This window comes from Rhea pennata, chromosome 6 (genome assembly GCF_028389875.1).
Source record: "Rhea pennata isolate bPtePen1 chromosome 6, bPtePen1.pri, whole genome shotgun sequence".
Classification (NCBI taxonomy): Eukaryota; Metazoa; Chordata; class Aves; order Rheiformes; family Rheidae; genus Rhea; species Rhea pennata.
In genome coordinates this window covers 42784705-42845652 of record NC_084668.1, presented here as the reverse complement: position 1 = coordinate 42845652, position 60948 = coordinate 42784705, and the positions used below count along the sequence as shown (strand labels likewise).

The 60948-nt window shown below is 39.9% G+C and overlaps 1 protein-coding gene across 2 annotated transcripts; it reads left to right on the top strand.

The window, feature by feature from the left end:
- Positions 1-811: 811 nt before the first annotated feature.
- TRAF3IP1 (TRAF3 interacting protein 1) lies at positions 812-53455 on the top strand. 2 transcript variants are annotated; one of them, XM_062578447.1, is made up of 15 exons: positions 812-972; positions 1302-1370; positions 5916-6077; positions 7862-7996; positions 8136-8579; positions 9737-9814; positions 16682-16757; positions 22762-22860; positions 31737-31827; positions 32557-32640; positions 33253-33373; positions 33527-33563; positions 34405-34481; positions 48722-48945; positions 51545-53455. In XM_062578447.1, exons 1-15 carry the CDS (start codon positions 850-852, stop codon positions 51708-51710), a joined length of 1986 nt encoding a protein of 661 aa, XP_062434431.1. In that variant the 5' UTR covers positions 812-849; the 3' UTR covers positions 51711-53455. The 2 variants fall into 2 exon arrangements, with proteins under 2 accessions (XP_062434431.1, XP_062434430.1); XM_062578446.1 differs by lacking the exons at positions 48722-48945; positions 51545-53455 and adding an exon at positions 39473-39550 and having other exon boundaries at positions 815-972.
- The last annotated feature ends 7493 nt before the right edge of the window (positions 53456-60948 follow it).

Here is a 60948-nt window from a genome sequence, read left to right as displayed (position 1 = left end):
GGTTATGGGGCCCGTCTTTGGGACAGTCTCTGGAATCAGAGGGCTGTCAAAAAACACCAGTCATGCAGAGGGGCACTTTGCCTCAAAGCTCTGTCTGGTCCTGCTGTGCTCATGTGTTACCCATAGTGAAAACACCACAGTTTTCTAGACTGAATTATTAGGACAGCAAGATAACGCATATCTTATCCCATTGTATAAATACCATTGGAACAGCAAAGTTTCAACCTGTGGGGCAAAGCAAAATACTTTCTATAACATATCAGGCAGGTGCATGGTGGGGCTTCTAGGCAGGACCACGGTGCAAGAGCATCCATCCTCCCTTTGAACCCTGGCATGCAGTGGGCATCACTGGGTGGAATACACAGGTTAAAAAGCAAACAGATCCCAAATAAAGCAACCCTCCTCATCCCCAGGTGCCTGCCAACCATAAAACTGCCAGCAGTTTTATGCAAAAGCAGCATGGCATAGCCCAGCCCAGGGCTTTGCCCCCCCTCTCCAGACACTCCCCTGGCAGCTAGGTCCCTCAGAGCCAGCAGGGCTTTAGGCTCCACCGAAGGAGGTAGGCACTGCAGGGCATGGGGGCGCATGTGGGAAGGACGGTGCTGGCATGGGGGCCGAAGTGGGGCGCCCTGAGGCAGCCACCCCCTTCCCTAAGCATAAGGGAAGTCAGGGCCGAACATGGCTGCGAGGGGGGCGGAGCGAGCGGGGAGCAGTCGCTACGGCCGCGCGCTGCGCCTAGCAACACCGTGCTGGCCGCTGCGCTTGCGCAGTGAGGCGCCTGGCGCCGCGGGGCACGCCGGGAAGGCTCGACGGCGGCGGCGACGGCGGCGGCGGGGCCCCGCCGCCGCTATGAACGAGGCGGTGGTGCGGAGGACGCAGGAGTCGCTGGGCCAAGTGATCCGCAAGCCGCCCCTCACGGAGCGGCTCCTGAGCAAGCCGCCCTTCCGCTACCTGCACGACGTGATCACCGAGGTGGGCCCGGGAGCCCGGCCACCGGGCCCGCGCCGTTGCCGCCGTTGCTAGGCAACGGGGCCTGCCTGCGGGCTCGCGTCCTCGGCCGGGGCGGAGGGGCTCCCGGGCGCCCCCTGCCGCGCGGGGCGGGACGGGGCGGCGGCCCGCGGGACGCGCCGGGACGCGGGGATCCGGGCTGGCGCCGAGGCCCCGCACCCTGCGGATGGCGGCGGGTCGGGGAGGGAGGTACTTTTGCGTATCGTTGCATGTAAAGGAATGGGAAAATAGTGGAGAGCTGCACTTAAACCGTGTACGCCGGTGCTGACTTTTACTTTTCTTCTGTTTTGAAGGTAATTAGAGTAACAGGTTTTTTGAAAGGACTTTACACAGATTTTGAATTGAAATCGGATAATGTTAAGGTGGGTATTAAGCGTTCTTATTTATTTGTTTTTAATATTTTAAGGATTCTTTGAACCTTGCCACAAGGTATTTGTCATCGTTTCTGTGTTCAGCTTCAAGTGATTGTCTTTAGTTTAACATTGTGAAGACAAAGTAGAAGGTATTGCATATTGGTTATTTTATGTAGTGCATAAGGAGAATATGTTCAGATTGCATTCATGGCGTTGCTAAGCGTATAGATACAAATAAACTGTCTAGTGTGAAAGAACTGTTTCTCTACAGATCTCAAAACAGTGAGATCTAATCTATGGTGAGATCAAGATTTCCAAAGTACTATTGTGTTACAAGTAATCATTATGTAGGAAGACTGCCTTGAGGTAAATAGCCTCTGATAATAAAATTATGGATACTAGAAATCTGTCCACAACCCTTCCAAGGGACTGGTAGTCTTGGTACAGAATGTGTGTTTTTAGGTTTATTGCTTTAAATATGTGCGTGTACATATATACACATTCTAATTACTGAAAGAGGATGTTAATGTTACTAACCAAAAATGCTTTTATTGCATATGAGAGTGACTCTAGTCTGTGTTTGCTCTTCTTCCAGCATCTGCCTCCCTGCTTAGCCAGGGATGCTGACTTCTCCAACTACAGACTTGGTTCAAAACTAGACTGTCATTTGAGTTTCTAGTTCGTGGCAAATAATGAAGCGTTTGTATGTGTCTGATTAGAAAGCTATGTCCACTGGGGATTGTTTAGTGTAGCAACTACAAATACAAGGTGTATGAGCCTGGTTTATGTTGTATACAGGTCCCTATACAATCAGTTGTGTAGCTTGTTTATGCAATTCATGCAGATAATTACTAATCTGATATGTACATTTATTTTTGTGGATGTTCATATTGTTGCATTGCTAACATCTAAATTAGTTATACAGGGGACTGATTGCTTTTGGTATTTTTCCTGTTGAAGATGATCAGTAGTTCTGTGATGAAGAACAGCTTAGTGTATGCTGTCTCTTGCTTGGAGAGCCCTGTGCATTTTATTTTTTGTGGACTGAAAAAAACTGTATTTCCTAGCAACTTCTAAGCAGCTCTTCGCTTCTGTATTCGCATTCTGTCACATCTGTGAAGTTGCACCAATCTCTTGAATACCTCTCTGAGAATTTCTTCCATAGTCCATGCAATCATGGTCATGGTTTTCATGAGCTCAAGTAGAGGAGGTCAGAACGCTGCAGTGTTGGGAAAACATCTATAGTTTGTGTTCTCCTTCTTGAAACATAGGCCAGGAGGAAGACTCAGTGCCTGCAAGATGCTTCATCAGTATAATTTGTGTTTGAGTCTTAGAAAATCAGGAGAGTGACCTTCTTGTGGTGGAAAAAAAAGGGGAGGAATCTTTTTGTGGAGACCAGAACTACCTGCAGAGAGTTAGAGACTGAGAACAGCAGTTGGAGTCTGTTGTGGCTACCTGTATATATTTCTGTGCGAAGGTGATCTGCTTTAGGTAGAACCAAGGGAGGATGCTCCTCTGGTGTGAGGATCTTGGCAATAGATACGTAGATGTGAAATGGGCAGGATGCTCTCAGAAAAATGAACAATCTGTACCCGTTTTGTGAAATAGTCCTGACACTGTAGTCCAGAGTGCTTGCTGTGGGAGGGGAAAAATGGTGATTGTTCTTTGGTTGAGTGGTGCAATTGCAGATCACTGGAAGCATAGCCTGAAACTTGAAAAATCCAAAGCTGTGGTAATGTTCCTGGTTCGACCTCTGTGGCTGTTGGGACTGCCTCCTGTTTTGAAAAGACCCTACATAGTGTCATGCATCTGTACGTGCTGTAACAGGCTTGTTTCTAGTTTCAACTTGCCTATCCCACGTGGATATAGTAGTGGGGTTTTAAACTCCAAGCATCCAGCATTTCTCCTGGGCTGCTGCTTGTAGCTTTGCTGTTAGGATAATGTCTGGTGCTTAGATAACTGGTAAGGCCTGGTCATAGCCCCTCCTTCTAGGTTAAAAAAAAAAAAAAAAGGTGGTGGTGGGGAGAGAGGCAGGCTAGAAGAAGCCATGAGCCAGATCTGGCTTGTAGAGCATTCAGTTGGTCCTCGTTGAGTTGCCATTTGTTTCAGGGTTTGTATAGGCAAAGCAGTTAATGTGGCAGAGACATGAGAATTTAAAGTGCAAGGATTCCTTAATTGTTGGGACTCCTGGAACAAATACAGTTTAACTACTAACTGCCCAGTTAGTTGTTACACTGCAGTACTGTACTGTACAATATTGCTGTCTTCATGTTTATCAGAAGAGCTTATTGTTAGGTCTAGTAAAAATTTGTCCTCCTATAAAAGAAAAGATTTGATATCAAGCTTGCTAATTTTGTCTTTTTAAGCTCTCAGCACTGTTTCAGATGTTTGTTTCTATTTTGATAGGACTTTATTTTCTGATGTGTGTATGAGCTGTAGATTTCCCATTGGATTCATGAGGATTTCTTGTTTGGAGAGAAAACACTGATAAAATAACTACTAAAAATGACGAAGATGTAGGAGAAACTTTTGGATCATCTTTATTTGAAAATGGGCTTAGTTTGGAAGAGTGTCCTGTCTTCTTCCCTCAATTAATAGATTCCATATGTCCTTGAAAGGACAGACAACTATTATAATAGAAGGAGCTTGCAGTATTTCTTTCCTTTTCTATTTTGCTTTTGTATGCAGGGAGCACTGGTGATGGTGTAGTGCTCTTGACCTTAATGGAGAGAATTTCTAGCTATATGGCAATTGTTTGTTTTAATCTGTTTAGAAGAGTTGAAGATGGGAAGTATCCTTACTCTGGAGACTGTCTTCCCATGTGTTTAATTATCCTTCGCAGGCTGGCAGCAGAACCCAACTTTTGTTTATGGATTGGCTTTGGGACTTGAGATATCACATAGACTGTTCTTTTAATGTCCAATGCTGCAGGATTCGATAACGCTATCAGGTGGCCTTTAAAGATTATTGACCTTGTTCAGCTAAGATAATATTTGCTTCTTTTACTTCCCTTTTTATTGGTATCTTATATTGGTATATTAGATGCAGATTACTCTGGATCTGGGCACCTGAGATACCTAGACAGTAAGTGCAGTGTGAAATCAGATGTTTTATTGCAAAATGACTGTTCACTTTTCTAAAGTAATTGAAATGCCACTGGTCAGCTTTTCAGTTATCAGTCTGAATGGCATGATTTTGAAATATTATGAATTATTTTGATTCAAAATAATTCAAAATAATGAAATATTTTCATTATTTTGAAAATGCCCACTAAAATACACACAAAAAATTCTTGCATGTTTTTACTTTCTAAAATTCTGGTATAATACCTTCTTTATCTTTACTCATCAGAGTAAACGATGAATAAGTAGACTTTTGTGCTGAGATTGGTAAAAATTCCATGAATTTGTGATGTTTTATTAATAAAACATATTTTTCCCAAATATTCTGCAGCTGCAGAGACTTTGCATCGTGATTTCATTATTTCATTCCCTGTGCAAGGAACTCCCCAGTAACCAGTCTGGGTGTTGTGAGGCTTTTATTTATTTTTATTTATTTTTTTAAATGATTTTACATGATCACCAAAAGCTTCTTTTTTGTGAGTATTTGGGGAAAATTGTTGGCAAAGTGTAATTTTAAAACTAAAACACATCTAGTAATATCTGCCTGCCCCTGATTCCCACCATCCTTTGTATATTTTCTTTACTTACTGTTAGGTCTGTTTTACAAAGTATAAATATAAGCATGCAAGTCCTAGAGTTTGGACTCTCATAAGTGCTGTAACTTTGGGACATCTGTGTTGAAAAATATTCTGAGCAAGAACTGTTTCTCTGGGCAGTATCTGAACTAACAATCCTGTTGCAACTTTCAGAGATTCTTTTGGAAATATTTGCCTGATTCTTTGAATAAAACTCAAGGTTCTTTAATACGTAATTTTTGAGAACAGAATGCTGGAAGTCTTACAGTGGTCTTAATGTGCTGGAGTGAAATAATATTCATATTAAAACATATGAATACTTTTAATGATATACTTTTAATTTGGCTGTTCTAGTTCAATATACATCTATTACTAAAGCCGTCATTTCTTAATCAGAAATAAATAACTAACTATAAAACAGGGGCAGTAGCCAATTTTCCTGACCCTACAAATGAAATGCCAAGGTCTTTGACCACATCTGAATACGTGACATGGCTTGGAGGATCAAAAACAGGTACAAAGATTTCAGGAACAGAACTTTTCCTTTATTCTAGGCTCAGTCTTTTATTCCAGGCTCAGAAGCTGATCTCAGAAGAGGCCCTTCCTTCTACTTTGGGCAGTGCTAGGCTGGACTTGCAGCAACCCAGGGCAACCCAAGGATGCTAATAAAGCAGCTCCTCATGGTTTGCCCTCCAGCTTGCACTTCTGACAAAGCCTGCTTATGAGACACAGATTGGCTGCTGCTATAATAGATACTTTCTGCAAACATTCCTACCGGCAGAGGTTTCCTAGCTTTTAGCTGATACATGGAATTATTTTAAGGTATTGATATTATTTCTTAACTACTGTTTTACCAGGATAAAGATGCCAAAATCAGCTTTCTTCAGAAGGCAATTGATGCTGTTGTACTGGTAACAGGAGAGCCACTCTCAGTAAAACCAGCACGTGTTGTAGCTGGACATGAACCTGAAAAAACCAATGAATTACTTCAAGCAATTGGGAAGTGTTGCTTAAATAAGGTATGACATCACTAGTAAGAGTTTGTCTTTTCTTGCAGTAATGTCTTTATTGAGCTGTTCTATATATTATTAGAGCTCAATTTGTGACAGACTACGTTGACACTCATCCACTCTCTCTATTAAGATAACATTGTGTTGGGTCACCAGTTAGCTTAAGTCAGGTCCTTGCACAAATACATCTTGAATGGATAGTTGCTTTTAATTTATACTGTTTTCTAATTTTAACCTTATTCATTGATCATGTAATACAATTTAATAAATATGAGGCAGAATATGAAGTTTCAGAATTTTCAACTTTTGAATACAAACATATTAATTATGCATCCTCATATGAAGAGATATTGCTACTTTTGATTGATTTCCTCCTGCCCCCCAGATCTTTAATTCTCTAATGAAAGTATTTTTTTCCTAGGGAGATATCTTTTCTTTGAATACAAAAATGCAGCAAAGGGGACATCTGACTAACCTGTGCTACATAACCTCAGAGGCATATTGTTCTTAAAATAAGTGTGGAAGCAAAGATAATAGGGAATCTTTGCTTATACAAAGCTGTGGAGATTTTGATATACAAAAGTGTTTAAAATTTTTGGAGTAAAGAGTGTGAAGAAACTGTATATATTTAACTGAGAAATACTCCAGTGTTTACAGGCTGTCTGCAGCTTTGGATTAGCTACTAATAATAATTTGGATATTTACTGATTTTTTTTTATTTATGTTATTTTGTTTTATGTTGTTTTGTTTTAATAAGTCAAGTGGTATGAGCTTTGTTCTTACGGAAGAGCTTGTGCTCAGGAAGGAGGAAGTTGATAAGCACTTGATGGAATAGTTTTGTGCAGTGTTGTGATGAGATACAGAATCCAGAAGATATAGTCTACCCATCTTAGTTAAGATTATTAGACCCTTGGCCTTTATTATTGTGAAACTTGTTATGCATTGTGGAAAAGATTTTTTTCAGACTCTAACTTGATACTTCCGGTACTGAAATGAACATACTAGTTGGAGTTGCGTAGCTCAGGGAAATGTTACTTATGTACAGATGTGAACATCCAAATGCAAAAACTCATAGTTTTGTATTTGCACACCAGGAGTCAAACCCCAGGGCAATATCAGTTTCAGTGACCTAAAAGACACTACTCTTTTAGAAAGGACAAGGAGAATTCTAAAGAGATTTTTTTAAAAAAAAATTTTTTATTTTTCTAATATACACAAACTCCTTGCCATTTGGACATTGAAACATATTTTCAACGTACTGTTGAAACAATCTGATAAAAAATGTTTGTTTTAAAAAAATTGTAGAACGGAATTAGATACAAATGCTTTTTAAACTTTGTAACTGAAACTTATTGAAAGTGGTTCTTAATGTAGGTGTCTCTGCCTTCTCAGCAATTATTTCTGATTGAGTAAGTGTTAGGTAGAAACTCAATATTGCAAATACAACATCATAATGTTATTTTAAAAAATGTTTAACCAACCTAGCAGTTGTGATTTGAAACTTGACGATAATTTACTTTAATATTTTGAAAAAAATGTACGCCATTGCAATGAGAATTGCTATTATGCTATAATGCAAAAAAGGAAAAATATTTATATAGTTAAACTATTGCAAGAATTAAAAGGAGATGTTTCTTTTAGAAACATTAGTATTAAAGAGAGAGAATATTTCCAAAAGGGCAGAAACATGCTTTATATTAAAAACATCTTGTTGATTGCAGGGGTAAGAAGAAAGACGATATTTAGTGAATTAACTTATACTCATTTCACTGAGATTTTTCTGTTCCTTGCAGCTGTCCAGTGATGATGCTGTAAAAAGGATCTTGGCTGGGGAAAGAGTTGATGCTAAAGGGAAACCTCCCTTGTCGAAATCTCGAGATAAAGAAAACAGAGAATCCAGAGCAGAAGAACAAAAAAGCCATAAAGAGGTAGGAATCTGTGGCTTTCCTGGGGTAAAGAGACTACTTCTTTTTTTTTAATTTTTTTAAAATCACATTTTTTTCTTTGTAAAGTCTCTGTGTGATAGAGTTGCCATATATTGAAGCTAAATTTTCACTTTATTTTTAGGGAAAAGGGGACTCTGAAATTAGAGACAGAAAACCCAAAGAAGATTTGAAAGAAGAGATCAAAGAGAGAGAAAAGGAAAGTGATAAACATAAGGATAATGAAGATAGGCGCAAAGACCCTGAAAGGCACAACTTTAAGGAAGGAGAAAAACAAGAAAGAGAAAGAAACAAAAGCAGAGGAACCAAAGAAGGAAGAGAAACAGAAAAAAACAAAGGAAAAGGAGACATAGAACGAGAAAAGGATCTTGAACATGATAAAGGAAGGGAAAGGGAGAAAAAAAAAGAAGGAGGAAAAGAAAAAGAAAGACTGAAAGAACGAGACAGGGATAAGGCTAGAGAAAGAGACAGAGAAAGAGGAAAAGACCGGGAAAGGGATAGACGAAGGGACAAAGGAAAAGATGGGGAACACTCAAGAGAACATGGAAAGGATAAAGCAGAGAAAAAGGTAATAGACATCTTATTTTGGGGGAAAAAAAAAGAAAAGCTTTTGGCATTCTGTGGTAGAGTTTGATTTTTTTTTTTTTTCCTAATGAGCTTGCATATTTTTATTCTCTATTCATGTAACAACTGAAGCACTTTTTTTAACAGCAATTACTCCAATTTCTCTTATTAAGTGAAAGTTGCAGTACAGACTTGATCTGGTAAGAGTACGACTGAGGCTATGTGTGTAGCTTCCTGTCTCTGTCATATTATATCTTCATTTGAGCCATTAGACTCCCCTGACTGTGCTTTCTGATCATCTAAAAAGCAGCTCCTTTTCTGCACTCTACATATCGGAATTCTCCTGATGGCATTAGATTATGTTTGGCAGTGACAGTTTGCAGCAACTGCTGGAGTCATATACTTATGTCCTCTGGTGTCTCCCCAGCAGTGCATGCTATGGTTGTAGCCATAGTCAGCTGTGGGGAAACAAAGGGTTCAAAAAAGGAGTTATGGGCCGTAATTGGTCATTAATATGAAAAGTTTACTTCTTCTGCGGTAGGACACAGAGGATGTACATACATCATATATGTGCATACTTCGAGATTTCTCTGTGTAAAGTCCTAAACTGCCTTAAAAGCTATCTCCTCATTGCCTTTGATTGTGTTGCCTTTACTAATACTCTGTCCTTCTCCTCTAAGTATTTCCTATTTCTGTTATGTAGCATACTGTTTCATTGTAGAGATTCAGAGATTAATGGATATCCAAGAGTACTTTATTAGGTAGTAACTTAATTTTGTTAGATGTGAGAAAGCACTTCTGTCAGTACCTGTCTGCTGGCCTTAAGGATTTTTCATTGCATAGTTTTACTTATAAATAACGATATTTAACTGTGAATTTTATTTACGTAGGCTCTTGGTATGTTGCTGATGCCTGATGCCATCTGGAATTTAATACAGGCTGTGCATTTTAGCACTGTCTGAGACTTCCTTGGGTTTCAGGAACAGACAAGAGAGGCAAATTTTAGAAGACAGGTTGATGAATAAGTATTCTGTTGTAACTTGCTCAGTTCTACTGTGTGCTCATTTTCCCTTTCAAATTTTTTGGGTAAGTGGCTTGCTCCTCAGCATATACGTGGCTTCATGGTTGAGCACTTGAGTCTAAAGCGATTATTTCTTTTAGTCCACAGATTCTGAGGAACCTGTACTTAGAAAAATGGAGAAGCCGACTAAAGACAACAGGTACCTGCCAGATAATCAGGTTAGTGGTATAGAAGATCTGGGAAGGTGAAATACTGAAGGTGTTGCATTTTTGATTGCTTTGGGAATCTGCATGTAGGATAGATAGGATTGAAAAATAAGTAGATGCCAAGTTTAGAATTCTCAAATGGACTCTGTCAGCTTAACTCAAGGATTTTTTTAAATAGATTTATTACAGTGCAGATAATGCCAGTTTACTTCCTCATCTGTTATGTGTTTGGTTTTGAATTTTCTTAGCTTGAACAAAAAGAAAGGTCTACTCAGCTAATTACATCTTCCAGATTTTTAGTTCTGTGTGCTGATGTTTGGGTACTTCAAGAAAATAATTGTTTGTTCAAAACTATCTGTTTATTCCTGTGAATCTTTCCTTGAAATCTGTTTGATTTTTATGTACTTTAATAGAAGTTACCATTTCGGAAAGAAAACGAATGCAAGGTTCTGCCTGGGCCCTGTGTTTTGGAGCTGGATGACAGTAGGGCAGGATATAGGCTCACTGGTTGCCTCTGAACAGTAGCAGCTGCTCGTGATACCATTGTGTCAGCATCTGTTGCTTCTTGATGACCTAAGGCAATTTGGGGAATTACTGAGCCATGTGGCTAAATGTTTAAAGAGGAATACTTCAATAAACTAATCTAAACCAGTTCAAACTAGGAAAAATAGGCAGGATCCCAAGTCTAGCAGGAGTCTCTGTTGGGAGTCAGTGGGCTACTGACATCATCATGTCTTCTACATTAGATGACAAATTTTTATAGCCATTCTTTGACTGAAATCCAACCAAACTTTTAAAAGTATTGGCACTTGGAGTGAGAGCTTATAAAGCAGTTTTAACCCTGAAGCAAGTCTTCATAGCCAAGTCAAACTTCTGTAAATTGGGTCTTTAATGGAAATTCTGAGCCGCATCCCAAACTATCGTAGTGCTCTTGGGCACCACAATAATACACTAGTGCAGTAAAGTTTCATTTCCCGTCTTAGGTGCTTTTGGGAATGAGTCCAAGGCATGTTAGTTTATTGCCTTAAATCTACATGACATGCTTTTCCTTTACTTGCTTGCGTAACAGTAGACGCTGCTTAGCCTTTAGGTAATGAAAATATACACTTTAGACCAGTGCATGACAAATGGTCACCTCATTAAGACTGTGGAGCAGAAGAATGAAATGAAAATATTCCTAATGAATCTTTAGAGCTAGAGAACTAAGATAGCTGCACAAAGAGGTTTAAAGGAAACTCCAACATGAGATAATTGGGAAGTGCATCTTAAGGGACTCTGGGGTTGATCTTCCTGTCATCACGGTAGCTTCACAGCAGGGTCATGCCTTTGTTTGCAGGGATTTGCCCTGATTTAAACTACCCTAACTCAATTTAAATCACATAGCAGTGAAACAAGCTTATTAAAAAGAAGGGGTGTCATTTCTGTGCTTATGCAAATGCGAACTATTTAATTGTATTATTTTGTAGTCTCTGCTGCACAATTAATAACTTGTCAGCATCCATCTGTAGCTTTTTGGAAATACAGTGCACAGTAGGTGAAACAATTTGAAACAGACCTTTCTAAGCAGTGACTAATAAGCCGATGTGTATACGTCACTCACTTGACTTCTGTCCTAAAGATTTGCCCCTTCTTCTATTCTGGTTCCATTCAGCAACCCATCCCAGGCTCGTAGTCCTGCTGTCTTTGTCCTTACACTCCTCAGCCTTCTCTCTCTCTTTCCAGTCTCATGTAGCTTCATTTCACAATGAACTACTTACCTGCCACTTGATTCAGGTCTTGCTTCCTCCATATTTGAGTTTGATCCTTTCTTCTGACACGCTGCATGTTTAGCAGCATGAAGACGTGAAAACAGTGGGAGAAATGGGAACTTTTCTTTCAATTGAGATGTCCTTGAAACATCAGGCTGAATCACTTGTATACTACGTTTGTTTTAGAGTACAAGTTTATTTAGAAACTTCGTATGTTTTAAATATTTAGTATTGCTACTTGCTACTAGGCAAGCCTTAAAATGACACTTGAATTTCAACAGGTTGACCCTCTCTCCCATGCTTTTTAAAAATAATATATTTATCTGCTACTAGAGAAACTCTGTATGTTACCCAGCAGGTAATAGTCATCACACAGATACTCATAATTTTCTGAAATTAAAAGAAAGCAAGTTTAAGTAGGAATCAAAAGAAACATTTGACTACCACACAACTAATAACATGGCAAGCAGTCTATGTATGTAAAGAAGAGTACCTTTTGATCCAAGAGCTAGTTGTTGTATATCACACTGTCTGTGATTGGAGGAGGTAGAATTGTATTTTGTTAGCTCTCAGTCCAGGTCAAGTAAGAGTCTTGTGTAAAATGAACACTTCCCAGCATGACTGATTAACCTTCTAAATAATAAAGATAACCTTTTTGATAGAAAAGGATTCAGGCTGTATACAGACCCTCTGAGCATATGGTGCTGTTTATAGGAAAGTGGCTGCAGAATAGGGTTACCCCTAAGGCAAAACACCTTGGAAAGATCTCATCTATTTTACAGATGGCTGCAGAAACTTTTGTCTAAAGTTTTTTTTTTTGTAATATCCTGTCACTTTTGGCCACATCTACAGTGGCTTTCATTTTTGCAGCACAAACTATGTTGCTCTGGAGCTGTTCGTTTGAGTCATCCTCTAAGTCATATCTAATGCCGTTGTATTTCTTTTGGAACTGATATAGAAAGTATAATGAAACAACTACTGAATACAAAAAAGACATTACCCTAGAAGCCACACAGATAGTCATTCCATGGAAACCTCCTGGATGTGGCTTATAAAAATTTCTGTTCTAGTGTTATGAATGACCCTCTTTCTTCATGGTATTAGTTACTCATAAGTGGTTCATATAATAGAAGACAAATATTAAAAATTACATTTAACAAGCAAGATTTTTCTAGTTCTCTTTGTTTGAAAGGTTTTAATTAGTAGAAGCTAACACCAATAGAACATCATCCTGCAGGGGCCTCTCTTTCAGGAAAATATAGTTAATCAGTGTTTTTCTAATAAACTTTATAATGACAGCGGTCATACTGACCTTAGCAAATACAGCTCTTGTTGTTGCGCACTAGTAAATTATGCATCTTAATAACAATAATAGCTATTTTAGGAGTAAATATTGTGAATACAAACAGTTTAAGGAAAAAAATAAAGAAAATCTTTGAGGGAGATGTAGTTTCCAGTAAAGGCATTAGAAATGAGCTATGTTTATTTATTGAGGAATAGTTTGTTGCATAATATGCTACGTACAAAAACAGAGTGTTTATGTGTGTGTTTATCCTGTGCCAGGCCTCAGCAAGGTCTTCTCTGGGCTGTAACTGTAGATTTCTTCACAAGATAGATCAAGTGGAGCCTGAGGATGAGTGCATAAATGTCACTGAAAGAAGCTGTTCATGCCATCCATGATTTTTGTCTATGTGGAAAGGGAGAGAAATTAACAATTTGGCAGAATGTCTTCTCAAAGTACGTTGCTCTCCTTGATTTGCTCAATTATTAGAAAACATTCTTTTTCTTTCTTAACATGGAAATCAATAATGAGAACAAAGCAGCAGGCCGGATGGTTTACAGCAGACTACTTTAACCTCTCCAGATAGAAATATAACTATGCAAAACTAGAAGGTGTGTGTACGTACATGTAGGATTCCACTTTAATATGTTTTTTTTTTTTTCCCAAAGTGGTGTGAAATGAAGTGTAATGCAATTCTTTTTTATTAACTAGCTCCACTGTCTGTTATTCCAAGTTTTGGAGGCTCTGATTTTGTACAAAGAATAATTACCTATTTCATTTCCCTTCAAAAAGACTTAAATTGTAAATATTGTGGGGTTTATGTTTTTGTATGCTACCTTACTGATTAAATTTTAGCTTTTACTTTGCATCTGTTGCCAATGTGCACACATGGCTCTACAAAAAAGTTAAAACTCTGTTTACAGTCACTACGTAACATAAATAACTAAATCGACTCCTACAGAAACCTTGGTACCTGTTCTCAGCTCCTTCTGCACCTGTGTTTAGTTTTTTAAGTTACCCCAGGAGCAGCAAATGTTTGAGTATACCAGATGTGGCCTGCAGGGTTTCAAAGCCAGACTCTGATAGTACGTAAATTTAACTTTTGCTCCCTGCATAGTGTTATGATTGTGAAAGATGGTAGTAATTAAAATGAACCACTTCAGTGTTACTTGTCTTTTTTGGACTTTTATCTATTTTCTTTATAAAGTGTCAGCATTTCCTAAAGAGAGTGAAATGAAAATACTGATAATTTTCATTATAGTTCAAATATAAATTGTAATAATCCTGTGAATACAATTTATATTTAAACTGGTTATGTTGTTCAGTACTACGTACTGTTCATTTGGCTAGATTTTGCAAATCATAGGATGTAGACTTTTCTTATAGCTTGTTGAATACCAGCTTCCTGAAATTCTGAACATGCAGGTTATAGGGCAATAGCTAGGGTGAAGAAAATAGATTGTTTCAATTACCTAGACGAATGGTGACCCTTACTTAGACCGCTCACTTTACTGTAAAGTACCTGCAAATAATGGATCTAGTCAATTTATCTCAGTTTACGTACTATGACTTTTTTCTGTTGCTAATAAGCCATTCCCCATTGTTTGTCAGGAACTTCCATAGAACTGATGGAGCATTACAGCATGTAAAGAAGCAAGATTTGCCTTGAAAGCAAAACTGTAACTATATCTGGCATGTAAACTTCACCTTCTTTGTGTAATTGTACCTCCAGTGCCAGTGGGTATGTTGTTGTTAGATTGTAGAGGTGAGATACTGCTCTGTGCCGTGGTCATTTAAAGTAGTTTGATTAAATATGTTTACCAATATTCTGTACTTCTGAACATCTTTTTGCAGTGTTATTTTCCCTATAACATTTGTGCTCCATTACAATACACGTAAGATATGATGGAAAATGAGTATCATTATGTTGTGTAATTTGGCAGTTTTCTCTTACAGGTTATTGTGGAACTTTAAGATTCACATAAAATGGATCAATATGTAATTCAAATTTATGTTATGAAAACGGACGTTATCAGCAGGGTTGGCAATAATTCTTGGATGCGTGAATTGTTAATTCACAGAAACACTAAAAAAGTAGATAAAAAGGAAATCCTGAGCAGTACCAAGCATACGTCAGGATTTTGAACAAGATGCAGAGATGTATTATAGGAATAGAGGCTATAGGAAGCATAAAATGGCTTTCTGTAAATCATCATTCTATAAATCTCACTTCATCTGCTGTGTTTAGTTGTGGTCACTTCATCTTTAGTAAAAAATGTTTCTGATGAAATCAGGGAATTAAGTAAAAGGAAAACAAAGTTGTTAGAAGCATGAATGGCTTTTTTTTTGAAAGCTGCTGGTTTATAATTCTGCTCAATAATATAAGAAGAGGGGAGCTGTGATTTCATAACGGGGTAGATTCTATCACTGGCTCTATCCTTCAGTCTACAAGTAAACAGAAGTATTCTCTGCAAATGTCAAGATTTGTCAGGAGGAATGTTAGAATAGCACCTGCTCTCAGACCCTTCTGTTGTCCAGCCTTGCTATAACAGATGGTCTCCTTCGCACCCTGATCCTGTATCTCCAGGTATTTTGTCAGTCTGTCAGGAATCCTCCTTTACACTTTGCACCTCCTTTGGAGGCATTTGGACCTCAGCTGTTCTTCAGGTAGAGTGAGCAGCAAATTTGTACTAAATCCTACGTGTAGCAATAGCATCTCTCCCAGACCTGTTCCTCTGCTTGCTCTCACCAAGGTGTTTTGAGCCCTGTTCACTGAGCCTTTTTATAATGCAAGAACTGTAGCTGTCTTAGGCCTCTCTTGCACTACCTGAACGTAGACTTATATATCCCTTCACACGCAGTGGACCTTATAGTCCAGATGGCCTCATCTGGGACTGGTTTGATTTCCTCTCTTGAGTTACTGTTGCTTATGTACATCTTTTTCTCAACCTCCAGCCAAGTGGACCTGCTGATTTAAGCTGCTCCTTTCCAAGGACATGTGACCACTGAAGTATATAGTGTAGAGCCTTTACAGAGAGTATTGCCAGTCAGCTATTCTTTACTTCAGGCAGTGCAAGCTATATCCAGAGAAAACAAAATGATACTTGCTTGTTTTCATTTCTTGGTGTCTTTGAGTTACTTTTGGACTTAGGTCAGAGACCTCATAAGTGTCTTGAATCTTCCTCCAGTTTACTTTTTTTCATGTTTGAACTGTTGTTCTTTTTATACTAGGTGCTGACAAAGCCCCCCTTTTACTCATTTACAGTCTCTTTTCCAGAAAAATAGCTGATCCTTCTTACCAGGTTATAATGTCCTCCTTCAGGTGATCCAGCGCTTGTTTGCTGGTCTTTCTGGCGAGACCCGTTTTCTTAGTTTGGCCAGGGCCTTTGTCCAGGGAAGTTGCCATTTGACTAGAAGACCAGACAAGTCTGGTGGCACTGATTTTCAGTCATCACCTCTTTACTTCTCTTTTTGGAAGAAAGTTTAAAAAGACTTTCTAGAAGATCAAAGAGGAACTGTCTGTCTGTTGCAAATAAACAGTTTTGCCAAAACATTAAGGTAATTAATCTTACTCTTTTGACTCACTGCTCCTGCTTAAAAGTCTACTGACTTTTCTGAGAAAATAGACATTATGTTTTTTAATTTCTGATTTTATGGGTCAGTTTGTAAATGAGTGTATGAATGTGTGTATGTGTGTGTATATACATGTATATACATGTATATATATGTATATACATATATACACACTTGTACACATGCGTACATGCACACATACATATATAATGGATGTGTGTAAACATATATATAATTTAAAATTGTGTGTGAGGGGTATTTGTTTTTGTTTTTAAGAGTGAAAGTCCTACAGGAATATCAAGGCAGCCTTCAACCAAAGGATCAAGGCAGCACACCGAACCTGGAGGAGAAGGTAACTAGAAGGAGGATATTCTTTCTATTAAATTTCCTGGAGGGTTATTGAATAGGAATAGCATAAATGCATAAATATACTTGTTTATTATTTTCTGTGCTTATTCTGTGCACACAGCCTGCATTTATGAATCCAGTAACCAATTTTTCTGTGTAGATTTGTTACATGGAGGGTGTTATTCAGTTCGTGTGCTTATATTCTGTGTGAGCAGTTCAACTACAGATTTTGTCTGCTTTGAGACTTCTATATTGTGTTCTCTCAGAACTATTTTTGTTGGTCTACAGCATTTTTTCCTGTCATTTTCCCCAAAACTGTCTTGTTGCTCTATAATTTAGCAAGATTGGAAGAATATACTTTGCAAAACTGAGTGATGCTTAATCTCTGTTTCATTTCTGTTTCATTACTAAGGATAAGTGAACAAATGAACAGTATGTACTTGTTGCTAAAATGTTGCCAGTTATCTTTACATAAAGGCAAATGAAAAAAATGTATGAAATGCTTAGTGTAGAGTAATGTTCAGCACAGTGGTTTTATTTAAACTAAGGCTTAACATACCTTGTATAAGATTGGTTTATAAAGATTAAAGTCATCAGTGAGGCAAAACTTGCTCTGCTGTAGATATGAATCATACAACACAAGAACTTAAGAAGAATTGGGCAACACACATTTTATGAAGAAAGCATATTCAATCTTTTCTCAAGTATCTGAAGTCCTTGTGTTTGTTCTTCACAAATTTGAATTTAAAAATGAAAAGATCATATTCCTCAAAAACAAACAAACAAACCAAAAAAACCCCACATTTCCTGAGACCTGATGAATATTGAACTGATAAACAGAACTTAAAACTATTTACATTTACAGTGCTCCAGGTGCAGGCTTCAGAACAGATCAAAATAAGGCATTAACCAACACTGCTGGCTTGCAGACCATTTGATGATTAGTGGAGATCCCTTTGAGTACTGGAATGACATGTGCTTATAGATCTTTGACTTTCCAGTGTCTGGCATCACAGCCGCGGTCGGCTGTATTTTACCTGGGTTGGTGTCTGACTAGAACCTTGTGATTTCTGTTAGAGTAGTGAGGTGATTTAGGTATTATCAGTACTGAATTCTTGTCTCGTATCATATTCCACAGTAACTTGACCGAGTGTTAAGGGAACCAAGACTTGTGGCGTTCCTACTGACCATCCAGGGGAAGGAAGGGCAGATATTTGTTGTTTAGAGCATATGAGAAGAAAATGAGAAGCTATGAAAAGCCATTTTCTTTGTGCTGTCCCAGAGTTGCTCCCGGTAGCAGTGTGGTGATCACCTTCCTGATCAGTGTGTGCAAAGCTAGGTCTCTAGACTGAAACATGCTTGCATGAATCATGCCAGTGGACTGGAAGTAGCTCTATGATCGTTTTGTCCTTGCTTCTGTGCAAAGTTTGTCAAGACAATAAGTTGTGATAATAGATCTGTGATGTCTCTACTTGCCCATTAGATAGTGGATTGATGTGAATGGCCCATAATCACTACAATTACATTTATTAGCCTTTGGGTGATAGGTTCTTCTGAGTCTTTGACTGGAACTACTTAACATGTGGTGCAGTCATCAATAATGTCCCTTCTCATCTACCGCCTAGCTTTATTAGTCCAATTCACTTCATCTTTTGGGGCAAGATTTAAATGAAGATGATAGACATGAGATAATTTTAACTGATTCCAGTAAACAGTTGTGCCATGCTTTGTAAATATGTAAATTATTTTATCTTTCAAGGTGCTTCATTGCAGTTAAGTAACGGGTTTCTGTTTGTAAGTGTACTAAATATTGTATTTGCATACTAATTGGAAACTAGGCTCTCTTCAGAGTATCCCTAATACTTGTCCTGCAACTTTCACATCAGGAAGAAAGGAATCTAAACTTAGTACAGCTAGCCATTCACCTGAAAAGAAGTCTAGCCCTTTGTATATGAAAGACAAGAAGGAGAGCCTAGATGGACACATAGGTAAGGAATAAACCCAGCTGCTATCAACAGCTTGTATGACAGTGTAATTTCTGTATTTCAGTAAGTGCCTTTCCCCCCCTACTTTTAATTCTACCATCTGATTACTTACTATGATTGAAGTTTTCTCTCAATGGTTTTGTGCCTTGAAAGTTGTTATTTTACTTCTAAACCAAAATGAAGAAGTTGCTGAACATAAATCAGTTTAACATCTCAGTTCAGAAGATAAAATAACACCTGTGAATTGATGCCTATTGGAACTACTAATTCTGGCTAAAGACTAATACAGCTTAGATTAATGAAGCCTGAGGATTTTCATACACTTAATCTGCCATCATCACTACTATTTTAATTTATGTGTTACCATGTGTCTTTCTAAACATCTTTTTGACTGTTTTTTGGTTGTATGTTTTATTTGATTTCCATATGGCTGAGGTGAAATGCTGAAGTTGCATCAGAGCTGGGGTAACATTTTCATAACTATCAAGAGCCCCATTTCAAAAGAATTTAAAACGCCAAAACATCTTTTAAAATTTTCCCCAAATAACTTGAAAAAAATCTGACACTTGGAAAAGAAGATCTGTTGACTTAGGAGCCTAATTCAGGTTGGTGCTTATAAAAAACTTTACATCACATCTAATGTACATGTGCTGTGAGGTTTTAATAATTTTATAGCTGAAAAATACCATCTGGATTCCACTAAATACAGTCTTTCTTCACTGCACAGAGATCCCTAGCTGATCCTATAATTTTTTTGCAAGAATTGAATATTTGTTTTATGGGCTAAAGTGGCATTAAAGTGACCAGACATGCCGCATCTTGCAGGACCATCGCTTCTTTAAAATCAGTGCCAGGTCGTTCTGATTAGTGAAATACAATTTGACATTTATCCTGTGGTTTGACTTCAAGGTGAACGTTTTGAAGTACTCCTCTTTTCATGATGCAGCAGGCCAGCACACTCAAGTTTCCCTTTACTTAAATGATTCGTACTTTGGGGCATTGACGCTCTTTTTGTTATAACATAGTGGAACTGTGATAGATCAGTAATGCTCATAGGTACTCTAGTAAATAGTCCAGACTAAAAAGCTTTTGGAGCTATGCTGATGCCTGTCGCAAATTTGTTCTCTGTAATTGCTTTTCATGTCAAGCAGAGCTTTTTATACTTTCTAATATTAAATTGAGATAAACAGATGCATAACAGGAGAACAGAAAGAGGTTAGTGTCATAACTAAGCCTGTGAATACCGATTCACCTATTGTATATACAAAACTGAAACGGAGAATGGAAGATTAGTAAAGAAAAAATACATGTATTTGCTATCATTGTAACTAAAATTGTTTAAACCAGCATTTGTTCAAAACTGTGTATTAAGACCAAATTTCTAGTGGCTTTAGAGCAAAAATTTGATTTAAAAATTCGATGTGTTTTTTTTATTATTATTTCTTTAACACAGTTGCCTTAATTGAGATCTGAACAGCTTTCCTTTAAGACACTGAATATTGTGCTTCTTAAAGGAGTTAGCCCTTCTTCTGCAGAGGTAATGCTCGCTGTGTGTGTGTGTGTGCGCGTGCGCGCATGTGCGTTTGTGTGTGTTGGAAGGAAATTTCCCACAAACACACAGGCCCACCTGTGAATATCAAAAGCCAGTTTTATAAAGGAATAAAAGAAGTAATGTCACAGAGTAGGATGAGGTGAAAAACAGTAAAATTCATAATAAACCCAGTTTTCAAATGGAAAGAAATACGTGTTTTGCACTCTGCAATGTATATGCAGGTTTCTTAATGATATTTTCCTGTTTACCCAGTAGGGAGACAAACTGAGCCTTTGTTTTGAAATGCTGGCTAAAATGCTGGCTAAAAAACCTAATGTGTTATAACAAAGTGAGCAACCTATAAGTCTGCTGGAGTTCAGTGGCTAATTCTGAGATGTTTATTGTACACCTCTACTGTCTATAGTGTAAACCTCACTTATAAATTATTTTATGTTAGGAAGCACGGATACTAACAAAAGTGCATGTAGTGCTCTTGAGCAAACAGTTAGCCTACAGAAAGAGGGAACTGAGTCAACCTCTACAATACAGGAGCGAGGTAAGGAAAGCAGTGCTTACCATGTCAGGTTTGAGTCCAGTTTGGTTGTCTAGATACGAATATGATCAGAAGATAATGTATGGATTGCGGTTTGAAATCACGTTGGTTATCCTTTTAGCCAATACCCTACCTCGAATAGCCAGTACCCTTACTGCCAGTAACTGTTGTGCAATGATGCAGCAGTATCTTGACCAATGGAGGCCTCAGTAATTTTTGAAATTACTGATTTCAAATTTGAATTTAATTTGTTTCTGAATGAAAACCTTCCATTCTGATGGAGTAAGATGTTTTGCTTTCTGTGGTTGGTTTGGGTTTTCTGCTAAGGTCCAGACCCTATGGGTAGTTTGAAGTACAGTTTTATAGGTTGGTGATGAATCTTTGAATGCTTGTTTTGGTTTAGTAATTGACCCCTCATTTGATTCTTTGTCAGCAAAGGTAAATAAAAGTGCTGATTTATTTTCTTCTGCTATGTTTGTTAATCTTCTAAACTAGTAGAGCTCAGCATTTCTGCTGCAGTGGACCATGTAGTTTTATGGATGCTTGCCATGGCATGGTGGATGAATAGATCCAATGCTACTGATCTGTACATCCCCAAAGCCTCAGTTTTACACTTCATACAGTAGTTTTGTCACTATTTTTGGAAGTGCTGAATGTTTTACACTATGCATTAGGCATCACCTGAGATATTCTGGCTGTGGATATGGTCCTTTCGATTTTTTATTTTTATTTTATTCTTTTTTAAACTTTTGATGCTCTTTACATGATTTCTTGCCTGCAGATAAGCTGACTTGGAAGTGCTGAGTTCAGTTCTTGGGCAATGCATGAGGTGCCTCTGTTTTAAACAGATGTGCTCTTTCTGTATCTGTAATCTATTTTTTTTCCTGTTGGCTATTTCTGCATTTATTCTGCTTCTGCTATATTTTGAGGAGTGTGAGGACTGAACATATTACTTCAAGTGAAGGTATACTTTTGATTTTTGTAATGGTAAGACCAAAAATAAATGTTCTACCCATTCTTTATATATGCTGACAAACTGTGTGAATAGTCTGGAGTTTCTGACTGTGTGTGTTCAATGTACAGATGTATTTCTAGGAATGACATATGAATGATACTGAGTCATTTTAGTCTTCTCCTCCCTCCCCCCCCATATTTTTTTTTAGAAAACAGCAGTATATTTGAATACTTGCATCATTTTCTCCTGCAAGGTGTGTGTTACCTTGCTTCTGTCACAGTTGTCCTATTGTATCTTAGGTAGTTAAAGACAATTGGTAGGTGAAATAGTATGAAATGATTGATCTTTCTTTTTTTTTTTTTTTTGTTTTGTTTGTTTGTTTTGTTTTTTTCTTCTTAAAAAAAAAAAAACCAAACTGTTAATGTCAAAACTGAACTGCAGTTGTAGACCAGGCACTTCTATGATATTATTATGAAGTTGTGGAGATAATGAAAACAAGCTTTACTTGATTCAAAGTTCCTAACGAAATGTTCCTAATGAAAGTTCTGTATGAAATGTAAGGAAAGGGAAAGCTTTTGAAACAAACCAATATATTATTTAGAATGCATAACATACAAACAATGTTACAAAATTACTTAGACTTTATTAGCTAGCTAGCAAATAGTCTACAAACAATGCTAAAAATTATTATTATTGGCTAAATACTGTATTGTTTTACCCACTATCAGGCTAATCAATGATATCTTTAAACTGCTTATGAACTGAAGAAGTTGGATTTATTTTTCATGTAACTTAAGGAGTTCAATCAGTTGTCATGTAAAAAGTCTTTGTAAACTTTGGAAGTTACTTGTTTGCACTTAAGGTCATTTAGTAAACGAGGGTGGCCCTTGAATAGTAAGAGTAACGTATGTTTAGCATGTTTTTTTTACTCCAAATTTTTATTGTATCTTTGATTTCATTTGATTATCAACTATTTTGTTATAGGAGCAGTGGAAACTGTTAGCTTGGCAGATAAGATTTCAGAGGACAATGCTTCCAAACTGCAAGAGAAAGCCGAACCAGTGCTTGCAGTAAAACAGCAAGGTAAGAAGAAAGAACTTGGGTGCCTCAGAGTATAACTTGAATCCATGCAGCTGAATGATTTAAGGAGGGTAATTTACATTTAATCCAATTCCTTTCCCTGTATTTTAATTCTATCTTGCAGTTACTGTTCTGTTTTGAAAAATATGCATTCTCTGATAAAATGGTTACTCTTAGATTCTTTTCTCCTTATCTGGATCAAAAGAAGCTAGTGGTTACAGTGCCCCAGGGAAGATGCAAACCTGCTGCAACTGAATCTATTTATGACTTGTTCTGTGTAAGAATTGCATCATTGCAGGTTGCCTTTTTGTTCAAAAATCTGTGAGTCCCACTTAATGTTTGCATTTTACAAGAATTTGGAGGCAAATTCCATCTCTGCTTTCTTAGTTCTCTTTTTTTTTTCTTTTTTAAAGTTGTTTATGGTTCCCAAGATATACGTTATTAATGAAGTGTTTGTATCCAGCTACATTATACATGGAGTAGGAGAGCCAAAATAAAGGAAGAATAACTGAGGTTTATGCATAAAAGCTGCCTTTCTATTTTCTCCGGATCCAAATACTTGATCTAGTGAGGAGAGCTGATACCGAGTGTGTGGGAGGTCGAAGGCTTCCCAGGCTACCTGCGGCCATTAGAGCCTGATAGCTGTGTCAGTCTAATAGTATGTAGACAGTAGGCCAAGACACTTATATGACTCTATATAGCTGGGAGAATTTCCAGACCAATTCATTTTAATCTTTTGGAGCAATCTTGTCTTTTGGACTGTATCTGTAATGGAATATAAGTTTATATTCCTCTATTTTTAATCTGAATGTACATAAAAGGAACACCTGAAGGTTCACTATTGATTTGGGACTGGATTCTCAGGTGGTATAAAAACCCAGTGCATTAATGCGTTAGTAAACCTTAATTTTCTGTAAGTTCTTATATAAATACAATTTTCATTCACACTTTTAAATTCCAGCTGTGAAAGCACTTAAAATCAATCTAGAAGGTTGGTAACAGTTGTTGCAGATAACTAAGTCAAATGCATCTTTAGGTGTAATCAACATAATTCAATGAGCTCCTGTCACTTATTGCAGCTTTCTTCTTCTGTCCTTGAAAGATTCTGAAAGAAAAATCATTTATAATATTTCAGCCAGTAAACAATGTATTTAAAACAAACTTATTTGCCAGGATCTTATGTAATATTATTTCTATATTTGACCACTGTACCAAGAAGGGAGGAACAGTTCTGTTTCACAGTCACTGTATTAAGTGTAGCTCTTTCTGAGGCTTTTCCAGAAGTTGATGAATGTCAGATTTTCTATAAATGGATAAATTTTGAAAAGAGCTGTTGTGTGGGGTTTTGCTGGTGCTGTTTCTTTCTATTTAGGTAATTATGTCAAAGTACCCTTCCTTGGGAGCAGTGTTGTCTGCTTTGTTTCTGGAGTTTATCTTAGAGTAACCTTAGAGTATTGTCACTCATTCAGTTAAGCTATTACAGCGGCTTACCACACATCTGCAGGGAATCAGCATATTTATGAAGTATGAGTATATTTTCTATCATCCTGGCATGGAGGCTTGGAAAAGATTGTCTTAAAACATGTCTTAAGCAGCGCGTGAATGCATGTGCTAGTACGATGGAGGGGAAAACAAGAAGGCAGGACTCTTTTCGGTGTTTTTTTTGGTGGCAGTGCCAGTTTATTCTAGCTGAAGAGTTTAAGAAACTGAGATTCTGTTTAGTTTGTCAGTTCCCTTTGACATGTCCTAGAATTGCAGATGCTTAGGCATTTGGACTCATGCTTAAAGTCCATTTGGCATTAGATTTATACTCCAGCTAACTCTAGTGGAATTAAATGAAAACTAGATGTGGAAATTGCCTCAGGAACCTCCTGCAAATCGTAGTCAGTATCTTTCCACAGCAGTTGTGCTTTTGGAGTAAGCTAGTAAGCGAGGAACTGAAGCTAGTTCTTTTACAATGCTTTCAAGGGATTATGGGGTACTTGTGACTATTCAAAAAAAGGGGGGGGGGAGGAATGAAAAAGAGGATTACATTCTGTGATCTGCTTCTGCATTTCCTCTGGACTTTTCATTTATTTCCTGGTGGACTATGTAAATTATCTTTGAGGAGATGCCAGTCCCTGTGCTTTAGTAGTTCAAACAATGGCATGACTTTGCATCTCAGGACATCTGTTGTACCTTTTAACACATCTCATTCAATCCATTCAGGAATATATCTGCTCAGATATTCTATCATCAAGCAAACCATTTTGATCATCTACTGTCTTTTCACTTTTAAAAAATGCTTCATTTATCATTAGTGTATTCTACTCAATTACTAGAATTTTTTACTAGAATGTCTTCAGCACTGAAGTGTAGATTGGTTGGAAAGGCTCCTTAATGTGTTTGTCCCTATTCTCCTAGTGCTAATAGTAGTTCCCAGGTAACAAATTGGCTGTAATTCTTGTTATGCTTCATGTTCTTGTCTAATCTGGTTAAAATTTTTAATAAGAATTTATATAACCGCCTCTCTGAAAAATCAATGTATTTGTTATTTCCAGGTCACTCTGCCAGTGATTCAGGTACTATAAAGTTTATATTTACAAAGACCAGCACAGCACGTATCAGTGATAGTGGTATCTGTTAGAAAAGATAGTGCTTTTTAGTAAATAAGGCGCTTCCGTAGTTCAGTGCTGTTTTTCTTTTCTTTGTGCTATATTGTGAAGAACTTTTAAATTGTTACAAAATATAATTTGTTGGGTATACTTTATTCAAGCAGTTTTTAGTTGAAAAAAAAACAGAAAACAAAAAGCCATCTATGAAAACTTGAAAATGAAAAGATCCTGTGGGGAGCTTCCTGCAAAATATTATAGGTAGTTATTGCAACAGACAGTTTAATTAAACTTCCTTTTTCCGTTTTCTTAATGTCAGTACAAAATATTACTTCTCTCCTTCTGTTACTTGTTGCATTAGTTGCTTCTGTTCATATTAAAACTGATCCACAAAACCTTTCCCCAGATAGCATGAGCTGGGTAATTAGACCACCCTGATACCTCCTGGAGGAACAACACAGCAAGGCACAAGCAATCCAGGAGGTTTCTGGGGAGCACTGATGATAACTTTCTGATACAAGTACTGGACCTTATGCTAACAAACAAGGAAGGGCTGGCTGGAGATGTGAAAGTTAGGGCAGCCTTGGCTGCGGTGACTATGACATGGTAGAGATCAGGATCCTACAAGAAGGGAACAGGGCAAAAAGTAGGATTACAGCCCTGGACTTCAGGAGAGCAAACCTGGCCTCTTTGGGACCTTCTTGGGAGAATCCCACGGGTTAGGACCCTGGAAGGAAGAGGAGTCCAGAAGAGCTGGTTGATATTCAAGGATCACATCCTCCAAGCTTAAGAATGGTGCATCCCAGTGAGCAAGAAGTTGAGCAAAGGGGAGAGGAGACCTACATGAATGAATAATGAGCTCTTGGCAAAAGCCAAACAGAAGGAGGAAGTGTACAGAAGGTGGAAGAAAGGACACGCCGTTTGGGAAGAATATAGGGAGGTTGTCAGAGTATGCAGAGATGGGAGCAGGAAGGTCAAGCTTAAGGTGGCAGGAAGGTCAAGCAAGGCAGGCTTCTTTAAATATATCAGCAGCAACAGGAAGACTAGGGAGAATGTAGGTGTGCTGAATGTGGCATGGGCCCTGATGACAAAAGATTTTTTAAAAAAGGCCCTGATGGGATGTGAGAGAGCTGGCTGATACTGTTGCTTAGTCACTCTTGATTGTCTTTGAAAGGTCATGGAGAACAGGGAATGTGCCTGAGGACTGGAAGAAAGCAAATGTCACCCCAGTCTTTAAAAAGGGGCAAGAAAGATGACCCTGGGAAATACAGGTCTGTTGGCCTCACCTTGATCCCTGGAAAGGTGATGGAGCAGTTCATCCTGGATACCGTCTCCAAGCGTGTAAAGGATAAGAAGGTGATCAGGAGTGGTGAGCATGGATTCACAAAAGGGAAATCATGCTTAACCAAACTGATACCCAGCCAGTCATTCCATCTTAGAAGGCTAGATGAGGGGAGAGCAGTGGATGTTATTTACCTTGACTTCAGCAAGGCTTTTGACACTATCTTCCACAACATCCTCCTAGGTAAACTCAGGAAGTGTAGGCTAGATGAGTAGATGATGAGGTGGATTGAGAACTGGCTGAAAGGCAGAGCTCAGAAGGTTGTGATCTGTGAAGCAAAGCCTAGTTGGAGGCCTGTGGCTGGCAGTGTCCCCAGGGGTCAGTACTGGATCCAGTCTTGTTCAATTTGAATTCATCAATGACCTGAATGAGGGGACAGAGTGCCAGCTCAGCAAGATTGCTGATGATACAAGAATGGGAGGAGTGGCTGATACACCAGAGGGCTGTGCTGCCATCCAGAGAGACCTGGATAGGCTAGAGTGTCTGGCAGAGAGGAAGCTCATGAAGTTCAACAAGGGTAAGTACAGGGTTCTGCCTCTAGGGAGGAGTAACTCCATGCACCAGTACAGGCTGGGGGCTGACCTGCTGCCAAGCAGCTCTGCAGAGAAGGATCTGGGAGTGCTGGTGCACAAGAAGTTAAGCATGATCCAGCAGTGTGCCCTTGTGGCCAAGAAGGCCAATGGTATCCTGGGGTGCTTTCAGAAGAGTGTTGCCAGCAGGTTGAGGAAGGTGATCCTCCCCCTCTACCCCGCTACAGATGAGGTAACAGCTGGAGTACTGTTTCCAGTTCTGGGCTCCGTAGTACAGGAGAGATATGGAACTACTGGAGTCCACCGAAGGGCCATGAAGATGTTTAAGGGACTAAGCATCTCTCATATGAGGAAAAGCTGAGAGAGCTGGGCCTCTTCAGCTTAGAGCGGAGAGGACTGAGGGGGGATATTATTAACGTATAATTATCTGAAGAGAGGGTGTACAGAAAGCAGAGCCAAACTCTTTTCATTAGTGCCCAGCAATAGGATGAGAGGGAACGGGCGCAAACTGAAGCACAGGAAGTTTTGTTTGGACATAAGGAAAAACTTCTTTACTGTGAGAATAACAGAACACTGGCACAGGTTGCCCAGAGAGGTTGTGGAGTGTCCTTCCTTGGAGATATTCAAGTCATCTGGACCCAATCCTGTGCAACCTGCTTTAGGTGACCCTGCTTAAGCAGGTAGTTGGACTGTATGATCTCCAGAGATTACTTCCAATGTCAGCTATTCTGTGATTTTGTATGGGAGACTTTAACCATCCTGACATTGGCTGGAGGGACTACACAGCAAGGCACAAACAGGCCAGGAGGCTCCTGCAATGCATTTAATGATAACTTCTTGTCACAAATGGTGGAGGAGCCTATGAGGAAGGGTGTCCTGCTGGATCTTGTCGTTACCAACAGAGAGGGACTGGTTAGAGATGTGAAGGTTGGGGGCAGCCTTGGCTGCAGTGACTGTGAGATGGTGGAGTTCAGGATCCTGCAGGAAAGAAGTAAGACAATGAGTAGGATTACAGCCCTGGACTTCAGGAGAGCAGACTTTGGGCTCTTCAGAGACCTACTTGGAGGAATCTCATGGGTTAAGGCCCTAGAAAGAAGGGGGGTCCAGGAAAGCTGGCTAGTATTCAAACATCACTTCCTCCAGGCTCAAGAGCAGTGCATCCGTATGAGTGAGAAGTGCAGCAGAGGGGGCAGGAGACCTGCATGGGTGAGCAAGGAGCTCTTGGCCAAATTCAGACAGAAGAAGAAAATACACAGAATGTGGAAGAGGGGACAGGCTACTTGGGAGGATTGTAGGAGTGCAGTCAGAGTATGTAGAGATGCGGCGAGGAAGGCTAAGGCCCAGCTGGAACTGAGTCTTGCAAGGGAAGTAGGAACAACAGGAAGGGCTGCTTCAAATACATCAGCATGAAGAGGAGGACTTGGGAAAATGTGGGCCCACTACTAAATGGGGCGGGGGCCCTGGTGACAAGGGATACAGAGAACGCAGAATTACTGAATGCCTTCTTTGCTTCAATCTTCACTGCTGAGGGCAACCCTCATGAATCGCATAGCCTGGAGGCAAGGGAGAAAGTCTGGAGAAGGGAAGACTCTCCTTTGGTTGAGGAGGATAGGATTAGAGATCTTCTGGGCAAGCTTGACATCCACAACTCCATGGGCCCGGATGGGATGCACCCACAGGTAGTGAGGCAGCTGGCACATGTTGCCAGGCCGCTGTCCATCATCTTTGACAGCTCCTGGAGAACTGGAGAGGTGCCTGAGGACTGTAAGAAAGCCAATGTCACTGCAGTCTTCCAAAAGGGCCAGGAGGAGGACCCAGGCAACTCTAGGCCGGTCAGCCTCACCTCCCTCCCTGGAAAGGTGATGGAACAGCTCCTTCTGGATGTCATCTCCAGACATATGGAGGAAAAGAAGGTGATCAGGAGTAGCCAGCATGGATTCACCAAGGGGAAATCCTGCTTAACCAATCTGATAGCCTTCTGTGATGGAGTGACTGGCTGGGTAGATGAGGGGAGAGCAGTGGACGTTGTGTACTTTGACTTCAGCAAGGCTTTTGACACCGTCTCCCATAACCTCCCCCTAGAAAAGCTCAGGAAGTGTGGGTTAGACGAGTGGACAGCGAGGTGGATTGAGAACTGTCTGAAAGGCAGAGCTCAGAGGGTCGTCATCAGTGGTGTGGAGTTCAGTTGGAGGCCTGTGGCTAGTGGTGTCCCCCAGGGCTCAGTACTGGGTCCCATCCTGTTCAACTTCTTTATCAGGGACCTGGATGAAGGGACAGAGTGCCCCTTGGCAAATTTGCTGATGATACCGAGCTGGGAGGAGTGGCTGGTATACCAGAGGGCTGTGCTGCCATTCAGAGAGACCTGGACAGGCTGGAGACTTGGGTGGAGAGGAACCTCCTGAGGTTCAACAAGGGCAAGTGGAAGGTCCTGCACCTAGGGAAAAATAACCCTAGGCAGCAGTACAAGCTGGGGGCTGGCCTTGTGAAGAGCAGCTCTGCAGAGAAAGACCTGGGAGTGTTGGTGGACGACAAGTTGACCATGAACCAGCAGTGTGCCCTTGGGGCCAAGAAGTCCAATGGAATTCTGGGGTGCCTTAGGAAGTGTTGCCAGCAGGTGGAGGGAGGTGATCCTGCCCCACTACTCAGCCCTGCTGAGGCCTCATCTGGAGTCCTGTGTCCAGTTCTGGGCTACCCAGTACAAGAGAGACATGGAGCTCCTGGAGAGAGCCCAGCGTAGGGCTGCAAAGATGATCAGAGGTCTGGAGCAGCTCTCCTACAAGGAACGACTGCGAGAGCTGGGCCTGTTTAGCCTGGGGAAGAGAAGACTGAGGGGGGATCTTATCACTGTGGATAAGTACCTGAAGGGAGGGTGTCAAGGGGATGGGGCCGAACTCTTTTCAGTTGTCCCATGTGACAGGACAAGAGGCAATGGGCAGAAATTGAAGCACAGGAAGTTCGGCCTGAACGTGAGGGGGAATTCCTCCACCGTGAGAGTGACAGAGCACTGGCACAGGTTGCCCAGAGAGGTTGTGGAGTCTCCTTCTCTGGAGATCTTCAAGGCCCACCTGGATGCAACCTGTCTAACGTGCTCTAGGTGACCCTGCTTGAGCAGGGAGTTTGGACTAGATGATCTCCAGAGGTCCCTTCCAACCTTACTGATTCTATGATTCTATGAAATATATTTATGTGTTTTCCATTATCCTATAGTAGACAATATGCAGATTTAGTAGACTGTATCAGTTCCTTTAAACTTACTGTACTATTCAGTAGTTTTAAATGGGGATCACTTACCAGTGATATAACTGTTCAGACAATACACAGAAACACATTAGGAAAGTGAAATACATTAGACTGTGATGAAATGGATATTTGCGTTTCTTTGGCTCAATTTAGGCATGTAAGAGCACAGCTGACTCAGCTTTTTTTCTGGTGCCATTCTTTGGAGATTTCAGAGTGTGGGAACACTGAAATGGAAGAAACTTGTGTTAGAAGAAAAGTCTTTTCTGTGTGTAGCATTATGTGCAAGAAGTACTTACTAGGAGATTATTTATCTAGGCAAGGTCTATAAATGAGATCCAAAAATACTGAGTGCTTTTTACCTGCAAGAATTATTTGTGGAAATACAAAAGCAGAAAATTGGAAATCATGTCTTGCAATCCTACGCAATTAGATTGTCAAGGCAAGGATGTTGTTTATTCTTTCTCTCTACCATTACAGAAAATGATCTAAACTGAGCTTGAAAGGTATGGGTTCAGTTGATTACTGTACTGGACCAGTCAGTGTAACTTAGTGAGAAAATTACTGTCTGGAAAGGAGAAGGTAAACTGCTTCCATCTGATTTAAACAGGAGATGGGGTCAAGCCTAATGAGATTGTAACTATGGAGGGATTACAAAATGAGCAATAATCCTAGAATCATAGTTTTTAAAAAAAGAGGGGAAAAAAAGCAGTGTAGAGAGTATCATCTTTGAGTAGCATCCTTTTTTTTTTTTTTTTTTTTTTTTTTTTTCTGATTTTGTGTAATGAGTAGCTTCAAATATTTTAAGGTCCCCTTGTAACTTTGAAAGAATTGAGTGAGCTGGTAAGTCATTTTTTATCTAGGCAATCTAGATTAGAGAATTTCACAGTATTAAGAAAGGAAATTAAAAAAATTAGGAAATTCTAAATGCTTTTGTAGTATCTCTTTTGAATTGTGAATGCTCAGATTTTTTAAGAATTAAATGTTGACCAGCTATTAAAATTGTTTATAAGCTTATAGAAATGTATTTCTAATGATTGAATTTGTCATGTGATGCATTTTGTTAGTCTATATTCAAGTATAATGCTGGTAAGATTTCAAATATAGCGGTAAGGCAAATATAACTTTTCTTACTAAGTTGTCAGTGAAGCCAAATTACATGTTTCTTTCATTTAATAGAAGGAGAAGCAGAAAATATGACTCCTGGAAAACTTGCAGCATCTGAAAATGGCAAAGTACCTAACGATCTTCTACCTCAGGTTATCCAAAGGTTTGTTCTATGATTCTTTGCTCTGTGTGAATCAAATTCTGACACATCTGAAGTAAGGAAACAGTCCATTTGAAAATGACAAAGTTGGAGCAGTATGTTTTGGCTCGTGATATCAAAAAATAAATACTATCCCATGTATGGTTTACTTTATTCACTTTGATTTCCGTTTATAAAGAAAACATTGAAATTATTAAATATTTCTGGCTTACTTTTTTGATTTACAAAGTGCTTTGATGCAATATTATTAAAATGAAAAATATGCACGGAGACTGAAATAATGAGGAACACTGCCTTATATACGTGCGTTTCTTAAGTGTACTGTTATGGTTAAGATAAACTTGCCTTTCAAGTCCAGGTTTACTTTTTCTTTGTCCAACATAGGCTTGTGTAATTGAATCAGGAACATCACTTAGGAAAATTAGGTTTTTTCTTTTACATTGCAGTGTGTTATTGTTAATTTTAAACTTCTTGTGAATGTTAAATAATTGTACTGAATCCAGGTTATTTTTTAGTAAGGCAAATCAAAAGGTTGTTTTACAAGGAATCGTAATCTTCATCTATGACACATAGAAAAGCAAGTATTGTTATATTAGATTATATACTGGGATGTGTTTTTAGTGTTGTTTTTATGCATTAGCCTGGTTGCTCAGTTTATATATCTACTCCACTGAGGGACATGTGAGACTTCATTTTACAGTATGTGTGCAGAGGTCTCTTCATTTATTGCAGACGAATTCCGCGTCCTGGCAGTGCAAGACCAGCACCACCACGAATAAAACATCAGGAAAGCACAGAGGCCTTACTTCCAGAAAGGTAAGGACAGATGTGAGAGACACAGAGCAGATAATTTTAGCTCTTATGCCATGGTATTTTCAAATCTTCTGTGTGGTACCTGCTGCTGAATAGTACTAGGATAGGTTATCCCATGCTCATTGATTCAAATGGGAAAATTCAAGCCTACTTTAGTGGTTTTATTGTTTCTGAAAATATGGTACGTTATCTAAAAGTTAGTTAGTTGTGACTTCTGGGAGTTCAAAAATATAATTTACCTTTCCTGCTATTGTGAGCTCTAAAACAGAAAAGCATAGAATGATGATGAAAACTACTGCTAGAAAAGATTTGTAAAACATCCGGTGCATATTATATGCTCCAGAAAAGCTGAAACAGCCATTTGAAAATCCTGCCAAAATGGTTTAAGGGTGATTTCTGGTAAGTGCCAAGTGCTAAAATGGAAGGAAAATATATATCTTCCTGTGAGAGCAGGATGGCTGTTCTCAGAGCTGGGCTGTGTCTAGAAATGACAATTCGGTGTGCTCTCGGTGGATGTTGCTTTTTTGCAGCAGGAGAGAAGGAACTGCTGTCTCTTCTGTTTTGGGTAGGTGGACAGATCTTAAATAGGGTTTCATGTTCACTTGTGTCTTTCAGGAATAGTAGCGGTAAAACGGTCTCTAATTTGATCACAGACCACCAAAATTCTGATGACGATGATGACCAGTTTGTGGTGGAGGCAGCACTACTGCTGCCAGAAGTGCCGGAGATGGAAACGGTCTGTTAATGTTGCAAGTTGTAGCACCTTTTTGCATAGTTTGTTGTCTATTACTTATCTGTTTAACTAGTTTCTATTTGAATATTTTTGAGAACTTGTATATTAAAGCAATGCCAACCTTTTGCAACTAAAGCTCTCTTCATGTGTGTGTAGGAGCCAGAAGTCGAGCTGGTTGAGGATGAAAAGCATGGTATGTTTTCTTTGTTTGTTTGTTTTAATATAAAAAAACTTCTAGAAGTTTAAACCAAGTGTCAAGCATTGAAAAAGTGCTGAATAAAGTAGCAAAATATAACCTTAGGGCAGGAACTTCCAACATTTGCAACAAGAAAATAGAAATTACTTAGGAAATTACTTATCTGAGCAGCAGGATTTACGACTGATGTTGAATACACTTGTTTTAATGTCAGTAGGATTTAAAATGCTGCTTAAAACCACTAAATTATTTTTTCCTACTGTGTGAGGTACAGCTTGTCAGCTCTTTTAAGATGTGAGATGAGGTTGGCTGATCAAGGCAAGTTGTAGAAGAGCTTCCAGAAAAACTGATGGAACTATTCTTAACAATGTTGATGCTTACTTGTGACCTCAGATGTCTGATTAAGAATCTTCAGTCTGTTATGATCACACTGGATGTGATTTAGGCAGACGTATTTCTCAGATAGGTCCCTGCAGCCAAAAGTTTCAAGCAAAGGAAGAGAGTAGAAAGTTCAGATGATCCCAACGTTTATCAGGTGCAGTTTTTGAATTCTTCTGAAAGAGGAGTGCAGAGGAAAAGCCCTTGTGTTACTACAGCTCCCAAGTCTATCTCAATAGCAAAAGCCATTCAGTAAACTATAGTGTTTGGTACAATTTAATTCATAGGAGATAGGAGAAAATAGATCATATAATAAGTACCTTGTATCTTGGTGATGTAAGTGCGTAATGGAATGCGGTTAATGTTCCTCTAAAAACTGAAAGAAAATTAAGCAGTTGGATTTTGATTGTATTGTCTGAATGTTTAGAACAGTATTATAGTGCAGACTGTTTTTTACCAGGTGGACTTGTAAAAAGAATCTTAGAAACAAAGAAAGATTATGAGGCATCTCAAAAATCATCAAAGACTGCAGAGAAGGTAAGATGCAAATGGCCTTCCAAGAACTGTGAATATTAAAATATTTTAATAGTGGTCTTTTTTCTCACTTTAATTGTTTTTTCCATTTTTGATCAAACTCCCCTCTTTAATACATTATGCTTTTTTTTTCCTTTCTGTTTGTCTCTTAGATAGTGTTAAATTTTTCTGTGTTTTCTCTTTCACTGTTTGTGTTGAGTGTTTTTTGTTTGTTTGTTTGTTTGATATTATTGTGTGTGGAGGGGGTTCCTATTGTGGTTTTAAAAAATATTTCAGAGTGATTTTCAGGAAGTTTTCTTTAGCCTACCTGTTTGTTTTCTAAAACAAAGTCTGAGTTTGTCCAGATGGGCAAACTGTACATTTGTACTTTATTTTAATCTTTGTCTCCTGCGCATTTGAAAGGTAGTATCCTACTGTCCAACAAATGTTATTGTTGTCTAACCGTATGGGAACTCAAGTTTAGGTAACCATATAAAGTGCAGTAGAGATCTTCATATTACCATGTTGCCTTTTACCTGAATGATCTTTTTCTTGGAAAGGAAAAGGTGTTCAGACAACTTCTAGAGGGTCTGCGAACGATAAGAAAAGCAGGTCTGTAGTCGATAGCTTTACATCTATGCCTCCAGGACAAACATCTGGTGATCACAAAGTAAAAGCAATCTCAATGTCATCTTATCACAGCTGGAGAGCCTTTACTATTTCAGTCTTGCAAGCTTTTGTTATAAGTAACAGCAAAAGGCAGAACATTTTAGATCAACTTTTTTTTTTTTTTTTTTCCCCAGATCCATTGACCATTTGAAAAGTTTCTAAATCACTGAGCTAGTTTTACATGTTGGTGAAGAGGCTCTGAGGAAAGTAGTACAGAGTAGTACAGAGCAACGTAAACAAGTACATAAAGTTTTGGGAAGGCATATGCTTTTCACAAACTCTTAAATCTTCACACCCAATCTCTCTCTTTTTTTTTTTTTAATTTTAGTTCAGCGTTGCATATTTTACTGACTACACTTTTTCAGTAGTGATCTATAGTTTTACATACAGCAGATTTTTTTTTTTAGTTGCTGAAACTCAGACCTCAAGAGTCAAGCTTCTCACAAAGTCCTGGGCATCAAGCTTTTTTTATATAGCTATCTGAAATCATTAGCTGATTTTGAAACTTTGACCACTTGACTGCCTCTTTTTGCATTACTAGATACAATTATTTAGCAATGAGTGATGATAATATGAGGTTATGAGCAAAGCTCAGTGAGAGAAAAGAAGTCCCTGAGGGACTAAAATAATGGTAGGCAGTCTTAGTAGACAGTTTTAAAAAACTGATTTTATCTAAGGCTTGCATGGCTTTATAATTGCCTGTAGCAATCTGCGGCAAAAGTGACACAATGTTAACTTTTAGGATTGGAATTTTGGAAGGGTAAAATCAACAATCTCTTGCCTTAAACAGAGACACTCCCATATGCTTTGCTGTCTAGTGGTAAAGGGTTATGGTGTCACAGAGACCAGCCTTTTCATTCCTTCCCTAACAAGTTGAGAAAATCAGGAAGGCAGATCTGGCCCTTGAGGGAGTAGCTTCCTATCTGAAGTTTGGAACTGTCTGAGATCCAGGCCCGCTTGACTTGAAAAGAATTCCTTTCACATATTGCAAGCACAGATATTGAAGAAGAAAATGAACACCTCTTAAAATAGGAAAATACCATTAGTTTTCCTGTTGTAGTACATTATGAATAGACACAGTTTGATGCAACTTGCTGGATTACACAGTTATAAATGCACAGCTTGAGTTATCTGTTTACTGATTATTGAAACATTATTGCCTCTTTGTAATGAACAAGTCTGATGTGAAATTTTGCCTACTTGAGTAAGTTCTGTCTTTTATATAACTGTTTGGAGAATTGAAGGATTAAAAAGTGATACTACTCTATTTATGCAGTAGTTCTAGAGTACATTGATGGAGTGTATGTTGAGCTAGCACTTGAGAGAGCAAGAGATACAGCTGTTCCTGTTTTTATAACTAGATGGTGCTGTTTAGTCGTCAGTCTTCAGACTGAATTTTGGGATGTCATTTTTAGTTCATTTAATAATTTCTTCTGCTAGTACCTAATTGTACTTTACTATACTGTTCCATATTGTGTCCTGTCAACTTAAGTGTTGGACACAGAAAGGAACAATGGGCAAGTTTTATAAAAGCTCATAGACTTCATGCTCAGGAAACTTCCTTTGGTCTTGTTCTAAACTTTCTGTTTTTTTTTTTTTTTTTTTTTGTTTCGTTTTATTTTTTCTTTTTTGTTTTTTTTTTCCTGAATAAGTGTAAACTAACTAAAACTATTCCCTTTTAATCCCTCAGATATTTCAAATGTCCATGGACAATTGTGTTCTTTACAATCATTCTTTAGTCCCATTGCACATTTTCAATCTCTAAAATGTCCATTCAGTCCTCATTTGTCTTTTTGTTGCATCTTTTGAAGCACTGAGCTATGTTAGCAGCACTGATAATAGACAGCTAATTCTGGAAAAAAACATGCTGACTTCCTAGTCAATCACATGAGAACTTGCATACAACTCTATGCTGCTGGAGTATCATCTGATCTCAAATCCAATCACCTGGCTGCTACTGCACTAGGTTTCTTTTCTGCTACTGCTTTTCAAAGTATATTGAAGAACTCATTGGATCCAGACAGGAGAATCATAGTTTTCTTGAGTGCAGAGGAAAAAACAGTGGAAAAGATGATTTAAAATGGTTGGAGTTGGTGACAGGAACTTGACAGATGTAGGTCAGAAAACACAAGCTGGAGAGGTTATTGAATTTCGGGAATTTTTTTTAAAGGATAAAGACACTGTGATGCAGAAGGCAGTAAAAGCAGAAAATACATTTACAATGTGGTATTGTCTCTGGAAATATTTCAGGGACCCAATATGCTTAGGGTAGCAGATGGATGTCTGGCATACTCTCATGGCCCTAGGGTCGTGAGCATATCTCATGTCTGAGGGATGTTACAAAGATAATGAGTAAGAGAATGGCCAGATTCATTTTTGGGAGACTGCAGACCAAAAGTTTTGGGAAGAATAGTTATGATACTGGTCTGTGAAATCTCTTTGGAGAGCGGTAGCAAAAATAATTACAAAGAAAAGAAGTTCTCAAGTGGTTTATTTCTGCCAAGTGCTCTATACAGAGAAATGGCACCATGTCCTGTTATGTTGATGAGACTGTGAGAATGGGTCGGTGAACTCTGGCCAGTGTGTTATATTCTGATAGCCATAGGTTTTAGGCCAGGTCTAGCTCTGCAGTCTGTTGGGAAGCAGTATCAGACTGAGTTATGACCATTTCTCAGTCTTTTTTACTTATTTATTTAATTTGTTTTTCATCAAACTCTCCAGAAGAAGTATCTTCTACCTCAGTATGCAACAGTGTTCCAAAATGTATTATTCATTGGTGAATAAAATATAGTTGTACTTCTATGTTTTGGAATAAGATAATTTGGGGAATTATATCTGATGAAATAAAGGTTATCCTGGTGCCTATGGGTAAGAATAAATATCTTGCTTGTTTTTGTTAAACTATTCTATTTATAACTATTAAACATAGTTATAAAAGAAATGAAATATGAAACTTATTTGTTAGTCATTAAAGCTTTGTTCATCTGCCAGTTAGGATATAACTTGGGAAAATGAAGAGAAAAAGGTATCTTTGTAGTTTGAGTGCTAGATCTTCTGGCTTTATCGAGTTGAATATTCAGTAGCAAACTGATGAATTAATTTACCTGATTTATTGTGAATGAGTAAACTAGAAATCAGGTAAGTTGATAAATTAATATCTAATCAAAACATAACACTGCTGAAATCTTGAGGATATTTCACACCTTTACTTTTAACTGCTGATTGCAGAGAAGCTTTTGTTTGTGTTATGGATGTACATCTGAAGCTCTTTTTGTGCTGAGTTTCCAAAACAGGCTTTTACTTTTAAAAAGTTTTTGTAAAGAAAAAGAAGAGAAAAGGAAGGGAGAGAAAATTGGGGCTTTCATCATGTAGATTTTGCATGTGTAGAAACTTAAAATAATATACACAATTTTCAGGTCAAACAAAGGGGTCATTCTGGAAATACACAAGATCTTTGCTGTCTTGATTAGCTGAATTCAGCCTAACAAATTCCTAAAAAGACTTCCGAATTGTATTTGTTTAAAATCTGACCTCCTTATGTTAAACAGAGGAGGAAACAGATGTTACATTTTGTATTCCACTTCATTTATTGATATGTGGAAAATGTAGGCAGGTTATTAAATAGTTTAAGCAAGGGGGATCTCAGAATTACCATCCTTGCACTACCAAATACAATTCACAGGCTTTAAAAAATAAGTAGCTTAGAGGTTTGCTCTAGGACAAATGATATTAAATAGCTTAGCACTTGGATAATACTAACTTTAATTACAAATATTATAAATAAAGTTGGTACTTCTGAGTCCAGAACAAATATACTCATTGCTGATTCTGTTTATTTAAAGTTCTTCAGGTCATAGATTTTACATTAATTCATCAGCTGAACAACACTGAGTGTCCCCTGCTCATTAGTGCAATTAGTAATATGTAATAAGCAGGGTCACCTAGAGCACGTTAAACAGGATCGCATCCAGGCGGGCCTTGAAGATCTCCAGAGAAGGAGACTCCACAGCCTCTCTGGGCAACCTGTTCCAGTGCTCTGTCACTCTCACAGGAAACAAGGTGTTTCTGCCTTAAATTCAGGCAGAACTTCTTGTGTCTCAGTTTGTGTCTGTTGCCTCATGTCCTGTTGCTTGCCACCACTGAAAGGAGTCTGGTCCCATCCTCTTGACACCCTCCCTTAAGGTATTTGTAGACATTGATAAGATCCCCTTTCAGTCTTCTCTTCCCCAGGCTAAACAGGCCCAGCTCTTGTACACCTTCCTCATAGGAGAGATGCTCCTGTCCCCTAACCATCTTTGTAGCCCTACTCTGGACTCTCTAGTAGCTCCATGTCTCTCTTGTACTAGGCAGCCCAGAACTGGACACAGTACTCCAGATGAGGCCTCACCAGAGCTGACTAGAGGGGCAGGATCACTCCCTCGACCTGTTGCCAACACTATTCCTAATGCACTCCAGGATACCGTTGGTCTTCTTGGCCCCAAGGGCACATTGCTGCCTCATGGTCAACTTGTTGTCCACCAGGAATCCCAGGTCCTTCTCTGCAGATTCCCTGCCAATTTATATGTCATAAGAAATGCTTACAATGAGATTTAATAGGAATTACATGCAGAAAAACTTTTTTTCCTTGTGTGACAATGCTGTTTATGATGATGTGATGATAGCACAGTGCTTTAAATAAAGCTGCCATGACTAATTTTTGGTGCTAGAATGGTGAATACAATTCCTCTAAAATATGGACAATACCCTATCCAACAGTTGCCAGTAACCTTTTTTTCAGGCATCATGGAGTTTCAGTTGGATGAACATATGCTTGAATGTCCTTGCTGCATATTCGTCACTGCCAGCAGCTTTCACAAACATCCTGTCATCACCATGCAGTTGTGTTGCAAGCTGTGCAAGTGGAACTTTGTCACTCTTGTGATGCTCCTGGTGTCATGGCTCCCATTGCTGTATCCTTTGCACACAAAACCACAAAAATTCTCTCCTGTAGATACAGTATAGATGCAGTATGAGACAGTGGATGGATAAATTAAACAGAAAGAGTATATAGAATTGTAGTAAGACACCTGATATTTCTATACCTTGGAAAGGATGCGGTGTATCAACTGCGTAGCAATAATGTGTGTTGTAGGAGGCGCAATATAGATGATCTTCAAGTACTTCGTGAAGCTTCTCAATGAATCTGACCAGGGTATGCTTCTGAGGCACAGGCTCATGAGAAAGCAATTTGTGAGCACTAGGAATATGTTTATAACAACTTCATTCTGCATGGCAAAGATGCTGCTTTTTATGGAAGAGGAGGGTGTAGGGCCAAAGTTTCAGCAATGTGAATAGAAAAGGAAAGCCGAATCACAGAGGTGTCTTACTGGAAAGGGTTGTGCACCCAGGATGCCATTTTGGCTAAGGTAATACTATCCTGGTATTTTATCCACCTGGTTGGTTACCACTAGCATTGTTTTCTGCCATGCACGTGGCAGAGGCATAGCATTTTGCTTAGTATGCTGAATGTTTCACCGAATGTGTGAGGTTTTACGCACTGACTTCTCCTGAAAACAGTGAAGTAAGGCAGGCAGGTTCAAAGGGATTGAGAGGTGTTTATCTCCTTCTGTAAATTCCAGTTCTTCTTATAGGTATGAAATTTGAGTCAAACATTTTAACACCCCTCCCACCACATCAATACTTTTTTACTTATTTGTGTCTTTCAAGTCTTAAGCAGGTCAAACTGACTTTGGTAAATCTAATGGTAAAGAACATCATACCTCTGATTCCTTGGCCTGTTACTGAACTCAGTACCTGGCATCCTGTTCATTTGAAATGATTTAACATTTACTGTTTTCCCTGTGTTTCTCTGAAAGAGTTTCTTTTGATAATCTCTAGTGGATAGTTATGATCTACTTAAAATGCAGGCTCTGTTTAAAAAAAAAAAAAAAGGAAAAGAAAACACCATTTATGATCAAATATTTTCTACAATAAAAAAGCCCTACATGGTTGGTTTTGCACTGAATGAATCAAAATTACATGTCCAAAATGAGATTTCTGTCCTGTCCTTGCTATGGAAAGGAGTAGAGGGGAAATGGTATACCTCAATAAAACTGTGATTACTTAGGTCTGTTTTCATAATGGGACATAATACAATAGTTAATAGTTTCTACAGCCCCTTTTAACTTCTTGAGGTACGTTTTCTCTAATTTGTTTCGTATTTAAAAATGTTAATTTTTAAAAAATACTGCTGATGGAAATAAAGGAGACATTATATAAGAATAGTCAAATATTGATTCTAGAAATAAAGCCTTAAAACTGTTAAAAAAAAAAAAAAAGAAAGAAAAAAAGAAAAAGAAAGAAAAAGAAAAATCATATCACCTCTTTAACTTTGTAGATATCAGCCATTTCAAATGTATTTAACAGCATGGATATTGGAAATGGATGTCTTGTGAATGATGCATTTTATAGAGCTGTGCATGCTGTAATATTTATACTAATTTCTTTAGCAAGGAGAGTTAAAACACAATTAAATCCTGGTGGCTTGGGGGGGACCTTCATGATAATTTCTCCTTTATTGAATAAAAGGCAAGTTTTTGCTTCTTAATTTCTCAAATCCTTGCATCCAAGCCTGCATTGTGTTCTATTCGGATTGAGGTAATGGGAAAGGCAGACTTTTTCTCAGGAATCCAAAATAAACATTTATCTTGGTGTCTTATGAAAAACATGAAGGAAAGGAAGCATGTTGGGCCTACAAAAGTGATATAGTGTTTTATATGGGGATAATTTATTGATTCTTGGTCTTTTGTGAAGGGAGAGTTCATTGAGGTGTATGACCTAATTAAATAGACTGGAACAATTCTGATTCTAGCATTTTTTCTTAAAACTGAATATATCCTGTTACATGTTTGTGCAAAATGAGCAAAGGTGGCATTCAGGACTCTTACCACCCACGTTGCTTGTTGTAACAAACCATCTGCTATAATTCTTTGTGATTTAAAAAAATGTCTCATGCAAATTTTAACCCATAACTAACTATGAAATTGAGAACAGCAATATGACTTTTTTTTTTTTTCTTAATGGCTTATAATCAGTAATAGCTGGCAAAGTTTGACTACTTTTTCTTGGTGATTATTCTCTGCTCTAAGCTTAGCTTTCTGTAGACTGCAGGAAATGCAAATAGCATCTTGGAGTAGAAGTGTTAGGAATATGAAAGAAAGGATTGTGATTATTTCCTCTAACTCAGGTGAGGAGGAAGAACAGTGTTCCTCTAAGCTATCGCATCTACTTTTACTGGGAGATTTTTCTTGAAAGCTTGAAAACTAAGTGCTTTTCTATTAAAGAAAGCTGTATTAAAAAATCTTTTGCATGTTCTTACACTGCTTAGGTATTATGTGGAATGTGTTTCAAAGACTTTTTTAACAAGACTGTTGATGTACCTGTTTAACTAATATTTAAAAGATTACAGTAGTTTTATATTTCAGTACTTGAAATTACTTTAGATGCAATAATATCCTGTCTTTTTTATGTCAGCTTTGAAGAATTATGTACTAGAGAGTATACTGGAGTTACAGGAACACCTAAATTTTTCTTGCATATTTACTAATACGCTTTAGGTGCGCCTTCCGGATTTATAGGAAATATTTCAGTGTTTTGTTTCCATTTGAGCTTTCTGAGCAGATATGTATTTTAGTGTTGGATATTTCAAGTTGTTAACTGGATCTATAGTTTAAAAATACCTGTTGCCCTTTGCTTGTTTACTGAAATGTGGAATTCTTGTTTGTCTTTTATTTTCAAAATGCATTTGCAGGTGTTGATCAGTGTGGCTGCTTGGACTGCCTAGGTATCAGGGAGGTCATTTCAACATTCCAAGAGTGTAAACCTGTGAACTAAGCATTTGTAAAATAAATGTGAATTACTCGTCATGTTTTCATACACACAACTACGCCCTCAGATAACTGACTAGCTGGATTTTTTTGCTTCATAGATGGTTGTGCTTGCAATAAATTCCATACCTCTTAGCTGTGTCTTCTTGTAATGAGTGAGGTGAGGAAAGTGGTAAGGAGATGGTGCATTTAAGAGGAGAGGAAAAACAAGGCAGTGAGATTTTTTTTTCTGGGAAGCTGTCAAATATACTATAAACCTGCCTTGCTGCTGAACTGAAGATAATTTTCTTTACAGATGACCTCTCAGGTATATGTGGCAAATAACGGTATCATGGATTAAGACTTCATTAAGGCCTTGATGGAGCATAATATAGCAAGAACTTTACTAGGAAAGCATAATTAGACTAGAGAAATTAAGTAAAAGACTTGGATCACTGGAACAGTGCAGTTCTCTTACTGTGTCTTTACTAGGTAGAACAAGGCAGGCAGCAGGGCAAAAAAATTCCTAGAGGGAAAATCTCATCAGCCCAAGGAGATGTATACTGAGCCTGGTGTGGAGAATTTGGCTCTGCTCTGCAATCTGTGCCTTTGGGAACACCCATGCCAAAGAGCTCTTCTCTGGCAGGCTTGCAAGACTAAGAGAGAAAGGGTGCTGATGAAGTTGTTGGGAACGCTGTTGATTATGTTGCGCACTGGTTGGCCAGATAAACGATCTGGGAGAGAACACGTTCTCAAGCCTCCATAGCTTGTGTTGCGAAGTAGGGCACTTCCCGGCCCTCAAAAGAGGCAATAAGGCAAAAAACAGTGCTTTCATCTTTGCGTTGCAAAGGAGAGCAAACACATGGATGGCTTCAGAAAGCATCTGAACGCCGTGCTTTATGTGGTGTAGTATAATGAGACACCTGCTTCTGGGAGAGAGGTATGGGTCAAGGGAGAAGGAATTAAGATGAGTGTTATTTTTAACAGTTTAGCCAGCACTTATGAATTGACTTAAGAAGCAAGGTCACGAGTTCGGCAGTGTTCATCACTTCAACCCGGTTCCTAATTAAACAAATTTAAACTTACAAAATCACAGTAAACTCAGAAAAGTCCCACGGTTTTCATGTGCAGTGTATGCGTGTGTGTGTGTGGTAAAATGCAAGTGTCAGGAGTAAGTAAATCAGCCTTCAAATCTTTAGAAGTATTTTTCTAAAAATCTATATCGGAGTTCATCAGTAAGCTGAGGGCTGCTGAAATGTGTTTGGCGGTAGTCCCTGCTGCCTCCAAAGCCAGCTGAACAAACAGCCCACAGCTTGCACAGGAAGGCAGGCCAATTGAGTAGGAGGGCAGCAGGGGACAGTGTGGTCGAATTTTTTTGTGTCCCAGCATGAGAGAAGCACACTGCCACCTCTCTGTTATGTAGCTGGTAGGAACTGTGTTTAGTAATTGTTTGATCCTGTGGCTCAGGTGGTAAAGAAGGACCTTTCTAGTTGTCTGGCACACATTATATAACTGAAAAGACTTTAAATAAACTGTACTGAAGGGCTTGTGCATCTCAAAAGAAGCTCCACTTGAGGATTAGATCTATCTTGGAAGGAAAGAAAAGAAGAAAGGAAGAAAAGAAGGGAGGAAGGAAGGAAAGATGGAAAGAAGGAAAGAAAGCAGCAGACTATTGTTAAGAGTGATTGCTATTTACTTGGAAGGCTTTGCTGCAATAAGATTATTACAGAATGTTAGTGATATGGCATCATTTTGCTCTTGGTGATTTAGCCATTTGAGCAAATACTTTTGTTGTACTTAACATGAAGTGAGCTAAGAGTCTTCAAGCGACTGACCGCAGAGATGCATACTGGCTGCACATGGGGGTAGTGTGCACAAGACCAAGTTAATTTGTATAGTGCAGTTTATTGAGGCCACATCTGCAGCCTGCATGATTTTACAACCACTGTCACCAGAACTAGAAGGAATGGAATAACCACTGTCTAATTTTGTTATGCAGCTTTAAGTGCTATTATTAGAACCAGCATCAGAAGATGAAATTCCATATATAGACAGTGGAGAGATGAAGGGAACAATTCAGACTACTTAAGTGATACAGCGAAAGGAGGCTGTGCCCTTGAGCATCCGACATTGCTCCAAAGCGGTAGAACACTGCTGGAAGCTGGTCCAATGAATGCTTATGGAGCCTAACATGGTAGCCAAACATAATGAGCTGTGATACCTCTGCATCGCCAAAAACAGTGCCTTCCAGAAATCATAATCCTCTTCCTCTACAGCTTAGCATGACCTTTTTTAGGGTTGTTATGCAATGCAAATTGCAGCACTATGAACTTAAATGCCAATTCACTGAGCGTGGAAGTTTATGTACAGAGCTCTAGACCCAGTGGTACTCTGGTCTTGTCCCATTGCGTGTCTGACCCAAATGCACGAGGGGAGGATGGGTGGATGTGTGTATTTGATGTGCACAATGAACAGGCTGACAGACAGTATCAGTTCACAGAGGTGCTAGAGCGGGGAGGCAGGTGAATTGGCCAAGTGTGCAGCTGCACCAGGTCAGCCCAAGACAGAGAGCATCCACCTCAGCTAGGTTTTTTTTTTGGCCACATATCTTGGCTCTGATTCTGTAGCTGGTCCTCCTGCTTAGAGTAGTTCTGGCTTGTTTCTGTGGCTCAAGCCACACGGTGGGAACAGGGAATGTGGGACTTAATTCTTCTTACTCTGGTTGTTTCTGTGTTGAAGAGTGGTGGATGGGGGACGTGAGCCTAATCTTACCTACTCTACTTTACCTAGTGCAGCCGTCTGTACTTTCCTTCTGCTTTGCAGCTGTGTTTTCCTTAAACACCTCAATTTCTTTGGTCTTTTTATGTGACCTAACCTTGGGGCAGTTCTTTCTCTGTGCCATCGGCCAGTTTGGATAATTTCAGAAATGATTACATTTGACATTAGAGACTGACATACGGTGTTTTATTGAAGGCTTACTTTGTACTTGCTCTGTAACTGTTGTCCTGAAGTGCCATGTGGCACATGAAGAGCTCAGCCATGAATAAGGATTGTGCAGAGATGGGTTTGCTTCAGAGCAGCAGCTTGATAGCAAAAGTATTATTGGCTTTTGCATGTGTGTTGAGAGTTTCTGTTTAATGGTGCCATATTAGCCCACAAAAATTTGCCTTTCAAGGTACAGAAATGCATTGAAGTAAGTTGAATGAGGAAGAGATCACAGAGACATTGTGGGATAGCTCACATGACTGGAATGCTGTCATGGATGGCTATGTGCTTTTTAGGAAAGACAGGCCAGGAAGGTGAGGTGGTGGAGTAGCTCTTTATGTGAGAGAGCAACTGGAATGCATCAAGCTCTGCCTAGGGGTGGAGGAGGAGGAGGCAGTCGAGAGCTCATGGGTAAAGATCAAAGGGCAGGCTAACATAGGGACACTGTTGTGGGTGTCTATTACAGGCCACCTGACCAGGAAGAGAAAGTTGATGAGGCCTTCTATAGACAGCTGGAAGTAGTCTCAAGATCACAGATTCTCCTGGGGGACTTTAACCACCCTGACACTGGCTGGAGGGACTACACAGCAAGGCACAAACAGGCCAGGAGGCTCCTGCAATGCATTGATGATAACTTCTTGTCACAAATGGTGGAGGAGCCTATGAGGAAGGGTGTCCTGCTGGATCTTGTCATTACCAACAGAGAGGGACTGGTTAGAGATGTGAAGGTTGGGGGAAGCCTTGGCTGCAGTGACTGTGAGATGGTGGAGTTCAGGATCCTGCAGGAAAGAAGTAAGACAATGAGTAGGATTACATCCCTGGACTTCAGGAGAGCAGACTTTGGGCTCTTCAGAGACCTACTTGGAGGAATCTCATGGGTTAAGGCCCTAGAAAGAAGGGGGGTCCAGGTCTTTGCTTCAGTCTTCACTGCTGAGGGCAGCCCTCATGAATCGCATAGTCTGGAGGCAAGGGAGAAAGTCTGGAGAAGGGAAGACTCTCCTTTGGTTGAGGAGGATAGGATTAGAGATCTTCTGGGCAAGCTTGACATCCACAACTCCATGGGCCCGGATGGGATGCACCCACGGGTAGTGAGGCAGCTGGCAGATGTTGCCAGGCCGCTGTCCATCATCTTTGACAGCTCCTGGAGAACTGGAGAGGTGCCTAAGGACTGTAAGAAAGCCAATGTCACTGCAGTCTTCCAAAAGGGCCAGGAGGAGGACCCAGGCAACTCTAGGCCGGTCAGCCTCACCTCCCTCCCTGGAAAGGTGATGGAACAGCTCCTTCTGGATGTCATCTCCAGACATATGGAGGAAAAGAAGGTGATCAGGAGTAGCCAGCATGGATTCACCAAGGGGAAATCCTGCTTAACCAATCTGATAGCCTTCTGTGATGGAGTGACTGGCTGGGTAGATGAGGGGAGAGCAGTGGACGTTGTGTACTTTGACTTCAGCAAGGCTTTTGACACCGTCTCCCATAACCTCCCCCTAGAAAAGCTCAGGAAGTGTGGGTTAGACGAGTGGACAGCGAGGTGGATTGAGAACTGTCTGAAAGGCAGAGCTCAGAGGGTCGTCATCAGTGGTGTGGAGTTCAGTTGGAGGCCTGTGGCTAGTGGTGTCCCCCAGGGCTCAGTACTGGGTCCCATCCTGTTCAACTTCTTTATCAGGGACCTGGATGAAGGGACAGAGTGCCCCTTGGCAAATTTGCTGATGATACCGAGCTGGGAGGAGTGGCTGGTATACCAGAGGGCTGTGCTGCCATTCAGAGAGACCTGGACAGGCTGGAGACTTGGGTGGAGAGGAACCTCCTGAGGTTCAACAAGGGCAAGTGGAGGGTCCTGCACCTAGGGAAAAATAACCCTAGGCAGCAGTACAAGCTGGGGGCTGACCTTGTGGAGAGCAGCTCTGCAGAGAAAGACCTGGGAGTATTGGTGGACGACAAGTTGACCATGAACCAGCAGTGTGCCCTTGGGGCCAAGAAGTCCAATGGAATCCTGGGGTGCCTTAGGAAGTGTTGCCAGCAGGTGGAGGGAGGTGATCCTGCCCCACTACTCAGCCCTGCTGAGGCCTCATCTGGTGTCCTGTGTCCAGTTCTGGGCGGCCCAGTACAAGAGAGACATGGAGCTCCTGGAGAGAGCCCAGCGCAGGGCTACGAAGATGATCAGAGGTCTGGAGCATCTCTCCTATGAGGAACGGCTGTGAGAGCTGGGCCTGTTTAGCCTGGGGAAGAGAAGACTGAGGGGGGATCTTATCACTGTGGATAAGTACCTGAAGGGAGGGTGTCAAGGGGATGGGGCCGAACTCTTTTCAGTTGTCCCATGTGACAGGACAAGAGGCAATGGGCAGAAATGGAAGCACAGGAAGTTCGGCCTGAACGTGAGGGGGAATTTCTTCCCTGTGAGAGTGACAGAGCCCTGGCACAGGTTGCCCAGAGAGGTTGTGGAGTCTCCTTCTCTGGAGATAGCCTGCCTGGCTGTGACCCTGTCTAACATGCTCTAGGTGACCTTGCTTGAGCAGGGAGGTTGGACTAGATGATCTCCAGAGGTCCCTTCCAACCTTACTGATTCTATGATTCTTCCTACCAGCCATTGCTCTGGGAAAAATCATGCTCAAAACTTACGGGATCAGATATTATTTATACTTTCATGCACTCCTGATCTGAAAAGCAGTTTAATACTGCTATTGCTATTCCACAGTTACATGCTAAGCAGACACTAGCAGATACTTTTCCTAATTTTGGTGCTTTCCTTTTATTCATCCTTTATATTAGGAGAAGCCTTTTGTGTCAGAAGCAGCTAGGAAGAAAGAGAGAGACTTAGTAGCCAAAGAAATCGAGAAGTTGCAGGTCTCTATTCAGACACTGTGCCGGAGTTCCCTTCCACTTGGGAAGATCATGGATTACATTCAGGAGGACATGGATGCCATGAAGAATGAATTGCAAATGTGGCGGTACGAGAACAGACAGCTTACAGAAGCTCTGCAGAAAGAGCAAAGGTGAGTGTGTTCAGGCAAAGTTTGATTTTTCTCTTGAGACAGATTCTTATTGTGGTGTGAAGGGAGAGTTTTACTCATCTTGAAAAGTGAATTTGTCATCTGTCTTGTTTGCTTTCTGGGAATTCTTTTGTTGTCTTTTTTTTTTTGGGAATTCCTTTTAAAGGAATTGTCAGCTCAATTTCGCATAATATAAGTGACAGCAGAGATGCAAATGTTTATGTGAGATGAGAGGACTTGGTGGTTTTTTTTTTTTTTTTTTAATAAATGTATAAGGAGTAAAGAGAGGGAACACTTAAGAAGAAAAGCTAGGTTTGGAACGGGGACTAGCAGTGGATTCCTAAATCACAACCTGTTCTCTTGCAACCACAGAGATTATGTGCCGTAGAATTCTATTTGTTCCGTAATGATATTAATAGCACATATTGTTGTCAGCTTATGATTTAAAAAATGATATCAGAAAGCCAGGAGAGTGAAGATGAAAAATATAAGAAAGAGGAGAATAAATATAGGAAGCCTTGCTTGCCTCACCAGCTTGTCTTTTTATTCTCCTTGGAAATGGAAATTCCCTCCAATTTTTTGTCCTCAGATCTTAAATAAGAGCTAGATGTCTATCTTCTTGTATTAATAATCAATGTGGATAGTTTTACTGCTGATTGAAATGGCATGCATGATTTATACAGACAAAAGTAGGCCACTGAGTGGAATTCTTAGCTAAGTCCTGTCTTGTGCTTCCCCCAGTTATGTGCATACTCAGTGGGTCTACTTTGGCCTTGCCAAACCCTTGTCATTTACCCTTCAACTAGTTTCTCTAGACAAGACTGTATCCTTGATATTGATGCAGAAGGAGAGAGGGAGTGTGAGGAAGGAACCAGCCAGCTGATTTTGTCTGGGGATTTATGTGAAACCAAACTTTGGCCAGCTGTTTCATGCGAGACTGTAGACAGACTAACATCTCTTCATTCGAGCCATTCAGTTCCCTTTAATAAGCTAAGACTGCAGCAATATATTCCAGCATTTCACAAAATTTAGTATGAAATCCTAATCAGATCACTGTAATGCTATGGCATGTTAGATCCCTCAGGAAAGAATTTCACAGTATCAAACATGAAGAAGACGATGTTTCCCATATGTAGTGGAAATTGGACGCAGGTCTTTGTTTTCTTTACTGCTGTAGAAGACAATTGAAGGATCCCATTAGGAAAATGTTAGTGGAATTTCCAGTGGTACTTTTTGTGATTTATTCTAATGTGATAGAAAGGAAGGGAAAACTAAATGGTTTCGAGATGTAGACCATAGTTAATGAGTTCTCAAAGTGACAGAGTAATTCAGAATGACAGTATGGGTAGTTCAGTCTATCACTTCCCTGACTGTTAGGTGTTGCTGTAGATTAGCAAAGCGCTAGGGAAGGAGGCACATTTTTTTGAAAGCCAAACAGCCCTGTTTGTTTAAAATGCATCAGTGCACTTGTGGTTTATTGGCATAGGATTCCCTTTTATTAAATTTTGTATTAGCATGGCATTGCCTGCTCTCGTTAGCAGCTAATGATGTGTTGATTTGCATATACCCCTGCCCTTTCTCAGATTTCTGCCTGTAGTAGCTTTGTGTTGCTAGCCTTAGTGTCTTGTAGGAAATAGCTGGTCTTGGGCACTTTTCTTTCCCAAGTTTATAAGGTGCATTGCTGCCTGTTATCTTTTCCAAGTTCCTTTTGAGTGCTTTTCTTCTTCTTCACTTTCCCTTTCTCTTTCTCTGCCATTTTGTAGTCGGTTACAGTGTGCTTTTCCAGAGAAGTAAAACAGTGAAAGTAGTCAAGACAGGTGGTCAGGTGTTAGCCTTAGGGTCAGCATAAATAAGCAGAAGTGACTCCAGGACTCATTTATCTTCTGCCTGGCAACAGCTTTGCTGGTGTTTTGTGTTCCAGAGTCAGTTGAAAGAGCTGGCATCTTGGGAAAAGCAGTGTTAAGACCCTGGTTTGAAGAAATGCCTGAATGGGAGCCTGGATCAGTTCTGCTTACGGTTGAACTTTCTGAAGCTCACTTGCTCTTTTACCTTCTTTTCCTTATGTCTACACTCCCTTTACTCTATATTTCTTCATCTCTGCAATGTGCTTCTCTCTTTAAAATTCTTGTGGTGAGGCCTATAGGGAGGGCCGTTACCATGTGTGTTACGGTAGGACACCAGGGGCCCCAGGAGAAGGTGGGTATCCTGTTGTGCTATATCCTACACAGTCTAACACCAGCTAGTCCGTGTGCCAGGAGATTGCAGCTCTTGGCTGGGTAGAATAAAAGAAGTACTTGACAGATACACAGTGCAGGATGAAATAACTGCAAAGCAAAGAGATTTTACTGGAAAAGCAAGGTTAGCCAAGAACTTACTGTTTACTGTTGAATTGTGGGTGATTTCTCCTGAACAATATTCTTCTCTGTCCATGTTGTTGGCTTTGCCTTTGTGCTTATTCTCAACTTTCTCTCTTTCAGGAAGGGTGGGCACAGCTTAAATTCTTTTCAAGCTTCCAAGTATTGAATATACTTTCTTCAAGGCATAAGTAACCTAAAGCAGCATAATGTTTCCAGTAACATTATGCTCTTTGTGTCTCTTTCAGTATCACAGACAGTGCTGTAGAGCCCTTAAAAGCTGAACTGGCTGAACTGGAACAGTTGATTAAAGACCAACAAGACAAGATCTGTGCTGTAAAAGCTAATATTTTAAAGAATGAAGAAAAAATTCAGAAGATGATTTTTAGCATAAACCTGTCTTCAAAAAGGTGAAGAAGAGAACAAAAAAGCATTGAGACTGACTGACATTCCTAGCAAATAAAAACAAAATAGCAGAGAAAAATTAAGATATGCCTTGCTCAAATATAAAATTATTAAGGACCAGAAGCCTAAACAGTATATGAAATCCCATTATTACTTCATTATTACTTTCATCTTTAGAGATTGATATTGCTCAAGATAAAATTATATTTATTTGAATACACAAGTTACAGAGCTATTAAAGTAAGTTATTTCTTTAGATGTGAAATGTTGTCGCTTACTTAGTAGGACTTTATGCCCCCTTTTCTTGCCTGGCCTCTTCAGGGCAGTTTCTAACCCAGTCTCTGCATCCCTCATACCCATTGAGGTTGCTTTTGAACATGCTGTCAAGGAAAAGGAGTTTTAGATTTTTTTTTTCTCCCTTAAAAACTATTTCAGATCCCTACAGGTTAGAAAGTTCCATAATCCTGTTCATTATTTACAGGTCTTGCAAAGAAGTCTTTAAAAGAATGTCTGGAGATCAAGAAGTAAAGCCTTGTGTAGTGGGCAGTTCTTTGCATCATTACAAAGATGATGTCATGTTTACAGAGCTATCAGGAGTCTTACTAGGAACCACTGAAAATGCAATATGACTACGTAAGGGAGCAAAAATACTTTATCTGTGCAGGTGTTAATTCTATTTTTATTACATATTTTCATTTGGAAAGGATTAATTTAATTACTTATTTCCTCTCCAATGCATGTTCCTGTAACTTTTTGTATGTGAATAATTTCACTGATTTTTTTTTAAGATAACTACTGTTTCCTACTGACCTCTTGAGTGTACTGCATGTTAAAGTCCAGTCGTACTTACTCCTATATCTACGAAGCATAGTTAGAATAGACACAACTGTATGGTTCTGCACTGAGCACAGAAGGCTTTATTCCCCTGCAAGGCTATTTTCTGAAGATTTTTATAATGTACAAATTCATCTTCTATTCCCATGTTGTTTGGATTGTGTAGGAACTGCTAGTGTCCTCTTTTATTCCTCCTTTAATTGAGAAATCTTTTTTTTCTTTGTGGCATCTGGTCCTTTTTAAATACAATTTTAGTGAGGGTTCTCAAGTATGACTTAGTAGACATAACGAGAGAGATTTGTTTGAATAAATCTCACCTTTTTGGTCTTGTCATCTTGCTGCTTTTGGAGACTTTTAAGGACTTACTAAAAACTTTAGAGTAGTTCAAAACAGTTTTTCAATTGCCTAAGCCTAATGAAAACAGCTGCAGTCTAAATTGTCTATAAAAACTGTGTGGGTATGCACTTGTTAGCTTTAATTTATTGATTCACTCTTTTCTGGATTCATGTATTCCTCACTACGATGAGTTTTGGTGTGATATTTTAGCACAATTGAATTTTTACGGAATATTCATTTATCAGTAACTATTACAAATACCACTTTGTTTTGCTTTTAGCATGTAATATAAGCAAAATTATTCATTTGGATGCTTTCCCTGAAAAACAATGTGAAAACTACCAAGATCTCTGATAACTTAAAGCAAAAATAGGCACACGAATTTTAGATAAAGTCTTGAATTAATTCTGTAACTATACCCTGTATGATGCTTGGCAGTTGGATATCAAAGATTAACTGCAATATGTTTCATGCCCTGGATTTCTTCATATTTGCTTAGACTTCTTGCTTCTTATGTAAATATGGCTAGGACTGTTTTTATAGAAAAGTATAACAAGTATATTGTAATGTGAGTGTAACTGTACAGAGCATCAAATTGTATCATAAAATTATTTTTCTTTTATATAAAATCATTAAAAATGATTACCTATTTTTCTAGGAAGTGATGTGTTTGCATCATAAAATTCACATTTTAAAGTGGATATAGAACAGTAGCGGTATCTTTTGAAAAAATAGATGGGATACTTGGGGGAAGATTTGCTTTTGAAAACATTGTTTTGAAAATGTTTTCTAACTTTTGTTAGAAAGCTTTGTGCTAGGAAACACTATGGGAATTCAGCTGACCTGTTATTGATAAGCTGTTACAAAAGAGACTAGCATGTGTCAAAAAAAATCTACCAAACGGGTAATTGTGAAGTCGCTTGAGTGTTTAGTATGCTATGTACAGACATTTAAAGAATTTTGCCTGTGTGTTTGTTTAAATGAATAGTGGAGGAAGATTACTTTTTATTTTGCTTGCTGTGCAGTGATCTGGGGTCAGGCCTGAAGGTACTTCGCTCCAGGACTTGGACTGTGACAGAAACTCAGTTCTTAAAGTGACTCATTTTCTGATGCCCAAGCACCCAGCAGTTTATTGCTTCTAGGAGGAGTTACATCCTAGTTTCAATCACTGTAAGGGCAGGATGCTTTGCTGCATGGGATTTTGGTGGGGAAAAGGGAGAAGGTAGGTGACTTGTGAATGAATAAGATAATATTGTAAACTGTATTGTAAACTGTCCATGACATTATGCAATTTGCTTTTGAATTACTACCTCAAACTTTTAATTTCAATATTTGGACCTAAATCATGAAGCAAAAAATTGGCATCACGTTCTGAGTAGAGTCCAGAAAAGCATGACTCCTGCTGTGACTCAACTCTGTTTTACCATCCTTTCCTGCTCACCCAGGGTTGGAGCCTGTCCACTGTGTGTTCCAGGTCTCATCACACACATGAAGCAAAAGGGCTTCGAGATATCCAGCAGAAACCCCAAAGCACAGAACTGACGGGGAAAGAATGAGTGGTCAATACGTAACTCCTGATCAGTTTGAATGCTTCTCTTGTGCAGGACTAAAATTACCTCATCAACTGTGTGGGTATAAGCAATGTGGTTTTCCACATACACTCTACCCTCAGCTTTGGAAGAAGCAGGTGAGTAGGAGCCACTGAAACTGTCACTGCTTAGCATGCCTTGGGACTTGGCACTTGGGTATCCACACCCACTCCATCCTGGAGTGGTAAAACTCTTGACCATTGGTGCCCACCAGTGCCAAAATCTGTACTTTTGAATTTAAAAAGATTTTGGGGGTGTGACTGGTCACTGCTGATCTGTACAATTTGGTATTTTGGCAATACTCTTCTGATGCTCTCCTGCGCTGCTCAGAGCCAACTGAGATAGTAATGCCTTTGGCACATGTAATATGGCTATGCTTTATTTGATGTTGCAGCTGCAGGGGCCTAATTTGGAAACGCAGAAGCTGTCATCCCCTGCATTGACAGCAAATGTGTTGCAGTGCCAACTTGACATGAGGAGAGAGACAAGACCGGAGCCATTGGAATGCCTAAGTGCCCCTGCCTGCCTGCCCTTCCTACCCCTTTTAAATGCCTACATTCAAAACTACAGGTTTTATTTGGATTCTTCAAACTCCTGCTTAGCTAAAGTGTTAGTCTGTGGGCCTCTAGTTCATAGGTGCTTCAGGTGCTGCTGGTAGAAGCTACCATTTAAAAGTGTCTAGAAACTTGCTCTCAGTCCCCTAGCCGTGAACACCTTGGTGTCTCTCTCATGCCCCTTTCACATCTGCAGACAAGGTCTTCCTCCTATGTGGTTTCACTGGACCACATGTACTGGACTGACTTGGTTAGGAAAGCAGTAGGAGGAAACCTGTTTTATCCAGTAGCCCAGCGTTTTAAGTGTTCTCTTGGGATGTGAAGTGGCTTCAGCTCTGCCCTAGGTCAGTGAGGATTTAAATCACAGCTTTTCCTCTCCTTTAGCTGCTCTATTTCATGATGTTCCCTTTACCAGTCCCCCTCTTTTCATCTCCCCACTGCTGATGGAGGTTGCATGCTCCTCACATGGTGACAAGACTCATACATTAACTTGTCCTTACATTAGAAGTGACTGTCCCTTGAAAAGGGGCAGAAAGTGTAGTGCTCATCATTAACGTGGGACTTGGAGGCAGTGATTCAGTTTCCTGCTTGCCACAGGCTTTCTAGGAGATCTCGAGGATGTAGCCTGCATCTTCAGGCACCCATTTTCTGTTAGTGAAATGGGGTCAGAGCCTTGCTCTGCCTTGCTGTGAGTCTGAATATATTCCAAATGGGGGCTACAAATGTACCATTCAGTAGATAGAAGAAAGGGAGGGAGGAATAAGCTGTCTGAGTCAGAGACATCTTTTTGTTCTCAGCTTGTGTGGCTGCTGTTAGGAAGGATCCCAGCCCCTGGCTGCTGCTTACGGTGATAGTAAGTAATAATAATGCATTGGCTGCGCTCCCCAGATAACTGTTTGCTTTCTGCATTATATATCTCGCTTTAAAACAAGAAACAGTTAGGGCTAGGGTTTGATGTCATCTAATATCTCCTGCAGTCTTAGCTTGCTCTTTGTCTAGATTTTTTACTTTGCAGCGTGAAGGAAAGAAAATAGTGCCTGGGAGCTGAGTATTGTTTTAATTTTAAAGGCAGGCTGAGGATGCAGTACCTAAGAAAGCAAACAAACATCTGTGCCTCATGAAGGGGAAAGGAGCCTCTGTGAAAATGGATAGAGAAGAGTGCGTGTTTGTGTGTCTGCCTGTGTTTTTCTTACACACGATGCTTTGCTTGTGCACTGAGTTTAAATTTTACCTTGTGGGTGGTTCATTTGCAAGGGAAACTTTCTACCGTGGTGGTTTGGGGTTTAAAACCCTTACATTGTCAGCCCCCTTTGGAGCTAATGAAAGCTGACAGTTCTGGGAGGCAGAACTTTTGTTTCACGACGTGCCTGACATTCCTCCCTCTCTTGTGCATGTCAGGAGGTGCCTGCCAGCCCCTCTGGTTTAGGACTGGGGAATATTTCTCAGCCAAAAAGGTACAGCTGTTGTCAGGATCCTGAAACACAGTGGCTAGCCAGCAAGTGACGCAGGTTGGGCATCAGGGATAGGACCTCCCGTGATGAAAGAGACTCAGGTCCAAGCATCAGGGACAGAGGAGCTGGGAGAGGGCAAACAGCAGGATAAGCTCATATGAGGGCTGCCCTCTGTTCTTTGCACCTTGCCTCAGATGGGCTGTCCCTTCTCAGTTGATCTAGGCACTAGATGGACTTCATCTGAGGACATCAGTGAGTTCTCCAGATGTTTAGACTGTTCCCTAGAGTGGGAATGGAAGAGGCTTAGTTCTGTCTGTGTTTGACAGTGCAGGCTGAATGGTTGAGGTGTGTGAAGTGGGACTTGGCTGGAGTTTAGGTGTCAGAGGGCCCAACTGTTGTCCAGAAGACCCCCTGCTCACCTCACCCCTCAGTGCCAGCGGCACGTGGACCAGGTGTCCCATGTCCAGATACACTGGCCATGCAGGCTTATTCTATATTCAGCACATTACTTGGACTTTATTCACCTCATTGTCAGGTTGAGGTCAAAAACAGGGCAGATAAATTGCTCCTTAGAAATGTCAGAATTTCTCTGTTTTGCCTATAATAGTGGCGTTAGGCAGAAAGCTCAGATAAGGCTGTTTACTTCAGTAGTGTCTAAAGCTAAGAGATGCATCTTACCTATCTATGAGTTACAAATCTTTCACTCCCAAATAACTACAAAATCAGGGAGACTTATCTGACAGGAGTGTTCTCACCATGAGGATAGATGCTGTGGATAGCAAGCTCAATTCTCACTCCCCCGGTATCCTTCAAATGGAGACAGTTTCTCTAATGCAAACATGTTAGTTATGGGCAGAATTCACTCTAATTTTATTCCTGAGATGACATTGTTCTGCCTGAAGGCAGGTTTAACACTTTGCCATGGTGCATTTTGCAAATCAGCAGTTCTTGCTAGAGTTGGCCCTTGAGTCCCTGTGTTTCAGCCTTGGAGGTGAATGCTGTGTGGTTTATCTCTTTCTGGACTGCAGCTCCAGGCTGCCTGCTGACTCAGGAAGTCAGTGCTACCATGATTTACATTTCATTATCCTCACCAGCCTGGGAGCAGGGAACACCACCATCATTATTTTTGCAATGAAATCTTAAGTTCCTGATCGTGTGTGTGCAACCCAGGATATGCCATCTCCAACACAGCCATGGAGCACAGATCCCTAGATCAGGTCTATCCTGTGTATTTCTTTATTCCTTTGACCTGCTGCCTGACCTTGCTATAGTTAACCCTGATTTGGTTCGGTGATACTGGGTTACTGTGCTGTTCTTGGGTATCTGAAGATGGAAACTTCTTCTGGCACAAAGTCTTAGTTGTGCTTGCTAAGCCAGAAGGGCTGAGAGAGGACACACTGTTGCTTCCTTCTTAGCCTGCCATTACTTTCAGCTGACTCCTCAGTGCAATTTGCTATATTGGATTTCTTCCTTTATGAAGTCAGAATAGCTTAGAGACCTTAAGGACAGTCTCTTGCCTATTAGGTTACTTCCCTTGAGCACATCTTGGAACGTAAGGGGGAAAATGCCAATTACTTTTAAATGCTTTATAATTGCAAAGCCATAGCAATATTTCTTCGTAAGTAAAGAAAAGCCTGGCATTTGTAAGCCAGCCAGTACCTGTATGATTTAGGGGATGCAGTCTATTGAAAGCTAGTCGAAACTGGGCTCTCAAGCAACTTTGCTTATTAATTAATAATTAATTAATAATTAATTATTAATTATTAAAAAGACCCAATCGTTTTCCAAAGCCCCCTGTATCCATCCACTGAGGAAGCAACCATTACCTGTGACATTGCTGCCAGGGTTGCAGAAAAAACAGGTCAAAACCATGGCCATGTAGTGCTCAGTGACCATAGGGCTGTGCTACCTCATACAATACAGGGCTGCATGAGTGTTTTTGGTAATGCATGAATAGTGAAGCATGTGTTCAGATATGCATGGAGCATGCATTTGTCTCTGCAAGGTGGGGTGCTTCCATCTCAGGCAGTTTCCCTTTTTGGACATTTATTTGAATTGTGATAATGAATGAGGAGCATCAGTTGGAAACAAATGTGAAGAGAGGGCTGACCCCTGGGCTACTGATCTGATAGGATTTTTCCCTCTGCCACCCTCAGGCACGCTGAGTGGCAAGTTTTGGGGCTGAGTCCTGTGAAAGAAATACTCCATATATCTTAAATGTTCCCCAGTCCAACCCTTTTTCTCCATGCATATATTTTTAAAGCAAATGTGTGCTCTTCAGGGGAAGAACCCAGATGTGACCTCTTCCTTTAGGATCTTTGAGATCATGGCATAGGTCAAGGCAAGGGAGCTTTCCATACTCTCTGAGCCCTCCCAACCTTGGTGCTTTCACACAGAGGTCACTTCAAGGGAAAGCTTGCACATCTTGGGCATTTGACTCAGTTGTCAATGACATCATGAGACACATCATGAGCACCATAGGACACATAGGAAGAGGGTGCCGGCCACCTCTTGGCCTGAAACTTCATCCAAAGTGCAGCACTGGGGATAAAACTGTGGGAGACACATCAAAGTACAAATGCTGCTTATGAAAGCACATCCAGTGCTCAAAGACAGGGACTGCACATACTGTGTTCTTTTAGTCACAGTCTGCCCTGCACTGATGAGGTGCTGTAGAAATGCCAGCTTCTTTACAGCAGAAAGCAGTGCCTGAACATACATAGCAAAAGCCTTCTCCTTGAAGCCATGAGAAAACAGCCATTTCCTGCAAATGGGTGTCCTACAAGGAAAACCAATGTTCCCACACAGTGGAAAGTCTCATGACAAAGAAAAATCTGCTTCTTGCTGGATTTTCAATCTTTTTTTTTTATTATTTCAATTGAAATACTAAGACTTTTGAAGAAGTGAAAATCTCCTTTAAAGGAAAAGTCCTGGTCGAAAGGCATTTTGGGGTTTTTCTCTTTTTAAATTTTTCCCACGTATGTGAAAAGACAAGTAATTTCTCAGGAAGTGCTTAGTGTGTGCTGGCTCTGTGGAGGGACAGGACAGGATAGGGCAGAAGTGAGCTATGTTGAGCTGGTCCCTCACCCTGTAGTTAATGGACATCCAGAGGTGGCAGAACAAGGGATGGGGATGTTGCCTCCCTGTGTGCATGAGGAAATGCTTAGATAACTCTCTTCTGAGAACTGGGGACAGATACAACCCTATAGGCCTGCAGGGCAAGTAGAGGCATGGTGCTTTTCTGGGGAATGTGACACATGGATGCACACACAAGCAGGCACTCAGCTACAGGTGTGGGATGAGCGTGGGGACCCATGCGTGAGCTTGCTGAGTTTTGCCGCCCTGCAGGACATACAGTTGGAGAAGCTCCCTGCTCTCCCCTCGCTCCTAACAAGACGTCATGTAGGTGACAACTGAAACGAAAAATGGGCCTACCTTGAGGGATCCATAAGCCTGTCTTAACAGCAGGGTCTGTTAAAGGTTAATAACAACTGTAACAAAGAGAAGGGAATTTACACAACAGAAACTACATAAAAACAAAATAAAACAACTGATACAAGCCAAAAATTGAGAGAAGCACAAGGAAATTCATTTTCCTTTGAAAAATAGTCCACGTGTGCAGGATGTACCAGGACCTGCCTTCTCTGTCTCCTGCTGAACTACCTTTAGAGCTCCATTGCTCTAGAACAGAATGGCCCTTGGTTTCCATCCAGTGTAACTGCTTTTCCCTCCCCAAAAGGCCAGAAGAGCCATTCGCAGTTCCACATGACTTTGATATAAACCAAAAGGGCTTCTACTGGCATAATGGAAAAGGCATATTTTAACAGAGCTGTTTTTGTTTCAGAAGACTGACTTGGTCTAGAAGGAAATGCATGGGAAATTGTGCAGGGAAGCAGAGTGAAGGCGCTGCACAGTCTCTCTCAATTCCTGGGCTTGTGGCCTAGCCACAGGGACTGTTTTCTGGCTAACAACTTTATGTTGGATTAAACTGGTGACAAGAGACACTTATTTTTTCTGTACTTTCAGATTTCTCTGCTTTTTGGAACAGTGTCTGCTGATGCAGGAGACCAATTGTCGGCTATGTTTGGGAGGAGCTGGGGATACACAGTGTATTGTAGAGCTGTCTGGGAAAGAGAAGTTGTTTGGATAAGAAGTAGTTGTTCTGAGCTGGAGGTTCCAAGCTGGTCTGGCTTTAACATAGGGAGAGAGAGGAAATCTTTCTGTCCAATTCAAATAATCTTGGAGGTACTTCCAGTGCATGTTACAAAGCTGGAAAATGAAATCAACTTGAGATAGGCATTGTGTCATTATCAGTGCATAGTGCATAGGAACAGACTATGAACCAGAACAGACTGTGAACAAGCAGCCTAAACGAAGAAATGCTGGACACTCTCTCACTACATCCTCCTAAAGAAATACAAGCTTAGTCTGTAAGCATTTGCACCACGTTTTTTTCCTGGAGAGGAGGGAGTAGGAAGACGAA

What these genes read in the sequence shown, in the direction of transcription:
- TRAF3IP1 (XM_062578447.1), top strand. Translation starts at nt 850, where the DNA reads ATGAACGAGGCGGTGGTGCGGAGGACGCAGGAGTCGCTGGGCCAAGTG. An exon ending in TGCACGACGTGATCACCGAG is followed by an intron (nt 973 to 1,301) that starts GTGGGCCCGGGA and finishes TCTGTTTTGAAG; the next exon opens with GTAATTAGAGTAACAGGTTT. An exon ending in CACCGAACCTGGAGGAGAAG is followed by an intron (nt 16,758 to 22,761) that starts GTAACTAGAAGG and finishes ATTTTGTTATAG; the next exon opens with GAGCAGTGGAAACTGTTAGC.